Source organism: Xiphophorus couchianus, chromosome 19 (assembly GCF_001444195.1).
Source record: "Xiphophorus couchianus chromosome 19, X_couchianus-1.0, whole genome shotgun sequence".
In the NCBI taxonomy this organism is placed as follows: domain Eukaryota; kingdom Metazoa; phylum Chordata; class Actinopteri; order Cyprinodontiformes; family Poeciliidae; genus Xiphophorus; species Xiphophorus couchianus.
The window spans coordinates 16,663,267-16,735,083 of NC_040246.1; the positions used below are offsets into that span (position 1 = coordinate 16,663,267).

The window sequence follows — 71,817 nt, forward strand, 5'->3', positions numbered from 1 at the left end:
GTTAGAAAGTTTTAATGACCTCTTAAAGCCTCTGGGTAACGCTAATAATGAGTTTATTCAAAAGGCAAAGTGTAAATCAAACATGCAAATAACCTAGCAGCTCATCAGGAGTGCTCTGATTTATCCTGCAACAATCACATGTTGGTTCTTGTGTGGGTGCAGAGAAAGTCTGTTGATTGGTAATGATTAGAAATGAACAGAGTGCAGAAAGAAATATAAAAGGGAGAGCAGCAGGAGAATGGCGACAGCAGCTTCCCAGGGATGAGGAGATTCCTTGAGAAAGCAGGCAGTCGTGCATCCTTGAAAATCAAAACTGCTTCAGATATCATTATCACAATGATAAAAAACAAGAAAAACACCTTAATTTCATATAAATCTATTCTAAACTTGTAATTTCTGAATATCAATCATATTGTCTATTAAACTATTTAACATACCTGTAAAATCATGAATACCTAACGTTTATTTTTAGAAAACAACCTCCATGCACTTTTAACCTTAAATGAACTTAAAAATGCAGCAATCATAAATCCTTATTTAATTTTTCAGCATTTTAGCACTAGAGTCAAGAGGCTCTGACAGTGTTTTGTGGACAGGGAGAGGACTATCAGGAGTTGACAGATGGAGGAAACTCAGCAGCAGAAGGAGGACTGAGTGGTGGAGAGCAAAATGATGAGTAGCAAATGATCTGGTTATGTGGGTGACACGTTGAGGTGACAACTCGGGGTGACACTTCAGGATAACACCTCGAGGTGACATAGCAGGAAAACATGGATGAAGAGAAGGGAGAGTCTCTGAAGAGACTGCTGCTGTGACACATGCAGAAACAAAATGTTTACATTTCTCCACCGAGTCTGCGCTTCACCAAATCCTGAAGACTTGAGAAGTCTAGGTGTCTTGTTGTAGGATGATGGAAGGAGATAAATCATCTGCAGAAGAACGCTGCTCCAATCTGTCAAGGAGTTGGATGAACCTTGAGATTTACAAACTTCACCTATTATTAGGAAATATGGACCACAATCAGATGAACGAGATCATTAAAAGAATTTGATGGATCATTTTTATTTGCCTCGGAATCATTTTGCACCTTCTGGTGTTAATTCCTGGTTCCTGAAAGAGTTTAATTTAAGTTGGGGCTATGAAAATAAAATTATACCTACTAAATAAAAACATATTTTTTTACTCCGTGCCCTTCATCCTCCAGGGTTGCGCTGCTAAATAGGCTTAGCTCAATCTTTTACACCTGATCTCTGCTGTGTGTCAACATTTGACTGACAAAGTGCCAGAAAAGTTGAATGTTACATGAGTTCAAGAAGAAATTACATCTGATATAATTACAAATTATACAGAAGAAATCTCTTCACATTTGAAGGGTATGTGTATGATCTGTCACTCCTTCAAAGGAATGAGTATTTCTATTTCTAGTACACCTTTTTAGTTCCACTCAACTTTCTATCAATATGCTTTTTTTTGACAATGTTTTAACTACAGTCAGAGTTAGAATGAAAATGTTTAGGAAATCCAATTTAAAGTCAATTTAAATCTAAAGCCAGAAAGATTTTTTATTAGTGTGACAACAATCAAAACGCTTGTGTGTGTGTTTCGGGGACATAGATATTTTCCACATACCCACTGACCTTGCTGCAACATGATGGTGGTGAGTGAAACTTTCTTTCATCTCAGCACCAGACACACAAAGCTTTTGCTGCTGCAGCCTTGGAGGCGTGCTGCCTGCTGGGTAAGTGCTGTTGTCAGGGCAGCTTCATCTCAGTGTTGGACGCCTCCCTACAGCCAGCAGCAAACCAGACTCCTGCTGCATGGCTTCACTCAGTCATATAAGAGAGCTCTGGCTGCAATAATGCTTGGCTGTGGACACTTCATCGTCCGCATGCAAGACATTGCATATTTATTCCTATATTTAGGGAATATTCATAAATTTACAGCAAACGTAATTAATGTGGAGTGATTCTGCCACATTTTGTCTGTTCCAGTGTGTGCCAATTTATGAATAAGGATGTGTTCAATGCACTTGTAATTATAAATCTGTGAACCTGGCATTTGCAATATTACTAATTTCATGAATTTGAAAATGACTCCATATTCAAATTGTCATCACATTGACATTGTCACAAAACATTGTGAAATTCTTTAAAAATGCAAAAAGAGATTAGGGTGATGCTTCAGTCTGTCCTGGTGAAGAGGCAGCTGCATGAGCTGAAAAGTGATGATGTGGATTGACTGGTCCATCAACCCATCCCCAGGTTAAACAGATTATTATTTAAGGAATAAGATCATGGGTACAATGAGTTGAAATTAGCTTCCTGAATAGGTGGGCTGGGAGCTGAACTCCTAATTTTCCACAAAATATTACTGAAATCTGGCCTTGTTTTTATAAACCCAGTGTGGTGTGTTGTATTGGATGCATCTTTACCAATACGTCACATGCAGTTGGTGTTACCCCAGTACATATGAAAAATATTTAGGTTTATTTTTCAATCACTAGTTCTACAGTGCAGCAATTTCTGTATTCTCCTAAAAATTTTTTATACTAAATTAGATTTTTTAAAATTTTTATTTTCAGTTACTTTTTTCACATTTCCTGCTGTTAGTTTTGATTCCTGTTACCAGCAGGTGCTACAGATTGTGACTCACCCGGTCTGTATAACTGACGATCTTCCTCTTTATAAATTTTGACTCTTCTCTGTGGTCATGGTTTAGTTTCTGTCTGTAGAATAGTTTTTTTCTGCATGTAGGGGCTCTTATTTAGTCAATTTAATTTCCTCCTTTTCTTCTTCCCTTCAACAAAGTTAATGAGTGAGTTCACCTTTTGCTTTCTCCCTTTATCCTTCTGTCTTGCTGAGGTTTCTCTACATTCAGGCTCTCACTCATCACTAGACTAATCAGAAGCAGAACTGGTCTTCATTTTTCTAACATGCCAGGCCATGCAGAGAACTTTAAAGGGTTAGCATTAAAAATATCTTTAAATGAATGTTTTGAATGAATATACACAATGATCTATTGAATAAAACAACCCACATGTAAACGGATAGCAAACATATAAATTCAAATGTTCCTGCTATGTGTCTGTCTTCTAAGCTTTGCTAATATTTTAGACATTTTCTCCTGATTTTTACTGAGATTCTCTTCCTTTATTCAATTCCAGTCTCTGTGTGACTAAACTAAAATAAGTTCTTCATCTCAATTAAACACATTGGTTTCTCTCACTTATAAATTGAAACTGGCTTATCTTGTCCACTCACAGACTCAGATCTAAAGTTTGTCTACCGATTTATTCCAATGGTCAATCTGATATGCACAATATTTATCTATGAAAATTACTAACTTTGAGCTGATATTTTTTTTCTTTATTCATTTATGTGGATTTTTTTTCCCTTCAAGGTGCCCATTTTTGAACATGTCTCTCACTTCTAGGACCACCCTTAAGTCTAAAAGTCCAGAGATAAGACAGAGGAATGAAAAATGTTCTGAAGAATCTAATCTGCTGATATTTTTGCTTTACCACCTCTTGATATATGAACAGATCAGGTTGTTTAAAGAAATAATAAGAAATATTTTTTTTTCATTGAACCTTAGTTTTAAATTGCCACACCAACATATACAATTCCCAAGCTTCTCCTTTGGTTTTTGGTTTTCGGGTCCCCCCCAAACCCCTTCTGACCACCCCTTAAAAACTTTGTGGATGTGCTCCTGCTCAAGAAGACTCGGGAAGCTAAAATCGGTAATTAATAGCCTGATTCCCTGTAAGCTTCCATGGTCGATCAGTCACAGATCAGCGTGCATCAGTCCCTTTGCTATTTCTGATTAAGTTGCTGTGCATCCCGTCACGCCGCCAGGAGTTGTGCGCAGCTCCCCGGACGTGCTCGCGTCGCGCCGCGCCGCTCCGCGCCGCGCCTCCCCCTCTTCTCCTCCCGTTCTCCCTCCCTCCAAAGGTTACCGGGGAGTCGCGCTCCGTGCCCGTTATTTACCGTCCCGAAGTTGAAGCGGAACCTGACGCAGATCGGCTGATGGAGGTTCTCTGCTGGGCGTGCAGCTCCTCTCTCCATCCTTCCACCCTGCAGGTGAATCGTTCCTCACATGTTCGTCTCTGCGCTGCTGCGCTCTTCTTCGCCCGGGCTTCGTCTTCATCCAAAGTCATGTCCCCCCTGACGCTCAGATGTTGGTGAAAGGACGCGCATGCGTTGATTTATTTTGGAATACTAATTTTGCCTCCTAAGTTGCGTCCCTGCGAGTATCCGATGTGGAAGCCGCTGGCAGCATCAGAGTTGCCAGCAATGTGGATTACAGTCTGCAGCGTGTCTCTGCTCATCACTGTGGTCTGCGGTGCGCAAAGGTGAGATCTGACAGCAGCATCTCTGATTCCACACAGGCCTGAGTTTATTTTAAGTAAATCTGAACTGGAAATGCTTTCTCTGCTCCCCTCCCAATCTTTTAGCGCAAACGAACCCAGCAACATGTCCTACGTAAAAGCGACTGTTGACAAGTTGCTGAAGGGCTATGACATCCGTCTGCGGCCTGATTTTGGAGGTAAACTGCAGCCGGTTGCCATGTGGGGCTCAGCGGGGCTGCTGCGCTGCTTCCTAACGCTCTGCTGTCTCCACAGGAGCTCCGGTGGATGTGGGGATGAGAATAGACATCGCCAGCATTGACATGGTGTCTGAAGTCAACATGGTAAGTTTGAAAGCAGCGGAGGGTGGAAATGTGTGTTTTGCTTTGGTGCAGCGTTGCTCCTGAAGGAACTCCCCTCACTGCCTCCCACCGCCCCCCCAAAAACACACTCTCCTCCCTCCTTTTCCTCCTCGTCGTCTCCCTCCTGCTTTTCCCTTCAGCACCGTGATGAGATCCGCAATGTGTCAACCCCAATCCGCATGCATCAAGTCCTTCCCCGCGGTGTCACAGCCGGCGGTGGCTGAGAATTAACAAGGCAGGCAGCTGAGAGGCTGCTTAGTGATTCCACGCACGATCTGCGGCCTCAGCGCGGCGTGTGGGACAGAGAAGGTGATCAGAAACACACAGACGGGGTGGGGGGTAAAAAATACGAATCCTTTTTCTGTGCGTGTTCTGCTCGTTTTTAGTCTCAGCGCAGTAATTGCATAACGGCTGTCAGACAGCAGGCAGCGGGGCTGCGAGTCTGTCTGCAGAATATGATGTGACCACTTCATACAGAGCACGAGTACAGCGCTGCCAAGGTGCACAGAGGCTGAGAGAGTCTGACAGATTCACACGTTTCCCCTCCCCACGCACTCTGGCATAAACACACTTTGACTGCTGCATGTTTCACTGAATGAAGATGTAACCCAAACACACTCACACACACAGAGTTGAAATGGGGGGATTGGAAAAAAGTTTGAAGTCAAAGCTGATGGGCTGGTTTATTCAACCTTTCTTCTAAGGTTGTACCTCTGATGTTGACCAAATGACTTTGAAAGGATAAAAAATGAAAGGTGGCAGGCTTTATAGTTTATCTAAACAAACCTGAAGTAACACTACCATGAAAATCTGTGTAAGTGTGCAAATGCCTTTTGCTTTTTTGCATACTTAACTTAGTTCTACTTGCACTCACCTTCCACAAATTTATGTACGCATTTTCAAGCCATTTGGTGTGATAAAGAAGTCTCACTAAATTTCAAGTCAAGTATCTGAACATGGAATACAATTTGAACAATTCCAAATTAAGGTGGTTTTGAATCTCTCATGTTACAACCAAAGTAATGCTGCTGGTCTACAGTCCTGGTTAAAACCAGCCCCTTGTTCTAAGTTATTTACCTCATAGATAGGGTCTGAACCCTTGGCTATTGAGAAATTATTGCTTCAGTTGAAGTTTTAACTGTTACTCAACTAACATTTGCCTCTGACATGTAAGGTTCCACGCTACAAAACTTAGCGAAAATTGCCTGCAGTTTAAACAACCATTGTCCACCGTGAAGCTGAACCAGACGGCTGTTGATGTTATTTTGTGGCAGATACAATGTATATATTTCACACCCGAATGTATACTGACTTTCACAATTTCAATGTTTGGCAAATGTGGACTGAATGGCTTTGTTAACTTTCTCCATTGGTTAACAACAGTAAACCAAATTACCATGTAAGAAAAAAACTGGTGACTAAAACTCATAGTTCAGGAGTACTTTCTAAGTTCTGAGTACAAAGAGCAGTAGATGCTCCAGTAATAATTAGAAGTAAAGTTATCCTATCTTTTCTTGTTAGTACCCCAATAATTAACACACGTGGACAATAGGAACATTGTTAAGGACCTCAAATCCTGCCCTCTGAGTAGTTTAAGTTACCTGAGTGGTTTGAAAGAATTGGTAACTTCAGTAGTTGTGTGTACTCTGATATAAGTTCAGTTATATTATAAAGTTATATATTTTCAGTTTTGAATTCAAAATTCCAAATTAAAAGCAGGAACTGTCTGTTCCTGTTGGAGGAATTTCCCTCCAAAGTGTAAATGTTGACTTAGAAAAAGAGATCTCAAAACCCCAAATAGCTGCTTCAGGGTTTAATGTGTAAAATTCAGTAATAAACGGTTTATTTGCTCTGCTGCCAGTTTGACTCTCGTTAAATCATCACGCTCACAGCGTTGTCTAACCTTAGTCAGTGAACATCTTGTTTGAATGCATAAAAAGCAGAGTAATGTGCTATTACTTGTTCATGCTGCTAATCGTTGCCAATTCTATCAACACCTTATGTTGATTTTCTGACTTGCAACTGCAAAACTGTTGTGTGATTCACTTCCACAACTGATTCAGACGTGAGACTGTGAGTGGTTTTTACAGTCTAACTGTGGAACTAAGAGCTCTAATCTTGAAAGTTAGAGCTTTCTATTGCTTGTTTTTGGATAAAACTAGACTGTTTTCCCAGCTAAAAAGTCCTGGGGAGAAAAAGGGAGCATCGATTGTACAAGAAGATATGGGACGGCTGTTCCTTTTGCTAAACTTTCTCTATACTTCGTGTGTCCTTCTCTATTTATCCCCTGGGTATGTGATTCGGCACCCTGCCAGGCTGGTGACAATAGAGACGAACAGTCAAAGCAACCTCATGGAGATAACTTATGTTGGCTGTTAGTCTCCCATGATTCTGCCTCCTGTACCCCAGCTGGAACTTCTCCTAAATATGTTTTAATGAGTCTGGAAAGGTGGCTTTGTAATCTAATTTTATCTAAACTGATTTCAGGGTTTTCTTGGATGCATCTCTTTAGATTTTTCTTTTTTTCTTCTTCCTGGGAATAACCTGTTAAGAGGAGGACCTTCTCTGAAGGAACTAGAGTGCTGTGAAAATTTATTTACATACTTCTTCTGTTTGTGGTTGTTGCGTTTAAATTTTAAGATCACCAAAAAATTGTCAGTTTCAAATTTGAGTAAGCCTTGACGCAGAAGGTTTTTTGTTGCTTTAATTCATTAAGGGAAAAAATCAGTTTAAACCACCCGGGCCCTATTTGACAATGTAATTGCACCATGGGAATGACTTTCATCATGTGTTTGAGATAACTGGCTGAGTGTTTTTTGCATTTCTATAGATTAATTTTGACCCACTCATCTTTGCAGAAGACTGGAGAGTAAATTTTGACTATGCCACACCAAAATGATTATTTTGCTAATGTTGCTTGTCTTTTCCTGAGCCTTTCAGAGGTGAACTTGCTGGTATGTTTCAGACCATTGATCTGAGGCATTACCCAAGTGCAGTTGAGTTTAAGGTCCTGTAATGATGGTTGGACAATCTCCTTTAGGATTTTTTAACTAGACAGCGTAAGTCATGGTTCCACAGCTTACTGAAAACCATTTCAATTGTGAAGACACCAAGCAGCTCCTGACCATAATATTACCCTGAAATACTTGCAAGTCTTTTGAGATGTTGAACTGTCACCCAAGGATGCAGTTTTTATCCTGTATCTTTTTTTGTTTTATCTTTTATTTTTTAAAATCCTGACACTGCTTGAGATACGGGAGGCCTGTTGTGCTTTAGTTCTTCTGTGACTTCATGGATGAGTTGATGGGCTTTTGAAGAAACGTTGGAAGTCCAGCCATTCCATGGAAGGTTCACCACAGTTCCTTGTTTTGTCCATTTGTGGATAACAACTCGCACCTCGTCTGCTGGAGTGTCAAATTTTTTGAAATTTCTTTATAACTCTTTCCAGTCTGAATAATCCCAATAAGTGTATAAAGATGAGGTCATGAGATCTGTCTTTTGAGATCTTTTAGCCTACTTCATGTTGTCCAACAGATTCTTACAGTTTGGGCAGTAGGTTGGTTTTTATGATGTAAAGCACTTTGAACTACCATGTTGCTGAAATTGATTTTTGTAATTAAATATTTTATGATTGTACAAGCAGTCATAATATTATCACATAGAGCCAAGTTTCTTTGAATATATTTCCACCTATTAATTAAAATGGCCACATGAAAGGAGATATTTATATATATTCCTTGAGGCCTGGAAACACTAGGATACCTCAAGAAAAGTTACAAATGGACTTTAGATAAGCACATGGAAGAGGATAATTGATAAACCTATGAGAAGTGCTTTTCTTCTGAATGTCTTTCTATAGTGCAGTTTTAACAACAACAAAGGTTACTTTAGGAGTTCAGTTCCAAGTAGTCCACCTTTACTTCACATGCATGAATCAGAATAATCCCTTATCAAGATAGGGGATTTATCTTGATATATCACTTCCTTGTGATATTCCTGTTACTTTTGGTGGACCATACAGTGTTCCCAGGCTGGAAGACATGCACAGTCTCTCCAGTGATTTCTCAGTTTGTGCCATCCCTCTGTCTGTTTTTTGTAGAAAGGTATAAGGAAAAATACTGATTTCAGTTCAAAAATACTTTTTTGATTCCAAAGAGCAATTAAATTAAAATTAAACACACCCAGAGTGCAGGTGGTTCCTAAACTCTAAAAGAAAACTCATTTTTATACCTAAATGAAAGCAGCCACGTTTCCTTCAGTTAAAAGATTGCTAAACTTATGAACAGATGGGGTGAATCAGATTTATTTTTAACAGAAAGGAAATGTGAAGAAGGTAGTTTTATCTAACGTCCTCTGTCTTTGGTACATTTAGAAGAATTTCAGCAGGTTTACTACCTCAAGACTTTGTAGTTTTTGTATTTTAACTCATGCTAGATCTGTCAATATTTTTCTACAATTCATGCAAGCTGAAACAGTGATTCATAATTATTTGCAAGTCTTGATTTATCAATCATAACTTTGACTCTGGTGCACAAATACATGTTGGAAATGAGCTACAGTCAATTTCAGCTCTCATGGAGGCTTAAAGAGTCACAGTGGCAAGTTCTAGCAGCTACTGCCCGGCCCAGCCATGAAACCATGATTCATTAATTCATCCTGCTGCAATTGTGTGGGCTTCTAACGCTGTTTAAATTCACATTTGCACCTACTAAGGCTGTGATATCACAGTAGTTTCTGCATGTCTACCACCACTGCTGCTGTGCGAGTTAGAACAAACCGTGAGTTACAGAGTGAAACTGAAGTGTTTGTCAGAAGATGTTCAGATAGGAAGAGTTGGGTTTAAATCTGATTTTGTTCTTTAACACAAATCTGTTGAGAATGTTTGTACTGGACAGAAATCCAGTTTTTAAATATTGTATTATGCATTGTTACAAAATATTATAGCAGTCTGCTTTGAGCTGCATGTGTGCTGGTTTTTTTTGAGGAGAGGTTCCAATTCTTGTGGAGCAGTGAATTTAAAGGACATAGGTCAGCATTTTTACTTTTTACTTTTTCTTTTCAGTTGTCTGTTCAATTTATGACTCAGTATTGTTCAACAGAGAAACACACTAAAAAATAAAAAAACTAGCACATGATGGCCTAGAGTGCTGCTGAAGACTTACTGGTTCCGCTGGATCTGGTTTAAGTTGTTAAATTGAATTTGTTTCATAATTCAGGATAAAAAAATGTTTCCAACGGTTTTTGATGGGTGAGAAGAAATTACCTCTTCCTACCTGTGTTTACTTATATGCAGCTAAACAATGTTTTTTACTTCAAAATAGGATCTTCACACCTAAACTGCTCATGCCATCCTTTTTCTGTCACTAGTAAGAAGCCAAACATTTGTCTGATATATCCTCATTAAAGTAGCATGATTTTCTTTATGAAAACAATCTGTTCTGTCAATACTGTAAGAGACTGCCAAATGATCTGTTTCCAGGGCTCATAGCCATATAAGGTAGTGCTTCGCTGTTTTAACAGGTGTGATTCAAAATGGGTTTTTTTAAACAGGTTTTAAGATAATTTTCCCAAGATCAATTTTTTTCATTCTTCCATGATTTGTTCGTTTTCTGGCTCTAAAATATGGTGATATATCCTCTGTGATGGAAAAAATTAATGTGAAGAAATATGACTTGCCAAATAGCACTTATACGTTTTTTTTTTGTTTGTTTTTTTTTTTGCTTTAGCACCCTTTAATTTATATGTGACTTCTCATGCACTTATTTGGTGGTTACACCTCATCACTTGTTCAGCTGAAGGTCAGCAGGGAAAGAGGTGGAAGGTTCAGTCCCTGGTCTCGCCGTGATTTAACTTTTCTTGGCAGTCTCAGGTTATGCATGTCTAAAATTAGAGGTCTAATAATCCTCTAATAAACTCACTTCACTTTTAGACTTAATATGTCTGGATTTGAGGCTATGTCTGCAGTTAATTCAGATCTAATTTCCACAAAACAAAACTCAGCAGATAAGAGATGTTCAGGGAAAATTTGGGAGAATTTGTTTCAGTTTATTCCTCTTTTAGAAAAATGAATACAATACAAAAAAGATATGTGGACAAGTCTTTTTTTTGTTTTTGCTCTTCCTTATTTTCACTAATAACTTTACAGATGAATCCTTTAACATATGGACAACGGACAAAGCAGCTCACTCAGCGTTCCCTAAGGACACGTCTCATGTCATTTTGAGACAAATCAAGCACTCTCGTCTCTGACACTGAAGCGACCCCGGTGGACGGGGCTTGTACCACTCGTGAGGCACAAGTGAACTTGGCAGTTAGTGAACAGATTACAGGCAGGTTTTCAGATCATTGTCAGGTCTCTGCTGGTCTAAGTCATCAGACATGGTGTGCTGTCAGAAGAGAGGGCAGCTGGGGAGGTAAAATAACAGTGATGCAGCATGATGTTTGTCTAAGAGTGATGAAATGTGGCACCCTGTGGGGGTACAGGACTTAAGAAAAAGACATGAGCATGTCAATGTGTTTTAGGCTTGCAAAGGTATGTGCATACAAACAGATTTCATCCAGCGATGTAGTCAGTGTGAAAAGCTAAAGAGTTTGGGAATACATTAAAACTCATTGTCTAATCTCAATTCTCAGATGTCTTATTGTCACCAGTTTCACATATTTAAACCATTAATATTTTATTTTCAGAAATGTGTGTGTGTGTTTCAGAGATGTGTGTGAAATACAGTGATATGTATTTCAATACATATCACTCTTTTTGTCATTAAAGGATTTTGGACTGTTTTGCGACCCGTTTATCATTTAATCCACACCATATGAAGACTTTTATTTTTTGCTAGTGCTGAGGAAAAGAATTATCATCTAGGGGGATTTAGTGTGTTCTTGTTGTTGTTTTGGCTGCTGTGTGAAATGATGAAATATTCTCTGGCAGAAAACATCACCCAAGATGCTTCAGGAGGCTTGCATCTGATAAAAAAAAATCAATGCAATCAGCACATGGCCAATAGAAACCTTGTTAGCTGCTAATGAAAATTACGTTAAGTCAGGATCAAATTTCCACTTTTCATTGCTTAAAAGCAGAATGTATGAGATCAATTTTAATATCTTCCACACATTTCCTCTCAACATGTTGAGAGTGTGCTGTGTTTTTAGAGCGAGTCATGGGTTCTGCGTTCATCCAGCCAGTTGGTGCTATCGATCAGGACAGAGGAGTGATGGGTCTAGCGCCGCTGTGGGATTAGGATTTATGAGAAGCAGTGCGGACCTCTCTTCATCTCTGCATGGAGAAGATATCAAGGTGTCAGAGGAAGATATCAAGGTGTCAGGATTTGCTCAGTTAGACACAGGAGGTTAGGGGCTGAGGGGAGACCAGGCACAAGTTGTTGTAAGGCTCTGAATAGAAACTCGTGTCCTTTTGTTTTTTAAATATAAAAATGTGTGAACCCCCACATAAAGCATGATTTCATTTACCTTTTGTTTATCAAAGGGTAAGTAAAAATTATGTTTTGATTAACTTTATTAAAACATCTTCATTTTACCACAGACACTTAATTGGAGGCAGCTGAAATGGAACAAAGCCACTACTGTAGATAGTCAAACTGTTTTTATAATGTCTAATTAGGACTTAATTTCTATAGATATACAGTAACTCGAATATATTCTTACTAAAAAGAAACCTTTTTAGAGAAAACCTTTGCTATAAAGAACTTGACAGTCTCAGATTTACAAACAGAATAGAAACAGTTCAAGTCAAACCTACCAGTGTGATAATCACAGCCTCATATGTCACTGCAGCTCTGCTTGCTCGGAATAAAAATGCCGTGCCTGACCACCTGATTAAAGGAAGTTTCATTAACCTCCTGTTTAATGTCTCTGTCTGTCTGCTCAGACTGGAAAGTGGAAACCAGAGAAGTCAAACCAGAACATGTAGACTGAGAGCCACTTTTCTACTTGTTTTAACAACTTCAGCAGGCATTTGTCAACCATGTGAACTATAGAATCTCACATTGTCAATGCATGGTCTTCTGCAATGCTTAACCCTCCTGTTATGTTCGTTTCTGAGGTACAGCAATAATGTTCGTGGGTCAATTTGACCCGGGGAGTGTTTAATCATGCAATAGTGTCAGAAACCAAAAAATTCCTCCAAAACATTTTTCTATCTGATTATTAACTCCAATACTAACCATTTCAATTCATATTTGTGCAATGATGTTTGATTATTTCTCCCAAATTAAGGATCAATGACAACAACCTACTCATTTACTCATTTGGACATAAAAAATGGAATTTGCATTTTTAATATTTACTGAATAAATCCTAGACACAAAAAAACTATAATTTCCTTGAAATTGATTTTTGGTAAATATTTTTATATTACACTTTTTTTTTTTTTTTCAATGGGTGATCTTTATATCACTTGAGACACACAAACTGTTCAGGGTCAAATTGACCCACTGATTAAAATCAAGATAAATGAGTCATGCAGAGAGTATTTATGTTTCCCTCCACTTCTGCTGAGTGTCACTCAGTGTGGGTGGAGTTTGTCCACAGGAACAGAAGAAGTTCTCCTCAAAAGTTGTGTGAACACCTGCTTTCTCGCAGTTTCCTAGTGAAGTAAAGAGAATAGTGAGAAAGTGGGCTTGTGTGTGTCGGGGTGTGCATGGATGTGTGTGGTGTTTGTGTGGTGAAATATGGTTCATAGCTGCAAGGAAACATATAGAAATGGACATTTTTTAATCTTTTTTGCACTGACTGCCGGGTCAAATTGACCCGAACAGTATCTGTGTAAAAAGTAGATCTAGGGGTTGGTACAAATGTGTAAAACTAATAAATTTTCAATTGATATGTAGAGTTCACCTATTAAGACAAATAGGAAAAGTTTCATGCAAAAAAAATACTTCCAACTATTTTTAGAAAATTTTCAAACTTTAAAACGGGTCAATTTGACCCGGAACATAACAGGAGGGTTAATTTGTAAATCAAACGATTCCAGAATGCAAACATTCATGCATGTGATCATGCTCACAGCGGTACATGTGAGACAAGGATTAACTGAGGTCAATATGGATACCAGAACTGACAAGCAACAAAATGCTTAGGTTTACATGCTGCTCTAACTTTTAGATAAAGTATTCAGGCTGTTCATTCATAACTGGTTGTGAGCTCGAGCCTTGGTACAACAGACTGATTATTTTGTCTCTCACCCACAGCTCTAGTAACTGCTCCAGATCTTCATTATCACTGCCTTTGTGCTTTGTGCCTTTAAGCCCTGGTCTTCCACTACAAGATTGTCTTGTGGGTGTAAGAGGTTCAAGTAGGAAACTCCGAAAGTCCTCGCCTTAAAACTTCTCTTGAACAATCACTTAAACTGTAAGTTGCCAGTTTGAACCTCCTCTCTGTCAGTCTTAGTTGTGTTTTTTTGTTTTTTTCACCCCTCCAGGGGGTCTTTTTTGTGGGCTCTAGTGTCCCTTTTACGAAAGTAGGCTGACAGGAATGGGGAAGGAGAGGGGGGAAGACATGCGGCAAATGTCGCCATGTCCGGGAGTCGAACCCGCGACGGCCGCGTCGAGGACTCAAGGCCTCCAAATATGGGTCGCGCCAACCCCTACGCCATCACGGCACGCCCCAGTTGTGTTCTTAGACAAGATAGTTCACCTGACTCGTCTGCTGATGGTGATCAGAGGGCCCAGTGGTGCCGGTGCATGGCAGCCTTGTTTCTGTCAGAGTCCCTCAGGGCAGCTGTAGCCACAGTGCAACTTGCCATTGAATGTGTGAGTGAATGACTGTAGTGTGAAGTGCTTTGGAGTATGCTACTACAGCCACTTACCATTTTGTAACCTGAAAATAGTTGTCAGTTTTTGAGGCTTGCATTATGAGTCAGTGTAGTTAGGAATCAACTTTGGTTGAATTGCATTAACATCCAACCACCCATTCTTGGATGGCCTTCTCCTGTCGGCAGTCAAAGAGCTGCCTCAGGGTTTCTACATGTGGAACCTTCTCTATGGTGGCAGCCACTGCGTGCTTTTAGCAGATTTCCAATCTGGCTCCTTATGCATACTTGACCTATCCATAAGGTGAGATCAGTCTAATTTCACCTGTTTGTATTTATCTCATTCTTCCGGTTGTTACCCACAACTGAAGTCAAGTTCTGCTCGCTTAATCATAGCCATGACCGCAATCTTTCTGGTATCCTGGTTTATTTTTTTTACTTTTTCTTTGCTTATGAACCCTTTCAATTCTAAATGTAATGCAATGACATATCTCTGATCCTTCCTCAAATCGCCAACTTCTCAAGTAAGAAGGGTCTCTCAAAGGCCCTAGAAGTTATCTTGTTTAGAGCATTTTAATTGCTCGGTGAAACATCAGACAAAATGTAATTCAGTAATTCAAAATTACAAAGTTCCTTTTCTGGAATAGGCATATTGGCATCTCATTCTGGATTTCGTCCAATGTGAAATCATGCTGGTAAGTAGCAACGGATTGTGTTTTCACCTGTGTGCTACAGTCTGAATGACCTTCAAGAGACCACATTCGTGTGAACTCAACACTGAAACCAGGCATAGTTGGGACTATTGAAACTTTGACTGGATAGCAGTCATTTTGGGCCTAGGTTCAATTGGCAGTTGTTGAAACTTGGTTTAAAGACAGACTTTTTAAACTTTTATCTGTAGTTATTTAAATACCCAACAAAAGGAAAAGAGCATGCTCTTTTTTTGCTGTGGGAGTGATATCAGCAGGGCTTTTCTCCAGCTTCTGTCCCAGAGCCAAAGTGTTAAACTTTGCTTTCAGCAAACTGTCTACATGATTAATGTTTTACACTTTGCTTTCCATGAGCCGCAAGCTACAAACTCACTTTATCCGCTAACTAAGAAACGTAGTCGCCCTAAGGGACATCTGATTGACACAAATGTGTATTGATTGATTCCACCAGTGAGTAGTGGAGTAGAACAGGGAAATGGGTGGCAGCAGTCATGGGTGCCAATGTGATTGGGCCCTTCAGGAAGTCACAGAAAATCTGTTTGGCACACAGGAAAGATTCTGTGCTTAATTAATCCTACAGAGGGCTCAGCACTAATTTGTTAAACTTCAAGGATTCTGGTAATAACCGTAAACTAAACAGTTTTCCCTTCATTTGACTAACATGTATTTAAATCGCTTAAGACGCTGGTAATAGTATAAACAACCAATCTCTCAAATAAAACATATTCCTTTTTGCTTCATATTTGGACTAACTTGATTTGTCCTTGTGATTGTTTCTGCCAGAATCTTGATTTGTAATGATTTGCCTCTGTCTACCTGTATGAGAAAGAGCTGGGGTTGGCATGGAAACAAGGAAAAGGATGGTGGTTGGTTTGGCAACTGTGAAAGCCCTGATGGGTGGAAGACAGCAGATGATTAGCATCTGTATTCTTATTGATCTTCACATCACTGGTTTTTGCTATATTAGAACATTTCTGGATATTTGGTCTGACCACAGGATTCAGGAAGGCAACACGTGCTCTGTTTACCATGTTATCATTTATGGTAAGACCTAACCAGCCGGTAACATCAATCCAAGCTTTATTTCTTGTGTTGTTTCAAGAGCCCAGCATGGTTGGACTGACATGTCGAAATGTTCTCATCATCGCAGTTGTGTGATGAAAATTGTCATTTTGTTCTGAGCTTCATGTCATCTATTCCTTTTCACAACCTTTCCAAAGAGCATTTTGCCCCCCTCTGCATGCAAAACAATTGTGTGATTGGCCTAAATTTTGTGGGTGTGTTTATGTAGAAAATATAAATGGACCAATGGGGTGATAAGCCCACTGACAGGCTGGCACCTACAAACCGACTTCCAGAAGTTGGTTTTATCATCTATAGATTAGGATGGATAGTTTGCACAGTCATTATCAGAATCAGCGAGGAACTGTGAACTGTTGAACCAAAACACCAAACTACTTATGCTTTCTGTTATTTTTTGGCTTCCGGTAACATGTAGAAAAAGAGATTTTTCAGCTTTTTGCGTTCAGCTTTTTGCCTGACAGTGTATGTTCCACAGCTGCAAACCCCTGATTATTACTTTGATATTTCAAGAGTTCATAGTTGTATTTGCCTGACTTGAGATCAGGATGTGTTTTACATCATGTGTCCTGGTTCTGCGGAGGTTTTAGTATTTTTCTGATTAGAAAGTGATGTTGCCTTTCCTCCTACCTCACTTTGTAATCCCTTTTCTGATGTTTGCTCAGTTTCCGCCAAAGATGGTTATAGATAAGGATGAATTAGGTCAAAACGCAGCACACTGCAATGAGGTTATTGCAGCACAAGACCCTTTGCCGCATTAAGATGAAAATATAAGTCATAATATATAAGTCAGACCCACAGGATAAAGAAATGGAACAAGTGCAATAGTGTTACAGAGAGATATTTTCACAGATTAGATAAATGTTTAAAAGAAAGCAAAGCTTCAACATTTGGTCATCTAGGTTTGGTGCCCACATGAGATGCAGGTCAGTGTGGAGTGCAGTAAGGAAGCACCTCCTGTCCCTGTTTCTAGGCTGTAAGTACTCAGTATTCGGTTCACGTTTAGGCTATCACTCAGCCTCTGAAACACCAAGGTGCCACCTTGATGATGGACAAGTGGGTGCTGAGGGGAACAGCTGCTTCTAATAATAGTTGTATCCCCAAAGACACTGTAAACCCACCCTCGCATAACACAAGCAGGTCGCTCTGCTTCATATTCTGTGTTCTCAGCTTTATGAGGCAGCACTTTCTCGCTGTTGCCTCATGAGACGTAATGTCATCTCTAGTTTATTATTGCAACTAACAGTTCCAGTGGCTGGCTGAATGACTAATTCTTGTTTTATTACTACTATTAAGCTGGATGTTTGGATGTAACATTCTGTTGGTTTAAACTGGATCCCAGTGCTGAGACTAGTCAGGATTTACATGTTCATATTTGTTCTATTTCTAAAAAAAATTATATGAAAACCAATTTAGTTCTTCCACAAAACATTGGTTTATATCTTGACTTTCAGTCCTGTCTAAATTACTTAGAGCTCAGTGTTGGGTAGCTTAATAAATAAAATCCTTTATAAAGGTTACAACTGGAGTAAAACTGAGTACAAACAAATCCATCCAAAGGTCACAAAAAACTCTGAAAGACCTTTGAAAAGCATAGAGAATGACTGATCAAGACCAATTATTCTCATCTGTCTACTTGTCCAGAATTTCACACTTCAAACCTTTTGATGTCACTTTTGAATAATACAATGTTTTTTTATCTTTTATTTGAACTTACAATTAAAGTTTATTTTAAAATGACGACAAAGTAGAAAGCTTTAAAAACTACACACTTGTTCAGTAGTGCAGTTTACCTCATTCTCCCTTTGTATTGTCACTTGTTACACTCTGGTTTTCTCTACCTTGTTGGTTCAATTTTTTTAACCTTTCACCATGTATATTTAACACGTTTTTATCACCTGTTTTCACAAAACTGGCTGAAGATTTTCTTTTGATTGAACCTTCTGCTGCTGCTGAGAAAAATAAGGACATTCAGCTGACTCATCCTACTATATGATTTCCTTTTGATTAAAATTTTGTTTTATCTTTGCAGCTATGTAGTTTAAATCTGCAAATCTGTTTGTTCTACAGCCTGCAATCTCCCTACAGTCTCTGTGTTCTAGTTAAAGTATTTATCAGGCCAAAGCAATTGCAGTGGTTGCCTTAGTTTTTGCTGTAGCCACGCTCATCTTGGTGTTGAACGGTGACCTCTGAAGGTACAGATAACCCTCAAACACACACATGCATTTTTTTTTCAGAAAGTTCGTTTCCCTCGAGCTTCCTGAGAAATGCACACATAAGCATCTTGGCAAAGTGCAACGGATGCTGAAAACGCTGAATAGCTGTGAGAAAAATCTTAACGGCTGCTCTTCTCCCAGATTAGATCAACCAAAACCTGGTGATTTTTCCTCTAAATGCTACTAGCTCTCAGCTGGGACATTTTGATGAGTTGTTTGTTGAAACATTTTAGATGGTCTGAATGCCTGTACTGTCAAAGGAAATCTAATTACTTGACCTTATCCAACATGGATCACTGATGTTCTAAAGTAAGATTCATCCATCCAGTCATATATCTTCTTCCGCTTATGCGGAGTCGGGATGCAGGCATCCAGTAAAGTAAGATTGTTGATTTTTAAATCATTAAAGAAGCAAAGTCTTGCTGCCAGATGCTTGTACAGGTGCTACTGGAGAGACTGGGCTCCAGACTTGTCTTTGGGGGATGTGGTTACAATGCTGGGTCAGGTGTCAGGTGCCCTGCATCTCTCTTTGTGCCTCTTTGGCTCTGGGACTATTTTGCTGCAGACCTACCACTGTGTTGGACTCATTGCCATCCTGTGGAGGTGCCTGAGGTTTGCTGCTCACGGATGCTGCACCTTTGGGGGTCAAAACTGCATCCTGATGCACTCTGGCACATGGCAGAAATCAGCTTATTCCTGTGGTAAGCAAAACCTAAAATACAGACGGTGGAGATGCAAAAGAAAGTCAGACAGTAAGCAGTGTGGCTAGTTAATCTGACCAAAAAATGTGACGAATCACAGTTTGTGTTTTAACAGAATGTTAAATCACATAGGCCCAAGTTGGTTTGGGATAGCTTCTATCTCCTCAAAATACCTAGGATACGTCAGGAGAAGTTAAAGGGTGTCTCTTCTAGAAAGGATGTCTGACATTTCCTCTTACCTCCATTGCACATAGGTAGAAGTTAATGCATGGTCGGATTTGAAACCTTAGATTTGCCTGTTACGTAAACATGTCTTAAAGAAGTCTAAAAATCTTAACCTGTTCTTAAATCAGATTTTATGACTCTGTCTTCTTTTCATGACATCACTTCCCTGGCTTCCTCATTTGTTCCAGTCAGCAGCTAATTCGAATGCTCGAGCACCTCATGGATTCAAAGCCCTAACAAAATGCAATTTGAAGGGCTAGAATTACATAAAAGGAGGAAGCACACAGGACTCCACCAGCATTTTAATGGACCCGGCTGGAAAGTGAGAACATGAGTGGAGTGCCTTCCCGATGTTGAGATGTTAACCCTGAAAGCAAGAGACAGCAGTGAAACACGTGTTCCCTGAGGCTGAGACATCAACGTTGAGCAGCAAGAGAAAAAAAAAAGACAGACGATTCATCCCATTTAAGCTTCTTCTGGAAGTCCTACTGTTGAGTGTTCTATGTATCAGACATCTTAATTTGGTCCAATCCATGCTAGATTTCCAACTTCATGCAAATGTTTATATTGAGAGATCTTGGCTTTCACGGGAGAAAACTGCATTGTTTGTGTCTTTGAATGCTTTATGACAGCTCTTATGTAAAATGGGTCCATCTGACATTAGATGTAGACTAAGCTCAGTGATGCTTTAAAAACAAGACATCATCCCAAGTTATTTTTATTCACATCTAAACAAATAAATTTAGAACACCATTATGACTCTTCTATTGCATTATTCCACTTTCCTGTCTGAGTCACAGTAAGGAATGGCTGGTGCAGCAGTTGCAGAGTTGAGACTGATGCAGGAACAGGAGCCTCTGAGGAGCAGGTGAAACTGGGAGTTCCAACTGTCTGAGTCTCAGAACTGGAGCATGGAGGCCAGTGACTTTCCCCGCTGCTTAATAAGAGCTGACATCACACAACATAACTCGCGTCTGCAGTCTGTTCTGCTGCTGGAACACGTTGTGTTTTTATGAGGGAGGAACAGTAGGAGCTGAATAGTTTGAATCCCGCATTGTGTGTTAGTTGCACCAATAACCCACACAGCAGTTTCAGTAATTACTCAGGTCAGTAAACCTTAATCCTTCCATCTGAACTTTGACAAAGTTCAGACTAGAAGAGGAAATCAATCCATGATGTTTTCATCTGGCATAAGGCTAATTATTTTAAACATTTATCTGGAGTTGTCAGAAATATTCAGAGAAGATCTGAAAATGCCTGGCAAAGTTTTCACAGATTGCTTCTGTGTCATTTTGAGTTTTATTCAGCTAGAAGTAAACATAAGAATCAAGAGTAAAACAGAGATCAAAGCACACAGTTTCTCACAAGCTGGAAAAGCTAGCTGCCTGACAGGGCAGTTTTTATTACAACATTGGTGTATTCTGAGAAATAAGCTGAACTTATGCGAGTGTGATCACTAAATGTACAAACCAGACTCTCAACATTGGAATAGACAAAACCCTGAAAGCTGGTCCGATATCAAAGAGATAATAAGGAACTAAAGTCTTTCTGTCTCTGTGCCCTATCAGGACTACACCATCACCATGTATTTCCAGCAGTCTTGGAGAGATAAGCGGCTGTCCTATACAGGCATTCCCCTAAACCTGACCCTGGACAACCGGGTGGCTGACCAGCTCTGGGTTCCTGACACCTACTTTATTAATGACAAGAAGTCTTTTGTCCATGGGGTGACTGTCAAGAACAGGATGATCCGACTACACCCTGACGGAACTGTGCTTTACGGCCTCAGGTAACAATTAATTCCGACCTTATAGCTGAAAACTTAAAAGGGTTTTCAGACTGTCGCCTTCTTTTTGGCACATTTTCCTGTTGGTCCTTTACAAAAAACATCCTGCATCATTTAAAACTGATGCTTTTGACAATAACCAATCTGCATCTCTCTTCCAGTTGCTTAAGGAGAGTCGTAGATATTCTTCTAGCTTTCCACAAAGTAACCTATTAGGTATGTAAGAATAGCACAAAGAAGAAAAAAATATAACTTTTTGTAATGAAGCACATAAAACATTTGAAGTTTAAAGCTGGCAATTACATATGGTGCAGTGTTGCTCTAAATTATTTCTATCATCTGGATAAATCATCTGGGAAACATAAGATTTTGAGAAATGTTGAGGATGTTTGTACTAAAGACAAGGTTTTCTTCCAATGACATAAATGCATTCACACAAATCCCAGATTGGTTTGTTGGAAAATATAAGACATGCCATATTTCAACAAGCTTGAAATCTTTTGCTCTAGCGGAGGTTGATTTAAAACTGTAGATTGTGCATATAAAAGGGATTTAGGGACCAGGTTTTAATGAGGAACAGTGCTGCCTCCGGGATGTTTGTGTTTCCAAAAGACTTCTGTTCAAAGCATGCAAATCTTTCCTGGGGAATGCTAAGCCAATTAATTGCTGCAATTGTTGCAAAACCCAAATTCAGTTTTGATCAATCTGTTGGTGTTACCAGTGTTTAGCTTCAAAGAGATGAATAATCCACTAACAATCCATGAGGCTGAAGCGATTTTGCTGCAAAAGATGGGGACATTTAAAACGCCAAAATGTAACAGAAAATCAGTGGATTTTTTTGTTTTGTTGTTGTGCTTTTGTGTTTGGGTTGTAACCCATTAGACCAAAAATAATGCAAAGTTAATGGAAAAAATGTACTCAGACACAATATCAGTCTTTACATGAAATAAAAATGGTGATAATTAGTTATTTGAAGGCTGAATAATCTTTTATTTTGTTTTGTAATGGGCACAAAAATTCTTCAAATAGAGAGTCAGAAAACCTGGTCTGACTTGTAAATATTAAACCCATCAGAATTGTGGGATCATCCAGTACATATTTTTGTATTCACCTTTTTCATAAATAACTTGATAATTTCCTCCTCAGTTACATTTTTATTTTTATTTTTTAAGAAATTGTGTTCATGGTTGTGGTTAATATATCATCGTTAACCATTTCTCACAAGATGAAACTTGCCTGTTAGCAGAAAGCTTTCAGAGCAAAATGAAACATTCATTTTGATTATAAAGAAAAATTATTGAAATCATGGAAATTTCTATCAATGACGCACCAATCCTAACCCATAACATAGAGGATTTGGTGAAGTGATGCCAGGTGGCTGAGCAGCAGGGCTCTGACTGTTGACCAGAGTAGGATACAAAACCAACATGTTTTTCATGGCAACCCTTCATTTAAATGGAATCCTTTGGTACATTGCTACCCGGGACACAGAATAAGGAAAGGATCTGAATGCACTCGTAGACATATGTCTTTCAGTATGGTTCGAGTCAAACTGCAACACTGGCATATGGCATCAACTGCCCAGTGAGTAATAGTTTCCTTAGTCTCATATGTTGTTGCGCTGTGAATAAACAGATACAGAACTATATATTGTCAGCATATATACATTTTTGTATATTAAAGAAAAATCCATGAACAGTTATGAACAGCAGATTATGAACAGTTCTTTAATTTGAAAGACTTGTACTTACAAATCCATAACATTTCTGTTGAGATCGGCTGTTTCCAATGCTGACACTTCTTCTTCCTAATCTCATTGATTCTCCTCAACGAGAAGGAATCCTCAAACCAATGGTTCTCCTCAAACCAAACAGTTTGGTTTTTGAGAACTAGTCACATGGTTGATTAAGATCAATTTTTCTGACCACAGGTGCAAAATGTCAACGTTGGGATAGTTGAGCTGCTTCCTTCCTTTTTTTATCTCGACACGACAGTTCATTGTGTTGTGAAATCAGCCAATTTGGTTTGTCCTGATCTTAACTTTGGCCCCAATATTGATCCTTTTTTTTATTTATTACAAATGGGTACTGGAAGATACCGACTCTAAGTTCAATATCATATTAAAGTTAATACATCTGATGCCAGGTATTGAAAGACACATTGCCTTTCTTTTGTAACACACTTGCTTCCTTGCTAGTGGGATTTAGGATGTTGCAGTTTCTCAAAAGCAACAAATATTTTGCTTTAACAGTTTTTGTGGAACATCTGTAGTATGCCTCTCCAGCACAGGTTAAATTTGTTAAGAATGTTATAATATTCTAATAAAACTTCACCTGCAAAGCTCAGAGGTAACTTGATTTGTTTTTTTTTTTCTGACTTTACAATCATCTACAATCTTGGTCCTATTTACAGGGTTTGCTCTGAAAGCATTTTGCTGCAGTGCAAGGCTAATTGCTGACTCCTTAGCATAATGTGATGACTCTTTCGTAATTCAGCTCGTAACATATGTTTCGATACAGTTTTATTTAATTGTGTGCATGTAAAACAGGAACATTCCCTGCTTTTTTAAACTTTGTTTTTAAAGCTAAGAACTGTGTTTAATTCATACTAAGCATAGCTTCTTCTGCTACACAAGCTTCTTTCACAAAATATTTTTGTGATAAAACTTCGAAGACAAGCTGCCTTTGAGCTCCCTCTGGGCATTTATAGATCACAAGATATTCCACATGGCTGTTCGTTTCCAAAAATAAAGCCAGCAGTGCTGGACGACAGGAGGTGTGGGGCTACATCGCCGTAGCACTACTCATAAAATATGCATTCTTAGTTTTTGCATTCTATCTGTTTTATTTTTCAAAACATTAACGCCAGACAAAATATGTATCGTCTTCTAGTGGAAAACGCTTAAAATTAAACCTGTAGATTCACCTTTTTATTTGTTTTTTATGTGAGTTCTTTTATTAACAGTTTTAAAACTTTCGAGGGGCTGGTTGCACATCTGTGAGTACTTTGCTTAGCAAGTTAGGATGCAACAGAGGTGGGTTTCACGTCTGTATTGGTCCATTGACAAAACACATGGAGTCTAAAAGACACCTTAGGCCTCCTTAAAGTGTTTTGTGAAGGGGGCTCTGGCCTCTGTATATATCCTAGCAGCTGGCAGAGACGATTATGAACAAACTGTGATACAGATGTGTCCTATTCATTTAAAACTTACAATTCGTACAGATGCACTCACTCATACTTGCTGACTGTGTCAAGCAACCTCTCACTGTTGGCAACACTCTACAAATAGTTGCATTATTGTGCTAAAGAATTACTATGTTTCTGGAAAATACAGAATTCTGCCCCTTTAAGAGAAACAGAGGCTGTGGTTTTTCTCCAGGTATGCTGTCAACAAGTCAGATTCTGTGCCATCTGCTCTATTACATTAACAAATTTAATTGAATTAGTTGATTAGCTTAAAAGCTTTAGTTTGATTCATTTGGTCCAAATGCATTCATGCTTCTTAGGGGGTCATTATCCTTCACAAACACATTATTACTATTGCAATTATTTTTTTTACATTTTAACAAACTTGAAATTTCTGGGCTTTTATGGTTTTTGGGAGCATTTAGCCTCAGATGCTCAGATGTTTTTTTGTGTCTGGAGGAGCTGTCTGTTCAGATCAGGGGGTTTTAAAGTCCACATAGAAACAGCTTTTCAAAGACAGAAACAGGGATACAATGAGAGAGGGAAGCGGAAAGCATTAAGTCAGACCTGAAGCAGCCCAATGAAAAGGACAGGGAGGCTGGATTTACCCAGAAACAACTTTTCTTTTGAGGCTGAATGAACATGGGCCTTGCGGGCTGTTTTCAGCACTCTGTCCCTTCCTAAAGTGAAGCAATTCTCAGGGTATTCAGATAGACAAGACTATTTCCCTCTAAGCTAGTTTCCTTCCTCCGTTTAATCTCCAGTGCTCGTAATTTTCATTTCCCTCACTCTTTTTGACCTTTTCGCCCCAACCCTGGACCAGAATTTCCATCCTAAATAATATGTGTGTTTCCAGAACAATATAAAATGTAATTATTACAGAATATTGTCACTGTTCTCCTTGCTTGGATAAAAACCATTAATCCAATGTGTCCTCTTTGTAAGCATCCAATTGCCATGGTCTAGATCATGGGTGTTAAAGTGCAACCCCTAGATAATTTGTGACCCTTACAAAGGTTGTCTGTCCCCCTGGTTGGGGTATGTCATATTTCTTTTTAAGCTTTGGCCCCACATGCAAAATACTCACAGGAGATTCAAGTAAAGGTTTAACAAATTTATTGAATACAATGAATGAATGATGCAAGGGCCTTGGTCCAGGAGGTTCTCCCTGTGTTGCTGGTATATTTGTCCTTCCTTCTCTACTTTGGCCCCAGTCGGAAGGACTGATGATCATATCTTTCACACTGCTCTGCTGCAGAATCATTATCCCCCAAAGGCTCCGACAATTATTCATCCAGTGTGCTTGCTGCTGAGACAAGGGCTATATTTAGGTTTCCCAAAATGACCTCAGCTTTGATTGGCACTCTCACATCCCAATTATTGGAAATTCAGCACCTTGGAATAATGAAGACAACATCAAAGACCTGTTTATCTCCACATCATCATCAGTGGCAGATCTCGGGTATGGTCACAACTAAGAGAAAGCTTTTCTCAGCAATGGAAAGAAAAGATGACACAGAGGCTAAGTTTAGTCTGTGCTGCTGGGCCTGAGCTGATGCAGAGTCTGAAAAGCTTCTCTTTAACGAGTCATAGTGATCACGAGGCCACGTGTGGGGGAAATCATAGTAAAAAGTCAGAGGTTATTAAATAACAAATACACATTACAACCACTGCACTTGTTTTGTCATATAACAAGCTCAAACATACACTTTATTTGTACTTTTATAAGATAGACCAACAAAAAATTGTGCATAATAGTGAATTGTTAATAATAAGATACAGGATACCTGGTTCAGGAGGAGGGTATACCCAGCAGGAGTTAATGCAGAAGTTTTCAAGACACAGCTTTTTGTTTTTGATTGTCCACTTCAACACATTAGCAAGCAAACTTACATATATTTAGATATGAACTAGCAATTTAGTTTGTAAATCAAATATTTGGCTGGCTCAGAACTAAATAGTTAACTTGCTAACATATTTTGTTTGGACCTAAATACTTAAGTTGAAACTGTGACATTTATAAATGAGTGGATAACATGGTTTAGAAACAGCACCCCATATCAGACTGGCACTACTTGCGGGTAGATGAAAATGTATTTATTTGTATCATTTATTTGTGTTTATTTGCAATTTTATTATGGTTTCTGTCTTTGGACTTTTTCCTAAGGCTTTGTACTTCAGAAGCACAAAGCCTGAAGAAGTATTCAGAAATACTTCCTTTCAGAAAGTATTTTCTGAAAGGAGACTGAAAATAGCATATCCAGGGATTCCAGGGTGACTTGTGAAAATGAAAAAGTCCTTTAATACCTCCTTACTCTGACAGTAAAAGTTCAGCTGTCTTCACGTTTTCCCAGCTCTTTCACTGTCATGGACGCTAAAAGCCCATAAAAACATAAATATTTATCCTTTACCTTCTGAATATTCCTGGCTGTTCATCTTTTTCTTGAACACACTGATCACTTTAGGAAGCTTTGGATAAGTCTTAAGGCTGGTGAAGAGGCATGGACAGACAGTACAAATGGGAAGTGTCCATTCACTGACTTGTAAGGAGAAGGCTGCAGTTCTGTTTTCATAGTTGTGAATCCCTTAGAGTCACACATTTGGGTGCACAAAATACAGTCCAAGAATACTTTTCATCGTTAGTAGAGTTTATATTATGCCATGATGGAATAGTTTTTTCTCCAAATCAAGAGAAAACCATGGAATCTTGGAGAATTTGTTGCAGCTCCCCTTTTATTTTTGTAAGCAATGTGGTTCTGTTGGTGTTTTGGAGTCTTGACCTTCAGAGTGTACTCTGAAGGTATAGCTTTTAAAAGCATATAAAATAATAACTCCGTTGTTTATGACAAAAATAAATAACTGAAACATCTTTCAGCAGTTGTTAAAAAAGGTCCCTTAATGTTTGTGTGTTTGTGGTAGTATGTAAAAGATGCAAACTCGACAGCACAAGGAACTAGCTGTAAAACTTGACCTTCAGAGTCTACTCTGAAGGTCAAGTTAGTTGAGCATGAAGCAGCAAGAATGAGACAACACTTCCACATCTGAGATACAGATAATGACAGAACCAGTGGTCAGGTTATACATGGGAACCTCCTGGTTGCTTCATTTTTAAATATTTGTAGATGTGACTGATCAGAAGAAGAGACAGGGGCAGAGTCAGAGCTGAATGGAGGTATTAAATATATAATATACTGATCCATGAATACTTCAGGATTACTCATTCCATTTTACACATTGAACAAATCTACTTTCCATTGAGACAAGATGAGGTGTAGCATGGCATTGATATCTGAAGAATCTCTGCTAATGACTGGCTCTGATAATACAAACCTGTTCAGCTGCCATTAAATGTTGGCCAAAGTGGAAAAAGTTCATTTCCCCAACTGTTTTGAACCAAAGTGCTTACCCACATTACTGTTTTATTTAAGTGCAGTTGCTACGTTATTGCATTTTTACCATGAAATCAGGACAAAATGAAAAGTAGTTCATTCTCTTCACAATGAAGGAAAAAAAAGAAACCAAACATTTAAAAGAATATTCCATTCATTATTAGTGGTGTATACATTTTTTTCCTCATCTTGTTGGAGTGGGGCTGGCTGGAAAAATAGCTTCAGATCTACTGCCCTAATTATACATTGAAGAGCCCCAAGTGTGTATGTCAATAAATCAACATAAAAAATGAATAGGAATGTTTTATTTTGGACAGATTGTATTTCATTTGACAATAAATACTTTTTAATAAGCTTCACTGAGTATAATGCAGCTTTACATATGTCTAATTAAAGTCTATGAAGCGTGCAGGATCGTTTGTTTGCTCCACGTATTCCCTACGCCGCCAGATTTTCTGTCTGAATGAGTATAAGTGCAGGTCGCCCAGAAAAATGCCTGTAATTTATCCTTCCATTTCAGCACATTAATTATAATCTACCTACATGCTACAGTGGATATTTGGGATGACCTTTAATCGTGTTTTCTGTCATACACACAGATTATGAGGCTGTAAATAAGGTGTGGCTCCATCCAGTTTGTGACGGTTGTTGCTTAAAACTTTACTGAAAGTTTCATCCAGTTTTATTGTTAACTCCTAATTACTGCCTGCTATAATTGAGATTAAAACACAAAGCTTTACAAAGGGAGAAGAGCTGCAGACGTCAATTCAGCAGAGCAAAGGCAATTATGAGAACGAGACGGATGGTTTCGCTCCACTCAAGGTTTAAAAGGATTTGTGTAATTCGAGGTTTAGAAGGTCGGTTCTGTGAGTTATGCTCTACCCTTAAACTTCAAGAAATCAAATGACCATTTTTTTTTGTTGTTTTCACCAAGGATCACCACGACAGCCGCTTGCATGATGGACCTTCGCAGATACCCGCTGGATGAGCAGAACTGCACCTTGGAGATCGAGAGCTGTAAGCAACACAGTTTTGTGTCCAAACTGATTCAAGAGATGCTGAGTGAACCTGGATAGGTCGGTCTGTTTTCAGATATCACACAACTCTGACACAAGAACCTGTCATGATCTTCATGTGGTGAAACTAGACACCTGATTTTCATTAGGTTAACCAGAGATGAAGAAAGCCACAATAATGTAAAACAAAGGATCAGTTCACAAATCTAGAAGAGTTTTACTAAAGCTTGTTACTACAAGCTCCAGGAGCTAAAACCAAGTGTTAGGGAAGCTATAGAAAATCCAAGTGATAAAAGTGGACAAAAGTACACAAGCCTGAGATAAAAGAATTATAAAATCCAAAGAAAACACAGCTTGTCAGAGCACCCTTTATAAATCTGAAATAATCATAATTCTGATTAATAAAGCAGGAATTTAACTCCATGGTCATTCATGTACATGTCAGATCTGTACATCAGCTTAACTACAGATGTACAACATTAGCATCTCAACTGCTTGTTAATAAACACACATTACATTTGACTGTACATCCAACCATTTTTCCATCCCTGTTTCAGTCTTGGTCCAGCCATGTTTCCATCCACCCATTCTTCATTTTTCCATCTGTCCATATCCTTCCTCTTGGAAATCCATAGGTGTTCATGATTAAAGAAACTTAACAGTGGGTCTTCCCTGTGCTTTTTTTTTTCAGTAAATTGATTATACCACCCAGGCCATATTTGTTCTGGTTGTGGTTCACTTTCAGTTTTTCTATTGAAATGGTTCTCAACCTACACACCAATAGAGACTTGATAATACTGTATTTTTATAAAAATTAGCTGAAACATCAGTTTCCCAGGTCAGAATCATCTGAGGTTGTTAAGGTCACATTCAGCTTAAGGCCATCTAATGTGAACTGACAGTTCCTGTTTAACTGGACCTGTCCGGAGTGCCTCAGTTAAATAATTAACAATGCTGACATGAATAGTTAAAGTCTCACACATTATACAGTATATGTCTACATTTAGAGAGGGTGGAGCGCCTTTCTGCCGGGAGCTTCATGCATAAGTCATACATATGCAACAAAGCCATATGAGTTCTCCAAAAGCTCATTAATATACATCAGTTTATTTTATGACTGTTTGTTTTTAGTTTGCTACAGAAGTTTAAGCAGTGATCAAGTCTGCAAATTAACCTTTGGCTAGACATGACGTATAAAGCAACAGATGAAGTTGAAATTCTGGAAATGAGCAAATCTTTATTCTAATGGATGATGGAATAGATTGCAGCTGCTTGTATCAAGGATCTTAGTCAAAATCCAAATCTTATGAATGTTATAAGTTGGTTTAGGCACAGATGGAACAGTTAAATCAAAGTTTAGCCTTTCAGATGAATTTCTTTGTTACCACAACAGACTAAAGCAACAATCTCACTACACACCCTAATCCCTAATCATCCACGTATTCCTGATGTCTATTAAAGATAAATAAAATGGGTTTTCTGTAATGGTAAGAGGGGGTGCTCATTAGCTGTACATGTGCCTGTTAAATTATAACTTTCTCAATTCTCTAACAAATTAAACTGATGCAGGTGAAGAATTTGTTTAATGCCATAGTTTTAGAGCCTTGTTCATTGGTAACATTGGGTATAGAAATAAGGCTCATGGCCATGGTCCAAGTTCCTCAAATTTACTGTGTCTAACAGATATTAGCTGTCTTTAATAATCGAACAGAAGCATGTTCATGCATGCTCTTCTGGGCTGTCTTATTGAATCTAGTCAGTGTAATATAAAATAGATGTTACATTTGAGCATGAAAATTAAGTGGTCAAACCTGGTAGCTTTGAATCTGAAGCACACAAACATTTCATACTCAAATACAGATTGAATTAGATCAAAATGCCTAAGTCTTAAATATTAATAAAGTAACTAAAGTCATAAAAGTCAAAGAATTTAATGTAATCTATCCATCTTAATGTGGAAATTTCAATAGCTAAGAAAATTGAAATTAGAAATAAAGACTAAATCTCTAGGGATATTACAGTGGGTTGCAAAAGTATATTCGCTTGCATATATTATTACACTGCAACTCAAGACTTCAGTCTATTTTGTTTGGTCTTATGTGATAGACTAACATGAAGTAGACAGAGGAGAAGCCTAAAAGCAGAATTATATAGCAAAACAATATCACAATTTTTGTACAAAGCACTGTACAATCAATTAACTGAAAATGGAAAACTCAAGTATACAAAGAGATGGCTGTCCATGACAGGCAGGTTAAACAAAGTAGATGCTCCCCTGCAAACATGTGGAAGGAGGCGCTCTGGTCAGATAAAACAATAACTTAACTTTCTAGGCCACTTGCAAAACATTGTGCACACTTTTCTTCACACTAAGACAACACTCTCACAAAACCAAACCCACTATAAAACATTGTTGTGGCAACAGCCTCCTGTGAGGGTGCAGCAGGGACATTAAAGTGGGGTAATTGATTTGAAGACGCAGTGGATCTCAGACTTTTAATAACGAGCACCTAGATACCAAATTTTCCAAGTACCACCACCATCACATACTTCAAAACAATACTACAATAGCACCTTTTTTGAGTTATGTCATATAAACAAAATTTGCCATTTTTAGTTTATGATTGATTGAATGTTTCAATTTTATTATGTTTTCTTATTTAGAAGGTCACTTTTTTGGGGTTTTGAGTTGAAAATGAATAGAAATGTCCATCATGATACATTTTGAGCCTAAGTAGACAGGGTGTCTACCTACTATTCATGAATAAAACTGGAAGATGGTTTCACAAAGGAAGAGATTATATTTGAAAAAAAGTACTCAGGTGTGAAGATATGGAGCCTTTTTTTATTTATAAGACATGTTGTAGTTCAGACAGGTAAAAACACAAACTGAATTTAGTTCAATAAATCAGGAGATATTCGATTCCCTTTGGAAGAACTGACATTATAATAGGCAATTTTCCTTTTAAATCATTCAACGTGTTCAAATTATTCTAATTGTTCACTTAAGCCATTTCTAAAATGCTCCTCTTCGTACTGAAAAGGGATGAGAAAAATGAAGTAAAAGCATAATGAAGCTCTTCCGCTCTTGATAAGCTGTTAATTCCCAGAAATCCTTCAACTGCCTGCAGATAAGATGGAGAGCCTGAAAAGAGAAACACATTGGCCCAATTAAATGGGTCTAATTACTGATGGGGCATTGGGGGCCGGGTCACTCTGTTTCAGCCTGTAGATGTAGCCCAGAGACCTGCCAGGAAAAGTAAAGGGAAAGGCTTTATTTCTTGTCCAACTCAGCCTCTGGGAAACTGGAGGATGTCCAGCAGCTGGAAGGAAGCATGCATTTATTAAAATACAGTCAGTTTTGAGTTTAGAGGACGAAGAATATGAGATGCCACATTTAGCATCAGATCTGCGGCTTTTGTTTGCTGTTTTAATGCACTGAACAACTTGGCCAATAAAAAAGTTAGCACTTACATGTAGATCAAGTAAGAAATGGAATAAAATGTTTTCCTATGGAAAAGTTGAGGAGTCGGTAATATTTCATCTGGTAGAAAATTATTTAATCAAGACAGCATCTTGTTGTGTGTCACCTTACAGATTGCTACCATATTTTTTTGTCTTGTTTTTTTTACCTAAACCTTTTAGGCAATCAAAGAAAATCTAAGTAAATAGAAGATGCCGTATTAAAATGATTTCCTTTATTAGGCACAATAAAGCAACTGCAGAAGTAGCTGTCACTTAGTACAATAGCTGGTAATGAGTCTTTTTTTCTTTTCATTTCTGTGGAGGAGTCTTGAGACACTATTCAGTACAGAGCGGTTTTATTTCAGACACAGCAAAGGATTTATGAACATATTTATAATATTGTAACAGAATAACAATTGAATAACAACATACATTAACATTGACGTTTTGTAAAAGGTTTCAGTATTTCTTGTCCCCAGGGAATCTGCCCATATTATTTAAAGTAGGGCAGAACAAACAGTTGTTAAAAGGGTTATAGCCAAGGCTTCCCCCCAAGTCTACGACTTATAACCAGGCTTTCACTTTTGAAATACTTGTGGTAGATTTAGAAAAAGACAGTACCCAGGTTTGAAATGTTATTCTTCAGTGTCATCAATCCACCAGTAAGGGTCCTGAAATTGCACCTCACCTTAGTGAGGTCTTAACCAGGGACTACGCACCACTGCCAGAGCTGCCTGTGTGTTAACTCCTGGTTTGTATCTCCAGTGAGGTGTCACATTTTTTTGAAACTCTTCCTGAAAGCAGTTCGCTGACTGATGTGCACTGTAAACCGTTTTCATTCTAGCTGATTCATTCCAGACTTCATGTTCTCTGAGTGTGAAAGTATTTCCCTCGAGTCATGTTTTTCAACCTGCAGTATATTTTCACTCTCCATTTTATGATGTGAAAGAATTTTACTAAAACAGAAATAAAACTCTGGCAGATGTTCCCAAAGGATCTGCAGCTTATGTGGGTTCACATCCTGCTGAATAAATGTGTTGACAATCCATTCAGGAGGTCACCGACAGTTCAGGCTGTTCAGTCACACACTAACACAGCCGTGAATCTCCAACATCAGAGAGATGATGTCAGAGTGACTTTCCTACTTCCCTCACTAGTTTCTCTTCCTAACATCCTGATTGTTGTAGAGAAGATTGGAAAAAAATGACTAACTTTTGAGTAGAACTAGACCAAATGGACAATCCTCTTCATTGAGTTTCACTGGTTTCTGTTTGTGGGTCCCATGGCCTCTGGCCTGTGACTATCATGGGAATTGTTTCTAGACGTTTTTAAGGACAGCTTTGATTTCTCCTTTTTTACTTGTGCAAGTACCCAAAGAAAAATATTGTTGACTTTAACTTCATTTTGAAATTTTTTGGGGTTTCCTGTTTCTCTCAGATGGATACACCACAGACGACATTGAGTTTTACTGGCAGGGAGGAAGCAATGCGGGGTCAGTCACTGGAGTGGAGAACATTGAGCTGCCTCAGTTTTCCATCATTGATTACCAAACCCTGTCCAAGAAAGCTGTGTTTGCCACAGGTAACAATGAACCTTATTTAATACATTTTTAAAAAGTATTTTAGGTTAATTGTATACAATATTTTGTAAATCTTGATACTGACAATATTCATTGTCTATACTGGAAAAGTATAATCTATGGGAAAAATTGAGCTATTATGTCATAAACATTATGTTGTTTCATTTAGTACCCATCTTTTTACCAATCTGTATAAAGATCACCACAGACTAATACTATTTTTCTTACCAAACAGGTTCGTATCCACGACTGTCACTGAGTTTTAAACTCAAGAGGAATATTGGCTATTTTATTCTGCAGACTTACATGCCATCCATCCTGATCACCATCTTGTCCTGGGTCTCCTTCTGGATAAATTACGATGCGTCGGCTGCCAGAGTGGCTTTAGGTCAGTGACTTTTATTCATAATTTCTCTCAGGTTCACTCATTTTTGTTAGCTCTTATTATGTATATAGACAGCAAACTTCAACATAGATATCATGCAAGTCTATAAGCTTTCATTATATCCATATCTCAGATTTGGAGAGCTGAAATTTATGGAGACAGAACCAGTCCTAATGATCAATTGTCACCTGTACAGTCTGTTCTGTAAGTTTTAGACTTGGAAAAGCATAAACATGCACTGATTATTTATGACCTTCCATCAGTTTAACAGAGTTCTCCTATTAAAAGGGAAATTATTACATTGAATTATTCAGTATTTTCTATTTCTCCAAAATAGTTCAATTTGTCAAATGTTAGTCCCTTTTAGATCTTTGTGTCTATTTTTTTAGCTTGCTGTGCCCCCCTAAGTATATATATAGTTTTTATTTTTTTATACATTTTTTTGATTGTAGCACTTTTAGTTTCATGTTTGATAAAATATTTTATATTTCTCTCTTTCTGCCTTCATTAAGACAGTTTGACAGGATTCTCTTCATTTAGTCATGGTCCAACATTAGATTTCATTTTATTTTTCAGGAAATACTTCTAGGCTAAACTTTAAATTTCACCGTATATAGAACAACATCTGATGACTTAAAAACAATATCACAAATTAATTAGTCTTAGAGCCTCAAACTCTTTCTGAGATGAGTTCTTGATCTTGCCTTGAAATGACCTCAGCCACATAAAAAGCTAGTGGTCAAGGGGGAACCTACAACCCTAAAATTTACACTTCACTAAAACTAAATCAGGAACACCTACTTTGTAATAATCACAAAGGAAGTGCACAACAATATTACTATACTACTTCTACTCTGCTACTAAAGAAACTCTTATTCTTCTTACAGATCTAACAGTTGTCAAGACTTTGAGCCTCTCAGGAGCCTAACAAAGGGTTTTATTACCTAATTCTGGTGGTTATTTCCATTTTTGTCTGAGAGGAGTTCAAATTCTCTGGACCACTTGAAGTTGTCAGCTGTCGGTTCTCTGTTGGATGTAATGGTGGTTATTTTTTTGTTGGGCTCAGAACTAGGTTGGATGGCAAAGTTAGGCACTGAATGAGCACTGAATACACTGACTGAATGTTGGCAACATGCCTGACTTTGGAGGATTAGCAAAATCTTGCAAAGTTTGATACAAAAAAAAGAAAAATAGCTCTTACAAGAGAAATGTCGAATCTGAGATGGTTGCATGTCCTACACTGTTGACTTTTGCACATCTGCAGGTATAACCACGGTGCTGACCATGACCACCATTAACACCCACCTGAGGGAGACCCTGCCAAAGATCCCCTACGTCAAGGCCATTGACATTTATCTCATGGGCTGCTTTGTCTTTGTGTTTCTGGCCCTGCTGGAGTATGCCTTTGTTAACTACATCTTTTTTGGCCGTGGTCCTCACCTACAGAAGAAAGCAGCGGAAAAGGCTGCTAAGTCCAACAATGAGAATAAGGGTCGACTGGAGAGCAGTAAAGTGCAGGTGGGTGAAGATCTGAGTGGAAAATATCAGTCGCTTATGTCTAAGGCAGGTTAAAATAAGTCTGGGACTGGGGCCTGCTGTGGTGGCGCAGGGGGTTAGCATGCCCCACGTTTGGCGGACGTCGCAGGTTCGACTCCCGACGACCTTTGCCGCATGTCTTCCCCCCTCCTTCCTGTCTGCCTACTGTCGAAAAAATACGAGCCACTAGCGCCGCAAAAACTCTTCGGAGAAAAAAAATGGAAAAAATAAAAAATAAAAAAAAAAATAAGTCTGGGACAGTGTTACTTGTCTGATGACCAAGCCACCTACCCATCAGAAAGCGATGAATGCTTTAAAAGCCAAATTTAGAAAACTTTAAATGACTTTTTTAAATGTAAATCTTAAAATTTAAGCCCTAACATCTCAGTTTTGCATAATGATTATGAATAATTTAAATTTATGGTGTATAAGGTGTTGCTCATTTAACCTTTTCGCTTTTTTGTACCCATTTAGTTTGAGCATGAAACAGAGCCATCTGCAACTGGTTGTTTCATACCAATCATGCACCAGTTTTTGCCCACAATAGGTGGACATTTCAAACCTGCTTTGAAAACTTAGAATGTAAAGTTGTTGTTGTTTTTTTTCATGTTTTAAATATGTTTAACATGAACACGCCTCCAATAAATAATATCTACCATCAGAAAGTCAGGAGGGGTTATCTTGGTTTTACTATGTGTCATAATCTTTGATTTCAAAAGGGTCAACTAATCCAAATGGAGATCAGAACAACAATGAATACAAAGCTAATTTGTTAGCTTCAAAGCTAACAAATGGTTTGCCTGTTTGTACAAAAAAGAAATAAGATGAGAGGAAATGAAATGACAACGCCTGGATACGAAAAAGTGTAAATTGAGGAAGGGGCAAGTCGACCCCTTCCTGGAGGTTTTCCCAACTAAAATCACAAGAACAAAACCCCCTCAAATTGAAAGCAAGAATTGCAACAATGAGAAGGCAGATGCCTGGGGGTGATTGGCAGATTTATTTTTGATTTAACCTTCGTGTTAGCTGAAAATAAAACTGAAATGTTGTTTTGTTCCCTTTTAAGGTCGACGCTCATGGCAACATCCTTCTGACGAACCTCCCCACTGAGATGGGGGGACCGGATATGATGGGCGCCCTCAACGATCCTCGGGCCACCATGTTCTCCTACGACAGTGCCAGCATACAGTACCGCAAGCCCATGACGAGCCGGGACCTGTATGGACGGCCAGCCCTCGACCGGCCAATTGGACACAAGAAAAGCCGCCTGCGGAGGAGAGCCTCACAGCTGAAAGTCAAGATCCCGGATCTCACAGACGTCAATGCCATAGACAAGTGGTCCCGGGTCGTCTTCCCGATCACATTCACCTTCTTCAACTTGGTCTACTGGCTGTATTACGTCCACTAGGGCAGCGGTTGTGAGCATGAGCGGTAGATGATGGGTACTTTTTTTGTTGTTTGTTTCTCAAGGGAAGCTCAATCCTGTACAGTAATGAAAGTAGAAGAGTTCAGCCCATTTGTACAAATCCTCTTTTGGAACGAGTAGTTCTAGTCTTTACAGTGTAAATACAATTTAATATATGAAATATATAAATGGATATATATAAAGACAGAGATATAATTTATTTAAAAAAATTCAATTTTGCTGTGTACATACAGTTAGTTATAGAGAAAGAAGTAGTGGTGAATTAAAGACAGTAAAGTTTTGGTATTTACAGGTTCAAATATGCCAAAAACACAATGGTGGCTTTTGTTTGTCTTCTTTTCTTTTAGCCCTCCTTTGCATGTTAATAGAAGTCAACTTTTGTTTGCTTCCAATGCAAAAAACAAAATAGAAACCGAACAAAAACACAAGGTAACTCAAACAGAATTAAACTTGAGCTGAGTAAGGTTATTGTGGAAAAAAAGGGACAAAACATAAGACTGATGCAGAGATTAAACTCTCCATCCATCCTTGCATACTTACTACATCCATACATCTGTATAGGTAACCAACCAATCCATCAATCCCTCTCTCTCCTTGCAAAATCAAAGTGTGGTCAAGTCAGAAGGAATACATAATCCTTTCACTTCTGTTTCTGCCTCCAAGACTCCTCCCAGTATGCTATACCTGGAAAGTCTTCCAGCCGAGGCCTCCTGATCAGAAGATCTTATCCTTTAGGACATGATCTCTAACTAATGATCAAAGGTGAAGGTGGGAAGGTGGACCAGTAAATCCAGAGCTTAGACTGAAGCCCAGCTCAGTTTGGTCTTCACCATGATAGACAGCAACAACACCTTCATTACTACAGGCAAAATCTAATCCATCTATTCATTTCCTGCTCCATCTTGCCATCATCTGGGACAAAGCACCAATGTACTTCCTGTATTCCTAGACCCAGGATCACTGGAGTACCCAGGTCCCTCCATAACATTAAAGTGGTTCTGCTGAAGGAATTTTGTTCTTGATCGAGTTCTCACTGGTCTCTGACCTTTTCGTTGTTTGTAGAAAACTGATGCACATTGAAGATTACCTAGAATTGTTAAACCTGCTAAAATTAGGCTTTATTATTCATAAATGCTGGCAATATTCTGCCCAAGAGCTGCAAGTCTGGTATCTCACCTGACCACCTGCTGAATCAGCTCTTCATCAGAGAACTATCTGAATCGAACTTAACAGATATGTGAAAGTCACACATTGAACCAGACTCCAGGATTTAGAGTACACATGGATTCAAACCTCTACTGTAAATTAATAACTCTGGTGCTTTTATTTGAAACTTAAACGTCAGCTAACTTTTTGATCGCATCCAGTGAGCTTTGTGCCCTCTGTGCATTAAACAACATTTGAGCTGCAGCTGTAGGTTTCCCAGCTCGGGTTTATCCCAGTCTAGATGATGTTTCAGTAAAGATCTGTTGTATTTTTGCCTCTCTTTCTGCTGGCCTTATGTTTATAGAGAAGGTAGAGCTAAATTTCATTTACAAAATGGAAACTTCTTTTTATGCCGCTGTTTAAACATTTCACACCCAGAGATAGAGATATATTGGAAAACTGGTGCTTATATTTTTTACTACACAAGTCCCACAAATTTTAATGGAAGACGCCAAGTCATCTGGCTCTTTCAGCAGGAAAGGCCTCTTTTGGCATTTAGAACTGCGTCACATGACTTTTTATTCTGCAGCAGAGAGAAATGATTAATTTTGCTTATCTACAGAGACAAACACTTCCTTTGGAAAAAGTCCACCGAAATTTATCTATGAACTCTTTTAATCTGATTATGCTCCTATATTTTAGTTCATTTGGAGATACAGAATAGATTTTTATCATCTAAAAATGTTACTGATAGGTATTTTCCTTTCGAACCTAAATAAAAGAAAGAACCACAGACAACGTATATGAATTTTATGTATAGCTTTTGCAAAAGGAGAACGCTCTATCAAAACCTCTCCTCCGATCAGTTCTACAGAGCGTTCTGACCTGTTCTCACAAAAACTCCTGTTTTTATTGTCAAAGAAGGACAGGCAAGGGGGCAGTCAGGAAAAACAACAGAGGTCGTAAAGCTTCTAACCCAAACATCTAACAACCCAGGTCCAGATGTGATATCTGATCAAAGGTCTGAGCCCGGTTCAAATCTCGGTCAATACTGTCAAGAAAACAATATACGACTGATTAAATTAGGAGGTGTTCTTGCAAAAGGGTTTAAAGTCTGAGAAACTCAGTGTTATCTATTTCTCGTAAAGTTGAACAGACAGTAGTGACCTCCAGGTCATTTAAAGAAGAGAACACTTTAAACAGAAAATCACTAAGATCTATAGACTTAAGGTGAACTAGAGTAAGAATAAAATGATAATACCAAAAAATCTCTAACAGTTACTTTTTAAAACTTAGAGCAGCAAATTCCACACTATGCCTTTTTTTTCCTCCTTAATTTTACACTTCTTGACAAAATGGTTTAGCACCCAGGGAGTGGTGGAAATTAAATTAACTGTTGTATTGCTGTATCTCTTGCAGGGTGTAGACCTCCTTTAGGCTTGGATGTAACGCTTGATACAGACACTATGTCTTCTGCTGCAGTAGGGTTGTCCACATCTTTGCTTTGGCACTGATTCTTAGCTGATTCCATGTATGCTTGGTGTGTTGTCAGAAACTCAGAGTCCCTTATGATACAACTTGTCTTCAATTTTTACCCCTTGGTTATTGTGCCACTAGAAATGTTGCCATCTTTGCTCTAAGATTTTTTGCCATAAGACAACACAAGGTGTTGTAAAGAGTGATTCCAGAGAGGTCGTTGTAATGTTTGGAGCACAATGGAGTGATCCTCATTATTGTTAGTCTTGGATGACTGAAACCTTCATTTATGGTAGCCCATTAGTTCAAACATCTGACCACTGAAAGGTCTGTTTACTGGACTAAGTTGAGTAGATTGTGGGCCTCTGGGCTACACAGTTACAATAGATTGATGTTTTTTATGTGGTGGGGTTGAGGGTTAGGTTAGAGTCAGTGATGTGACATCATTGTCTTAAAATAGTTGCGCATTGCTTATCTATATGAAAATTCAACTATGAAAAGCACTTAATTTGATATTCTTATTCAGAAAAGGTGGGTCTTATTCAACAGATTTTTCACAAACACTGAATTTTAACTTCTAAGCTCATATCAAATGAAGTGCTTTTCATCAGTTGAATTTTCATGGCCACCCTATCACCCACCTTTTCTTGTTCAGAAAAGGTGGGTGATAGGGTGAAAATCTTGGGATGCTTAGCTAATGCACCTGTTGGCTCCTATTTTATTATCCAGGTCAGTTTGTACCATTCACATGCTGGTACTCTACATGCTACGGTTGCCTAAACTTATGCAAACAAGCAATGCAGGCTCTTTTAAAATCCATCCAGTTGTAATACAGCAGTCTCTGTCTCTTGACCTTCTCTCTTTGTTCCGACTGTCATATGCTCTGGTTAGTGCCAGATGCCAGCACTTACACTCTGTGGTGGCCATTCGAAATGTTCCAACTCCATAGGAACAGAATCATGTCCATCTGTCACTGTTCTGCATGTGGACCAAATTACACCTTGATCAGGCCATTCCTGCTGGAAGCTGAGCTGTTTTTCTCAGTCAGTGTATTATAAAGTCTTTTAAAAAATTATATTTTTGAATTCTGTTCTGAGTTATTTTTTAATTCACTTATGATTTTTCTTAAGAATTACCATTCAGTCCAAACACAGCTACAAGGCTAAATTAATTCCAAAATGTTTTTCTTTGTTATTGTTTTTGTTATGTGAAAGTAATGATCCTCAGATGAAAGGCTGCAAGTTTTATGAGGGCTTTAATTACTGAGAAACAAATAAGAACCAGACAAGCTTCTGCTGGACTCGATCACAGAGGTGTGCTCTTTCTGTACGGCTGAACTTTGTGCCTTTATACCAAGAATCTCAACATTTTACAGGGTTATCTTATGAGTGGTAAGGAAAACATGTTGAGCTTTTTGTAGAACAAGATGAATTGGAGACAGAACTAATTTCTCAGACTCTAAAGTATGTTACCATTATCTAAGAGTAGATTGTAGTGAGACATTCCAGCATTATGACGACAATCTTTCAAAGAAAAAGGAACGGATGCTTGGCTTCCCTGACAGAACAAAGGAATCACCAGAGATGGACCTCTTTTCTGTGGACGGAGGAGCTAATGGATGCAGCAACTGGTTCCCCTGCAGGCTGCAGCTGCAGACAGAGGATGAAGCTTCTGATCCTTTAAAGTGATGTTCCACATGTGCACTCAAGTGGAACGGCCTGTGCGGATTTCAGCAAACACAAGACACCATGTGTGACTGGCTGTGTGTGGAAGGTGAAAGAATGCCATGGACAGGCATCATTTGTGTCAACTTACAGAGAATTAAGAGTCCAAATAAAGCTGCTGAGATCTCTGCATACAAACTGCTTTGTGGTTCATTTATTTTCACTTTGCTGAATACTTGTGTGCAAGACTGTGTTTTTCAGCCAATTTTCCAGAAAATATTTTGTCAGCAAATGCCCTCAGTCCATGCATCAAATGATTAGATGCGTCCTAATAGTTGAGTTAATGAGGCTGCTAAAAGCCTAAATGTGTCCCTGTGCACAGCAGAATGAGCAGCTTCAGCACGTTAAGTAATCATTATCTGGAGGGAGATGACATCAGAAAATACTTGTAAAGATCTCTATTTCTCTTAAAAAAGGCCAAGTGTTTGGAGTTGTGCTGGCTTGTTTCATTCTAGATGGTGACCACTACTGCCACCTGCTGTCCACAACCCACGGGTCAATTGATTCACCACAAATCAGGAAGTAAGCCCAAAAAAGTTTCTTATGCCTTTGTCTCAGTTATATGTAACAATAACCCCGCCTACATCGCAGAGACAGCTTTGTGTGTGTTTACCCCTTTTATCCAATCCAAACAGATTTTTGTGGAAAACTGAAGAGTTTCCAATATGGAGATGGAGCACCTGGAAACGATTTTGATGAATAAGGATGGAGATATACGCTGAAGATAATGAATTCGGTCTTTAGCATTTTCTTATATACAGGCCTATTTTGATTCTCCAAGTACACCAACTTCTGTATGAGACCTCTTGCTTTCTGCAGCTGCCAGTGAAAAAAAAAATACAGAAAAGTAAATCGCCATGGAAATGCTCAAAATCAAAATTTTGATAAATTCAGAATATTTAAAATTACTTTACTTTAATCATAACTATTATATTGCCTGATTATCTCTGAAGATAAAGAATAGTATGATGAATCAGCTATTTTTTAAATTCCAGAATTTGATCTGCTTTGATTTCCACCAGCCAAATAGAATCTTATCAACTGTTAACAAAGTCCACCATCGTAGAACAATTTTCCTGAGATTTCCTCTTGTGCCATTTGGCTAGTTGTCCTTTGCAGAGTGGTTACATGATATCAAAATAACCTTCATTCAATGCAGTTTACTTGATGTGTAAGTTTTTTTTGTTGTTTTGCCATTACTCAACCAGGAACATTAAGTGTCGAAGCGTAGGATAGAACATGCATGCTAGATCAAAAGAAAAAAGAAACCCTTAGGTCAAACTTGTATTTGTGCTATCAAATTCTTTAGTCAAGGTTTCAAAGAGATATTTGATTTTACTTAAAATGTTAATAACTCCTTTAGAAGGGCATCTGTAAGTATTTTATAGTGAAACCTGCGGCTTGGATTCTTTCTTTAAACTCCAGCTTGACTCTGCTCATGAGAGGGGTCAGGTCTTTACAGAAAATGAAGCAGCGTGCTGATGCCATTAGCCCAGTTAGCACGTCTGCAGCTGTCAGCACTCAGGCTCTTTCCCATGATTAACTGGACACTCTGGAGTGAAGACTAACATCATTACCACATTTAACTTGGCTCTGTCTGTCAGCATTTGTTCCAATTCTCATTAATAATCAGTCAGACTGACCGGGAAGCTTTAAACATTACCTCCACTGTCTCATAGCTCCTTCTAGCTTCTACCCCTTCTTCTACTTTGTTTTCTGGCATATTTCTTAGTGCTGTACTTGCTGAGATCTTTGCCTGCTCTTTTGGCTTTAAAATATTTAATTTCCTTGCATACAGCTACAGTTTGTTTAAAACCAACAGCAATTCAGTGGATTTTCTTTTTCTAGTAGGGCCACAATCTAAGCTCTATTGATGAATCAGTAGTTTATTTTTTCATCAATGACTCCTCATAACTCAAGCTTCATTTAAAACATCCCAAACTGACAGTTCTGCCTTTATGCTTCAGGTTGTACAAGGTTACGTTTTTTCCCTTGAACCCCATTGTTGCTTCTGTAGCAACTCTGTTGCTGTTGACCATTTGGATCTGTAAGCCATTACACACCTTGACACATGTTTTTAGTCTGAGTCAGAGATCACTGTTGTTAGGATTATATTTGTTCACTGAAATTCCTCCAAATTTCTCCCTGAATATGGTTTTATCATATTCAGGACTGTTGAGGAAGAGAGGGAAAATACAGTCCAAGTTTCTTTGATGAACATTGTTGCCAGATTGATGATTTTCTAACGCATTGGTTGTCTTAACAGGCTGCATAGTGGCACTGTTTCATTGCAGAAAAAAGGTCCTGGGTGAGTCATGGGTACGCTGGCTGCCTCCCACAGTCCAAAAAGCCGAGTTAGGTTAATTGTTTTCTAAATTGAGAGAGAGGTGTGTGTATATATGGCAGTGTTTCCAGGATGTATTCTGTCTCTCGTGCCTAATGACTGTCGTAGATAGACACTGGCCTCCCAGGATGGTGATATTCTGAATAAATCTACCACTTCTATCATTATTTCTCTAACAATTAGGACAAATAATTTTCCTAATTGTCAATTCCTTTAGATCAAGCTGATGAAAATTTGTAAATGAGTTGATGAGATGATACATGTAATATATTTTAAAATAAATCAGTAGGCCAGGAGATTCATTAACAATTTTTTCAACAGTATTCTCTGGCCAATCTTTTCCATATTCAAATTTCCAGATATCTTAATTGTTATTAAAGCTAAATGGATGGATTGTAAAAAGGATGATGGAAATTTGGTAAATTACAGGATTGATGGGGAGATGACTGAATGTACTGATGGAGCAGGTGGATGGATGGGTTACAATATCAGTGGATTATGGAAAAATGGTGTGGATGATTAAACGACATTCTAACTTTTCTATTGATCTTCGACAAACTTCCACAGAATCAGAAAGGAAAATATGGATTTTATTATGGAACAAAAGGCATCAAAAACATTAAATTATTATTACATCAAAAACATCAGCTTCTTTTCGGATCAGTCCATCATTTCAGCTGGAGCACCACCTGAAAGACATTTAGAAAAGATTGTCAAATCACTTAGGACTAGGGATGAATTCCAAAGCAATGGATTCTGCTTTCACTCTGTTCCTCAAGAAAGACCTAGAAAGAATCTTGTGATAATGCTGCCTCCTAGTGTTTAAACTGCATCAATTTTCAGATTAAATCGTTTAAGCTCTTTAAATTGCCTTGTTGCTGAAAATGTGCGTTACAAATGAAATCGCCTTGCCTAGGTTTAAAACCTAAACTCCATTAAGCAGAGGAGCGACATGGAAGTGTTAATCATGACTGGAGTGTTCATCAGCATGAGCCTATGTAGAGCTGCACTCAGGGTAAACAGGGTGTCATGTTTCACAGTCACACGTTGATAAGGTGACACGTTCCCTGTGTGTGTACCTTGTTAGCAGCCTCTAGAGAGCTGATGAGCGTGCTCACTTCCTCTCTGTTCAGCTCCATGGTGATGGGCCGAAGCGCTCCGTTCTCCCTCACATCCAGACAGAGGCTGAGGAGCGGCGTGTTCAGAGAGGAGATCTTATCGCTGGACAAAGCCAGCTGCAGAGGATGAAGGGAAAGAAAGGCTTTGCAGAAAACTCAAAGCAGGCAGATAAATGAGTTTCTGTTAATTTAGGGTAAGTTTCTGCACGATAGTGGGGATGCTTCAAAATTCCTAGTGTTCCTGGTTAACGTTAGGGTTTAATGTTGGCACAAGGAGCCATGTAGTAGTAAATACAGAAGCAAGAAAACATGCAATAAAAGCCTACTTTTAATAAGTAAAAGAGCTATGTTTTGAGGTGTTGATTATTACCAAGATACCCAGTTTAACTCATTAGGGATGCAGACTAACACCAAATGCTGATGTTTGACTGACCTTCAGCTGCCAGTCAAAGTCCTGCAAGGTTGCAGAGGAGATGCTGCTGGTTCTGTCCAGCAGAGCACGCCGGATCTCCTCCCATCGTCCTCTGAGAACGCTTAGCACAGCGTCGGCATGGCTGTGATCTGCATCCGAAAGTTTAGCCAGGACCTGCACGGAACCAGCAGGACAAGATGTGACGACCTGAGCCGAGGGGCAAAAAACACTGGCCCCGCCTGCTCCACTCACCTCTTCATCTGGGATGTCGTTCCCCACCGCCAGGCGGAACAGGCTGGTCAAGAAGTCTAGTAGCTGCAGCCACTCCTCCAGGCTCCAGGTGGTGCTGTAATCACTCCTGCATGGAGGCTCCCGACCACACAGCCCATCCACCACTCTGTGACACAGCTGGAAACATCAACAGCATATCAGTATTTCCTTTTGACTTTGGCTGATTTATATTTTAAAAGGAGATTAAAGGGAAGTTATTTTTGCCTTTAATCTTAACTGTTCAATATTCTGACAGAAAAAAATTATGATGCATCAAACAATCGGTCAATTTTTCCACATGGGCTGTGATGTGCAGGTGAGACACTGAAAAACTCTTCACTAAAAATGTTTTTTTCACCCTTTAATGCAACATGTTTTCTGTTGCTCAAGGAAAACATGGGATTCGATTCAAAACTACAACCTCTGATGAAGTAGTATATAGCACTTTTTAATTATTTATGTTCATAATGCTTTAACATTAAATTAAATCAAAGTTTACATATGACTTTGAATGAATTGTAGTTGATTACAAGAAGACCTGAAATCAGTGTCATGTGGTAAAACACTGATCAGTTAATCAACAGACACTAGCAGGTGTTTGAATTAATTGTTTCTAGAAACGTAGATGTTTTTATTTTCAAAAATTTATCAAGCATCAAGTCTGTGTACATTTTCACCCGTACCTAATGAGCTCGGAAAGGCTTTCATACTGCTTCAACTTTTTCATAAGGTGTCACATTATAGCCACAAATATCAACGTATTTTGTTAAGAATTTGCCTCTTATCGCCACAAACTAATGCATACTTATGAATTGAAAAGAAAATTAAGATTGCATTCTCCTAAATAAAATTCAATGCAACTCACTGCCTTCAATGTGAAATTTAACCTCAGTAAAAAAAAAACACAGACGCCGTGGATAAAGTTGTGGAGAAGTTTAAAGTTGAGTAAGGTTGTAAAACAATATCCCAATTTCTGAACGTGTCACAGAGCTTTGTTCAATCTACCATTTAAAAACAGAATGTGGCATAACTGCCAACCTGCCTCGGCGTAAAGCTACACAATATTTAAGACTTGGACTGAGGTTCACCTTCCAACAGAACAACAACCCTAACAATACAGTCAGAATGACAATTGGATGGATAGATCTTAGTTCATTTATGCATTAGAATGAATGAACTACGATGTATGGACCAGTCAAAGTCCATACATAAATGTCGTTGTTGTTTTCCGCCAGTCTGACTGAGCTTTAGCTATTTTGCAAACACTATTGACAAATATTTTAGTCTCGGGATGTGCAACGCCGTTTGGAAACGTGTCTAAAAACAGAGCAGAGTATAGCAGTGAAAGGTGGTTCTGCAAATACTGACTTCAACCACATTATATCAGAAACAAAACGTCAGAACCTCATAGTTTAAAGTATAAATCAGGTTAATAACATCACCTTTGAATCTCTTCACACATATTTTATCAAACATGAATCATAACTAAAATAAGTTTCATGCTCACTTTGACACAATCTGTTGCTGATATTCTGCTCAGAATCTCCATCATATTTTCATTCGCTTCCGCCGAGCTCCTTCTGGTCAGCTGATCTCTATCACGTGACCGGACGAGCCGCGTTCATTTGCAGTAGGAAAAAATACTGTCTCCCGTCAACCTTCAAGTCACGGAAAATAGAGCGTTGTTCAGTTCCTCTCCGAACAGAGGAGCTGTCTCATTGCTTTTTGAGACAAAGTGCCGGATGTACCAGTTCAAGTAGTTACAAACCCGACTGCAAAAAGAGAAGGAGAGGAGCGTGTTCGTCACCACTTATTGTCTCGAATCCTGCTTCCTTTTGTTTTAAGTCTGTTGCGGCTGCAACTCCAGAGATGTGACCGAAAAGATCCAGCCGACAGCAGTCGTCGAGCCCTGCCACAGATGGAAACAAACAGCTGGGTACGTAAGGAGGAATAAGGGGTAACGGAAAGCTAGTTTTCAGGAGGGAGACACGAGTAGAGCTCTGAGGTTTGTTTTGTTCACAGCTGCAATTCAAGCGATGTTGGGCAGCAGGCCTCCGTCTGTCCGACTGTCCTGGAAGTAAACACCGTCCTTTACGTTCAGTAAAGCTGTTGTCATGAAAAAGTCCTGACATCTTTGAAAGAGGTGCGAGGTTTACAGACTTCCTGTGGGTCTTTTAGAGTTTTTATTTTCTTTTTTTGGACTTTGGCAAATTTATGCGTAGTTTCAGTTCAGTTTTTCTAATACAACTGTAGATTGTTCGGGGTATTCTGTCAGGTTTCTACACGAAATCTTTGCCCATCTCTTGTTTGCAAAATAAATCAGACTCAGCTATATTGAATGGAGGATGTGTAAACATTAATTTTCAAGTCTTGTCACAGATACTGAGCTGGGTTTAGTTCAGGACTTTTGACTGGGCTATTCTAACGAGTAGGCTTGGTGGAAGGGAAATCTTAAGCTTCCCAATTCCTACTTATGAAAGGAATAATGTTTTTTAATATATTCCTGCTTATGAAAGGAATAGTGTTTTTTAATATATTCCTGCTTATGAAAGGAATAGTGTTTTTTTCATATAGGCCAAAAAATGTTACATTTTATTGTCATCTGATCTGTGCACCGCCTTTTTTTTTCTTTGTCCTCAACATGGCTTGTCACTTGGAAACGACTTTTCATATCTTTTTTTCCAGCAATGCTTTTCTTCTTGCACTCTTCCTTCAGGACAGGATTTGTGGAGTTCGCACCAAATAGTTGTAGTGTCAACAGGTTTTTACATCTGAGTTGTGCATCTCTCCTCCAGAGTTACTATGAGCTTATTGGCTCATAGTAACATAGAGTTACAATAAGCTCATAGTAACTCTATGTTCTGGCTGTTCATAGCCAGTAAACCAATAAACTCATAGTAACTCTGGATATTTAAAGGCTATCCTTGCCTTTTGACATCTGCAGAGCTTAATCTGTAATGTGCCTGCTGTATCTTTTGGCCTTTAGATATTATTTGCTCATTAATAAACCTCTGAGACCTTCAAAGAACAGCTGTAAAACGTGTCAACAAAACACACGAGTTTGGAGGGCATAAAGGGTATGAAATACAAACATGCCACACTCATTCTATTTTTATCCACAAAATAAATATGTAAAATACACATATTTTCTTTACAATTGTGGGCTACTTTGTGCTATAGGTCACCTAAAATCCAGATAAAATATATAGAAATTTGTTTTTATAACATGACACATTGTGGAAAAGTTCAAAAATTGCTATTGCAGAGTATGGCATGTGCAACACTAGTCTGGTCCATCCCTAGTATTTAAGTGTTTAGCTGTCAAATTATTCTTAAAAAGGTAGAAATCAAATATTCCTCAGTAAATTTTCTGGCATTATTCTGAAACTGAGGAGAAAAGCAACCAAGTAAATAATATGCATCTAGTTCATAGCTGTTCTGGATGTTAGAGCATCCAGAACAGGTTGGTAGTCTTGATATGGGGTGTGCTGTTTGCTAATGCTGAACCCTAATCCCAATGCAAACAAATATTTTAAGAATAACAAAGACCCTTTGCTGACCTTTGGATCATGCTAAATCAAAAAAATGAAAGAACTAACTTCAGATATACACAAGTATCCAGAGGCTTTTATGTATCCGCTAGCCTTAGCTTCAGATATGTCAGCCTCTGTTATTTAATTGTCTTTTGATTAAACCTTTTCCCAATGATTGTTTATTTTCAGCTTAAGTTCTTACTGTCCAGTTTTAAAAAGTCAGTCTCAGAACTGCACAGATAAACCCAACTGATCTTGTGACCACACTGGTTTCACTTCTCAGAAATCCTCTTTCAGTTATCCTTAAAGTCCAGTCAGCCTGGTTTGTCAGAGATAAAACTCACATCCTTTACTTAGTGCTCAATGGATTAATATGGTTTAATTCTGTTAACAGAACTTCACCTACTGACTTTGACCTGAGACATTTGAAGCCCAAACAGTGAGTTGGGTGGAGGAAGTGGTTAATAATCATGATGGCAGTTTCTCTTTGTGGAATTTGACTGCACTCATTTGGCTCAGCCAAACTCAGAACAATGAAAAAGTCAGAGGAACTCAGTGAAGATCTAAAAAGGAAAATTTTACATTAACACAAGTTGGGGAAAGTCTGATGGAGCCATTTCTGTGATAATCAGTTCATCCAATTGAACATATGGGTTACAGTTAGGAAAAATCTCCTGTACTAGAATTCACCATTTCAGCTTGACTAAAGTATTCAACTAACCAAAATGGAGAATCCAAATTCTTTCTGAACAAAATTTTAATGGTCAGATGACACTAAAATTGGCTGATTTGGCAACAGGGGTCCCCCTTTGGAAGAAGAAAAGGTGAGGCCTTAAAATTAAGAACACTTTACCAATTCTCAAACAAGGTGGTGGTAGCTTCATGCTGTGGGACTGTTTCACTGCTAATTGCATTGCCTCTAGCTTATGGAATATTAAAGAAGGAATAACTCAAATAAACTGCTAAAAGGAAAAAAAACTGAGTGTTCCAACTGGACAACATATGCTAATACACACCCAAACTTATTCCTAAAGCTCTGAGATAAAACCTTTATGGACTTTGTTTAAAAGCTGAGCCAATGCCAAGAAACCTGACCAATGAAATCAAACTTTACCACTTCTACCAAAACGAGCGGTCAAGTATCCAGCCAGAATTATGTCAGAATCTTAGCTATTGCTACATACAGTAGTATGAAGTAGGGGTGCAAATTTCTAGGAGATATTTGACCTATTCTAAAAGGGATGTATACATGTTTGTCTACATATATATTTTTAACCATTTGGAAAAATCTCTAATTTAATCAAATTTTTAAAATAGACCCCAAGACATTGTAAATCAAGCTATTTTCAATGCTGTGTTATTTTAGGTTTAATAATACTACAGGGCTAGTATTTTTACAATGAAGCATTTTATTGACATGTCCAAAATATTCCAAAGTTTAAACATTAGGCTGTGCTGCGAATTGGGGGAGGGGAACGTTTGAGCACTCCTTTCCTGTGATCATCACAAACAAGAATTTTTCTTATGTCAACTGTAAATAAAGCACCCATAAATGAAGGTTAGCAGGTTTGGCCTGTCGCACAACTGCAGAGAGTTCTGACCTAGATGAGCTTTGAACTTGAAGAAGAAAATGTCATTTGTTCTGCAGCCAAGATTAAAGGCAACTAAAAGCATTAGATTCTCATCATATGACTGAAATGACTGAAAGAACTGCTGTTATTCTGTTCATACCGTCACCGCTGCAGGGAAAAAATCCGACTGCAACCATTTCCCACATGACAACCTGAGATTTTTCAGTAAAATGTGAGAAAGTAGGAAAAATGAATAAAACTGATGGAGTTATTTGAATAAAGAAGGATATTAGAGCTTCTGGGGAAAAAAATAAACAAATTCTGACAGTTTTCACAGAATTCTAAAGTTAATCTCAGAATTTTGACTTTGATCTCAGATTTCTAAGAATTCTGAATGTAATCTAAGGATTTTGACTTTAATTCATTATTAAATTACCCTAATCCTCTATTGTATTAGAGGGGCACAGAGGAATCTCAAAAACTCTCTGTAAATATCTACATATGCTTCAAAGTACAAACTTTAGTTGCAGGAGTGTTTCGAATCTATACATGAACAGAAACGTGAAGAGTTTGTATAAAAAACAGGAAAAATTATTAAACTGCGGTGTGGGACGAGACTATCATAAAGTAAAACTCATTTTATAGAGATTGCAACCAATAAAAATCCAAAATACAGTTTCTCTGAAAATGTGATTAGTATGTAAGATTGATTAAAAATAATTCAATACAAAATGTTATACTATATATCACGGTACAGAATATGCATTCCATGCTTCATCAAGCCTTCTTTAAAAATGCGATGTCATGTATTCAGGTGGAGGACCTGTATCAAGATGGTTTCCGTTGCTTGTCTTTTGTCTCTTTACTGTAGCTGAAACCTGTTTGCCTACACCGTCTTCATTCTAGGAACTGTCTTCCTCTGCTGGATGCAGACATAAACGAAAACGCCGTTTGTTCTAGTTGAGGTCATGCTGTCATTGTGTTGAAACAAGGGATGAAGAAAAGGGGAAATGCATCGTCATGGGGATTGTATCACATCTCAATTGAGGCATAACTTTTCATAACTTTGTGTTGTCTTTCTTTGTGAATATTCTTTGTAGGTGACAATGTTTGTCGGTTATTTAACACTCAACCTTGACTTAGAACAGGTCAATCAAAATGTTGGAGAGGATTTTAAACTGACTTATTGTTTTACGTCTGCAGAAGGACGTCGTTAAGAGAGTTGAGGAAAAAGCCGGAGTTCCACGCGGCCGCAGCTCGGGCTGCGTAGATGGAGCGCTTCCACTGGGTGCGACATCGCTGTCGGCAGCTTCTGTCTGTAGACTCGGAGCGAGGCTGGTACTCTCCGCCTGATGGCTTTCCGAGCAAAAGCTCCCTTCAAAGGGTCAGCGGCAAGAGGAGGACGGTGTTGGCCCGCCATGGCCCCCACCAGCAGGAATATGAAGCCGTGTCCAGGAAGTACAAGGGCAATGGCATTCGCACGACTAAATACAGTCTGTTGACATTTATCCCTATGAACCTGTTCCAGCAGTTCCACAGGTCAGTAATTTTAGATATAGATATTAAAAAAAAGTGGAACCATGTTTTTTCCAATGCTAGTATTATCAAGATACATTGATAATATCCTAAAATGAAATGTCACTATGTATAATAGGTTTCTGCTGAATATTGACTGCATAAGCTTGCTCGTTCCGTTTTTTTGGATTACAATTTCCATTTAGCAAATACAGAACACAGGAAGTGGTAAATATGTTAGCTTGTTTAAAGAGTTTAAAGATAGCATAACACATGTAATTTGATAAAGCAGTTACTGTACATGAAGGAAAAACGGCAAAACAATTTATGATCTAGATGAGATAAGCTTGGAAGCTGCACTAGTACGTCTGCCTTAACTACTTCGGTAAGAACTTATTCTGGGATCTGAACAGATAATTAGCTGTTTCAGAAAGTAAGAAAAGTTAATAAATTCAACCTTGGATTTGATTTCTGAATTGAGATCCTCACTTTATCTCTTAGGTAAATTCAGTCATCCCATGGAAAAGCTTTTTTTTATGTTTGTATGTTATTCTTTCTGTTATGATTCACATCTTATGACCTTAATTGAAGGTTAAAATGTAGACTAAACAGAAAATTCAGAGGTTGAACATCTTAGATCCTTTATCATGACAGATCAGAGCAATGTTATCCAGCAATCCATCTCCTGGCCCATCCTGCCAACAATCAGGATTCAACACACCAAAATACTTAGTTCTCCACACAGTCATTCCAGAACCAACCTAGAGGAAACATTACACACTTGACTTAAGGAGACTTTAAGACATGTACAAACACACAGTTGATCCTTAAAAAGCTAGGTGAATGCTTAAAGAAGGAGACTTAGGAAGGGAAATGTATCTCCAGTCTGACCTGAGAATGCCTTGTGAACCGGCAGGAGGAGCTGGAGTGTCACGGCGGGTCAGGATGATCCGAACTCCTTCCTAGAAACTGAAAGTTTTACAGATCTGTGTTCTTAAGATAAACTTGGACTTTGTCAGGATGGGGGAGAAGTGTTTGTGAACAGCAATTCCAAGTTATCCCTCATATTCTCGGTTGGATTTAGGTCTGGACTTTCATTAGGCCTTTCAAACATAGGAAAATGCTTTGATCTCTTACAGATCTGGACGAATGTTGAAGAGTGTTGTCTTGAAAGATGAACCTGTGCCCCAGTCTCAAGTCTTTTTTAGTATCAACATTTTTTTACAGGATTGCATTCCATTTAGCTTGATTCATCTTTCCAGTTTTGAATGTAGGCCAAAAATGCAATTGTGAACACCTTCCTGTATGATCATGTCCCGGGAGGTTTGTAGTTGTATCATACCGTTTCTGTTTTCAGAAGATGGCTTGGGAAATGCTCTGGGAGATGAAAGCTTGTAATATTGTTTTTAAACTAACTATGGTTTAAACCTCTCCCCTACTTTCTCTCTGACATGTGTGCTGTGTTCCTAGGTCTCCGTGATGCTGATTGTTAAATAATGTTCTCTAACAAACCTCTGAGGCCTTCACAGACTGTTGGATTTATACTGTGATTGAACTACACATAGTTGGACTGAATTTACTAATTAGGTGGTTTCCGAAGGGAATTTGCTTTACTGGGTTTTGTTAAGGGCATCAGAGTAATGATTTCATTGAGATGCACACCACACTTTTCAGATTTGTTTTTGAAAAGTACATTTTAATACATGTCTGTCATTTAGTTCTAATTACTTTTTTTCTATTTGATAACATTGTGATGTTAATAACAATTTATGGTTGTGATGGGTAAAATGGCTTACAGTTTTGTCACAATAACATTTATCAATGTCACATTTATCATTGTGGTAATGATAAATGTGACAGTAATAACTCTGACACAGCCGTCATAGAACAACAAACACAAATACTGCTCTTGAAAACATTTATTTGTAAAAAGGTTCTTCAGGACAACAAGCCGTAGGGCTTAGTGATTTTGTATCACTAAACTGCACATAGTAACTGTATTTAATTATTTTTTCACATTTATCAGTATTTATTGGTACTCCCATTGAATAAACAGTGGAGAAAATAGCACAAATAATTATCAACAACACAGACAATTTTACGGTTTTCTATAAATTGGAATTTGTTGTGACAATGATGAATCAAAATTCTTACCATGACAAGAAATATATAATGATAAACAACATAATAAATGCTCACCCCTATAGCCTGATCCACCCTCCTTGATGGCCCCACTGACTACACAGTCCTTCAAGATAACATGCTCCTTTTTCTCCACAGGGCGGCCAACCTTTACTTCCTGTTCCTGGCGTTGCTTAACTGGGTTCCGATTGTGGAGGCCTTTGAGAAGGAGATCACAATGATCCCTCTACTGGTGGTTCTCACGGTTATCGCCATCAAAGATGCACTGGAGGATTACAGGCGGTACTTGTTTGACAAAAAGGTCAACAACAACTTGGTGCGGGTGTTCTGTGGGTGAGTTCATCCAAACTCAAATCTTCTACTTGCCTCCATCCAAAGCATTTGCACTTTAGAAATGTTGCAGATGAATGAGCCTGTGTTATTTCAAGTGGCAATCTAAAGTAACATGGTTTAAATGAAAGTGAAACGATTGAATTTAAAAAATTAGCCGAAATTGAACTTCATTTGTTTCATTTTGACGTTCATCAGAGCAAAAAAAAGAAAGAAAAATGGTGGATCAAACAAAGCTACACCAGGAACTTTGAGATCTTAAGTGAACATTTGCTGTCTGACAATGTTTGGGGAACTGAATATGTTTTGTGCATGTGACTAATGAAATGGCTGAATATACAGGGGTTGGACAATGAAACTGAAACACCTGGTTTTAGACCACAATAACTTATTAGTATGGTGTAGGGCCTCCTTTTGCGGCCAATACAGCGTCAATTCGTCTTGGGAATGACATATACAAGTCCTGCACAGTGGTCAGAGGGATTTTAAGCCATTCTTCTTGCAGGATAGTGGCCAGGTCACGACGTGATGCTGGTGGAGGAAAATGTTTCCTGACTCGCTCCTCCAAAACATCCCAAAGTGGCTCAATAATATTTAGATCTGGTGACTGTGCAGGCCATGGGAGATGTTCAACTTCACTTTCATGTTCATCAAACCAATCTTTCACCAGTCTTGCTGTGTGTATTGGTGCATTGTCATCCTGATACACGGCACCGCCTTCAGGTCCTCCAGAATGGTTCAGTAGTCCTTGGCAGTGATGCGCCCATCTAGCACAAGTATGGGGCCAAGGGAATGCCATGATATGGCAGCCCAAACCATCACTGATCCACCCCCATGCTTCACTCTGGGCATGCAACAGTCTGGGTGGTACACTTCTTTGGGGCTTCTCCACACCGTAACTCTCCCGGATGTGGGGAAAACAGTAAAGGTGGACTCATCAGAGAACAATACATGTTTCACATTGTCCACAGCCCAAGATTTGCGCTCCTTGCACCATTGAAACCGACGTTTGGCATTGGCACGAGTGACCAAAGGTTTGGCTATAGCAGCCCGGCCGTGTATATTGACCCTGTGGAGCTCTCGACGGACAGTTTTGGTGGAAACAGGAGAGTTGAGGTGCACATTTAATTCTGCCGTGATTTGGGCAGCCGTGGTTTTATGTTTTTTGGATACAATCCGGGTTAACACCCGAACATCCCTTTCAGACAGCTTCCTCTTGCGTCCACAGTTAATCCTGTTGGATGTGGTTCGTCCTTCTTGGTGGTATGCTGACATTACCCTGGATACCGTGGCTCTTGATACATCACAAAGACTTGCTGTCTTGGTCACAGATGCGCCAGCAAGACGTGCACCAACAATTTGTCCTCTTTTGAACTCTGGTATGTCACCCATAATGTTGTGTGCATTGCAATATTTTGAGCAAAACTGGGCTCTTACCCTGCTAATTGGACCTTCACACTCTGCTCTTATTGGTTCAATGTGCAATTAATGAAGATTGGTCACCAGGCTGGTCCAATTTAGCCATGAAACCTCCCACACTAAAATGAGAGGTGTTTCAGTTTCATTGTCCAACCCCTGTATGTACTTGAGTAGATCATACATTATTGTTCTGGAGTCGATTATGACTCCAGAAACCAGCTGTAAACCTACAACTTGAGAGCCAAATGCTCTGTTAGGACCATATGGAGCAATCAAATCCCTGATGTTTTATGGAACTTTATTGTTAATGACTTTATATGGAAGAAACCAGTCTTTTTAAATTTTAAATTCTTTTCTGAAATTAACAAGAATATATGTAACAATGCTTGAAATAGTTTATCTGAATCTGAATTTTACAGAGATTCAGATTTCAGATTTTTTTGTATCCCAACTTGGGCAATTGATGTTGCAGCAAGTATGAAAACAAAAAGACAAAGTATGAAAGATCAATAAAAATAAAAAACAACAAAACATACCAGAAGTACATGAAATACAAATCAAAACATAATGGGAAGAATACAGCAGTCCATCCATCCATCCATCCATCCATTTTCTTCCGCTTTATCCGGGGTCGGGTCGCGGGGGTAGCAGCTTTAGAAGGGAGGCCCAGACTTCCCTCTCCCCAGCCACTTATACAGTAGTGTATTTCATTATTGACCGACAGTTGCTACAAACACTAAATGAGGTGCAAGTCCCCCTACCTTGTCCTGCATTTATAGAGATATTGCTGTAGGAACCAAAGACTGCTTGTACCTGTTACTTTTTAATACAAGGATGTCTGAGATTGATTCCAGAAGGCAGATACTGGAACTCGGCATGTAAAGGATGAGAAGTATCAGCAATAATGGCTTCAGTTTTCCTAATGATTTGTTTTTTACACAGTACTGTAAGTGAGCATTGTTCAACCCTAAGATTAAAAAAGGGAAGTCCTGGAAACTCACTAAGTTCCATGTCATGAGACCAAGGTTCCTTACTTTAATGCTGAAAGCCATGTTAATGCCATCTAGAGTTGTTTGTTTTTCAGATACTGTTGTGTCTGAATTTAGCAGCAAAACATTGAAAGTCATCCAGGGTTTTATGCCATCAAGAAGACAAGCCTGGCTTTACATGGTAAATCTAATTACAGTTCTTGATCATTTTTGCTAAATTTGGTGTGACAAACCTTTTATTGTTTTTTTGAGATGAACTACATCAACTTTCAAGGTGCATCATTTCCATAAGTGATGCACCTGCAGCACTCATGGAAGTATTTTATCATATTTGCCTGAAGTTTTGCAGAATTTAACCACCTGTTGTATTTTCTCAGGGTAAAACACACCCATTTTAGTATTGTATTCTTTCTGTGTGCACATCTTTCTGCCCCACAGATAGTAGAATTAAATCAAAGATTGTGGATTGGTTTATGTGGTTGACAAAGGCTGTAGTTTCATTACTTTAGGTCTGGACAACAAATGCCACAATTTAACAGCTCACAGCTAAGAGATGTTGCTAATAGCCTGTAAGATTAAGCCAGAAAAGCACTTAAGCAGTCTGTGAAAGCTTCTTTATGGTTTAAATTGCTTTTAAGTAGTTTTCACCACAACATGCAGTTTGCACTGTAAGCTATCACCTTGTTACAATAAATGAAACTGCTCTTGGCTGAATGGGCAAGAGCAGTTGCCCATTCAGCAAATCCAATTTGCTAATAGAGTTTGCAGTCTCACCATGTGTAATTTTACATGAGAAAAGGGTTAGAAAAACTAATATTGTTGGTATGAAATGCTGGAGCTTGAGTTGCATCAAATCTAATTTAACAGTTATATTTATTTATTTTTTCTGCAAATTGATTTCAATATGTCTTCTGTTTGCTTGAAGTAAGGTACCAAATAGCCAGGTATGTCTTGGTACTCACTTCTCAGACTAATGGTTTGGGTAGCAGCACCACTGTTTCACACTTTGAAAGAAAAATAAATATTTACCACAAAGATGCATTACACAAACTTGTTGGTTTTCTCTAAAACAGTTGAGCTTTACTGTATTTTGCCAATTGTAGTTTTAAACAGTTTCCACTTATTGAGGTCTATTGATTGGGCTTCTTCAAGTTCCACATCTTGATTTTTGTGACCTGAAATAAACCAATACAATGTTTCCTGTAATGTTGAGAAAAATTCTTGCAGGCTTCTTTCAGTCAGCTGAACATGCTTGGAAGAGGTACTACTGTGATACGCTATGCTTGCCACAGCACATGAAATTGTTGATAATTTTTTTCTGACAACTTTTAAGAAGAACTCCACACTATCATTGGAAATTCAAGTGATGCTGTCAAAGTAACCTTTTTTAAAACCTCTGTGCATGCATCTTGAACAATCCAATCTTTTTAATGAGAGAGTGCAATTTGAGTATCAACAGGATTCCCTTGGACTCCCAATTTAAAGTAACATTACAATATCTGTTGTGTATTGAGGGTGTCTACAAAAATGCTTTTATTCTCTCTGGACTGCTTTTCTCAAGAAGTTCTCTTGGTGGGAGTGAAAAATGGACTTAAGGAAGGTAAGAGTAAGGGAAAGAATCCAGATGGGTAAAATCTGGATCTTGCTTGTTGAGTTATAAAGAAACAAAAGACTTATAAAGTGGTCTTTGTAAAGTCCTTAACCATAACTTTATCCCCATCTAAGCTCCTGATAGTTAGTTTTCCTTTTTATCTCTACGTTGGTCAGGTAGTCACAGTTGATCTACAGCTTTGTATTTAATGAACGCCATCTCTGTAGATCCACAGAGTCTGCAGCTCTGATCTTTGAGAAGTTTCTTCAAAGTAATTGAAAGCACGTGGCCTTTTCAGCTGTTTGGCACTCCCTGTTTGTTACATTTGGTTACATTATCTATCAGTCTTTGGAGGTGGCTGTAAAAGTTGAACCTTGGTCTTGCTCTGTGGAGGAGTGGCATTGAAGCGCGTCATCTATGCCAGTAACTCTTCCAATCCAACCTTTTCCTGGTGTTTCTGTGCTTCAGCAGGATGTGGTGGACAGACCAAAATAATCTGATCCGGATTAAGGAAGAACAGATTCTAGATGAAAACTACTCCTTGGACAGAACATTCAGGACAGGAGGATAGCATTTCAGAATCACAGACCTCTAGGTTGGATTTCACTGCAGCAGTAGACCGATGTATAGCTTGGAGCGTCCGACCGGGACATACAAGGAACACCTGAAGAAGAGGAGGACCGTAGTACCTTCCTTCACTGAAGATGAGGAGCTGAAGCAACTTCTAAAGTTATACCAAAGCAACAGGATCCGAACCACAAAGTATTCCTTCCTGTCCTTTCTTCCCAAGAATCTGTTTGAGCAGCTCCATCGGTTTGCCAATGTCTACTTTATCTTCCTTGCCACCTTAAACTTTATCCCGATTGTGGAGGCCTTTCAGCCAGAGGTTTCACTGATTCCCATTTTACTGGTGCTGTTGGTTACAGCCGTTAAAGACATCTTTGAGGACCACCGCAGGTTTAAATCGGATCGCTTAATCAACAATCTCCTCTGTCAAGTCTACTGCAGGTTTGTCCTTTGTGTTCTTTCAAACTTTAACAGATTTCCTTTAATTGGAAGTCAGAATCTCCCCCCTTTTACTTACCAACACTTCTCTTCAAAAGTTAAAGACTAACTCTTCTGGCTTGAAAAGTTCTAAAAGGCAATGGCAAAAAAATATATATTTCTTAGTGCTGTTAGTGCTATAAACCTGGTTTATTTTTAATAAAGGTAGCCAACAGTCCTCCACTAACCTAGAGAACAAAGGTACTAAAAGTAGTTTTATCTTTTAGAGGGTCCAAATGAAGCTGTGAGCTTGAAATTAAAAGTATACAGCTTGTTGATGTCTTTGATGGCGATTAAATTTGTTCTAGAAATAAAAGTATTGGAAAACTAAAACTGTTTTAGTTTTGGCTACTCTAGGAAAAACAAGTCTACCAACAAATTAAAAGGTTAGGCCATTAAGGGACTTCTATTTAGGTATTTATAGTACTGTTAAAAGTTAATCAGACAAACAAAACAGGAACCATAACACTGAGCTGTGAAATAGTTGGTCCTGGACTCATTCAGTAGCAAAGTCATGGATAATTTATTTCTACTCATGATGGGAGAGTGAGCTCCTAATTTTAAAAACAATTATAGAAATAAATGACTGCTTTGAATAAAAGACAAATTATAATCAAAAGTACCACAACTATTGAGCACTTTCAAATGTATTTAGGTCCTAAGACAGTATGACTTTATTTGACCTTAAAAGTGAAATACAATTCAGTTCATCTTTTTTTATATACACACAGCAGGACTTTGTTTTGTAACTTGTTAGCTTTATGTAGTTTCACTGATAAAACCAGGTATCACCAGCATCAACGTGGAAGTGAATGTAAAATTTGCTGATAACAGAGTCCAATGGAAACATGCAGAGAGAAACGTTTTCCAGGCCTTGACCAGAATTCCTTTTAAGCAAGAGGGAACCTCTGACTTAGGGGAACACTGTGTCAAGCAGAAAGTGAAACTGCCTTAAAGTCTTTGTTCAATGCAGTAAACAAGTCGTGTTCACTGCGGACCGTCTTAATAAAACCCCAAATGAATGAATTGAGACTTATTGCTACAGTCTGTCATGGTAAATAAGTAGTTCAGCTGGGTGGTGAAGTTCTGGATTTACTGGTCTTTCTGCTTTCCAACTCTCACCTGTGGTCATGAGTTGTAAGGACTGAAAGAACAAAATCCTGGATCCAAGACCCTGAAAAGAACTGAATCTGTGGACTGGCTGGACAGCTTAGGCAATAGATGAGAAACTTCATCGTCTGGGGAATATACAGAGTAAACCAACTGCTTATCCACATTAAAATTAGTCGTAGAAGTTGGTTCATCTGATATTTAGACCAAAGATATCTTTGGAGTTTTTGTAAGGCACATTCTACTGGGACTCAGTTGAAGAACAGAACTATGCTGCCAAATATATTCCCTCAGCCATTTAAATGTTTGAATTGAGGTGTTTCAATCACTTCCATTGAAACAAGCGTATGAAATCCAGTAATATGGCCCTCAGGCCTTTTCTAAAAACCTTTGTAAAAATTCATTGTGCACTGAATGATTTCTTTCTGCAGTCAATAGTTACAGATGTCCCGACTATACAGCACTAAAATAGGTTATCTGCAGTGGCAGAGCCTTCTTCACAGTTTGACAATACTAGCTTTGGGTAAACAACGCTTGACTAACTAAATTCTGACAAGTGTAAGGTTTGATGGAAGGTAGGCATAGAGGTGTTAGACAGTTTTTCAGATGTAGGGCTTGGATCCATTTTTAGTGTATTGACATGTACTTTTTCATTGTGCTTAGAAGTCTTTTATAGTTGCATGCTTTTAACTTTTTGAGGACTATTTGGGAATGCTCCCTTCCTCTTCTTACATTAGGGGACCAAAGTACAAATGGAAGTTCTTAAGAATATTTATAAGCAAGTTTGGTGTGGAAGAACCTGACTTCCTCACCAGACTAGGCTGCTCAAGGTGCTGGCTTCAATTTTATAGGACTTCTTTAGAATTAAGTGGAGCAGAGACTGAAAAACATGCTTTTTCTTTTGTCCAACATTGTTGTCTGACTTTACTAAAGCATTCCTGTAAATGCACTCCTAAACCTTATGTTTCTTAGTAGAATTAAAGCTGTTATAGTTGTGTGTGAGGCAAGCAATTTCAGTTCTTCCATAAAGTGCAGGTGAAACTATTGATCATAATCATTTATTGATCAGTGTTTTGTATGTTTATTGGTCTTCCAGTAAACAAGAACATCCAGGTCAGTGTATTTAAAGTGTCATAAACTGGCATAATATGAGTAAACATGCACTTTGAACACATACAGTCTGTCCTTAGGTTGCAATACATATGGCCAGCATGTCAAAGAAGACCTGGACGTTTATTATCCTTATAAGATGTCTGAAGAAATCTGAGGAATATTAAAACTCCCCTCAGAGCTGGATTTCCATCAGTCTGTTTTTTCTGTTTATGTTCAGTGACAGATATGCAGTGTCACTGATTATTAACAAGAAGTTATTGCTGAGTATCTTTGAACATCTTATCTCCACACTAAATCGTATCTGAGCAATAACAGTCTATCACCCGGCTGTGCTATTGTCTGAAAAATGTGTCAGAGAGCAAGTATAAAAATGCTCATCTATAGAAAGCAACAAATTACTTAATAAATTGTCATTACCCAGCTTATCCAGTGTGATGTTTTACAACTCTTGTTTAATTCCTAATGTACATCTAGACTGTGATGTACATCACATCCGTGAGTTAAGCTTACAGATGTGTTTGACTGTATTCATAGCATCATATGGAAAAAAACAGATCAAATCAGGACGATAACCTCTTTCAGCTGATGGATGGCTGATGATATGGGCTTGTTTTGCTAGTCACAGGAATTGTGCACCTTTCCATAATGACTTGACTATGAACTTCTCTGCATATCAAATCATTCTAGAATCAAATGTGAGTTCATCCATTCAACAGCTGAAACTTGTCCAAGCAAAATGGGTAATGAAAATAATGCAAAATCTACAAGACACAATGTGTTCCAATATGTCATGGAACCATTGTACGGAAGTGAATGTCAGGAAATTTCAATTAACTGACTCAACGCTGGAAGGAAGAATAGGCAGAGATGGGCAAAATGCCCCATAACAATGGATTAGGTTGTAGAGACAACAGAAGAGAGTTTATGAGTCTCTGCTTTTGTGTTTTTGGTTAGTTTTGTGGAGTTGTGACAAAGGGCAATATGTGTTGTTGTTCTGGATGCTGTATTATAGATATTTTTCATCTTTTGGATGAGAACATTTCTTTTCTGCTATTGTAAAATAAGAATAAATATGTCACACATTTCTTAAATTTCTTTTTTCTTTGTTTTACCACAGCAAGCAGAAGTCCTACGTTGACCGGTGCTGGAGTGACGTGCGAGTCGGAGATTTTGTCCGTTTGTCTTGTAACGAAATCATCCCGGCTGACCTACTGCTGCTGTACTCCTCTGACCCCCGTGGGGTCTGTTACATTGAAACTGCAAACCTGGATGGAGAGACCAACCTGAAACAAAGGCAGGTTGTGTCAGACAGTTCTCTACAGGTAACTTCCTATTTTAACTTAATCTGCTATAGTTAACTTAATCTGCTAGGGTTGTTGGTGGCAGGTTGGTTTTTAATATTCCAGAAACTCCTGAAAGGAAATCCTTTCTTAATGAAAGTGTTCAGAGAATGTAATTATTTTGGCTATACAGGGATGATAAGCTGAAAGTTCTGAGTTAGTTTGCTCAGAAAACCAAAAACATAAATTGAATGGCACTTCTGACATCAGGGAATAGAAATTTAAGTTGGTAGACATTATACAAGATCTTTAATTGTGGTCAAGTCTGGAAGCTGTGGCTTTTATTTGTAGTCAGCCTCTCCTCCGGACTAAATACTTTGTACAACAACCTTTTATTGCAGTTACAGCTTCAAGTCTTAGTTTGTGTCTCTACATCTTTAAATGTCTAGCAGATTTTGGAAACTTTTGGAAACAGCAGACCACATTTTTGGTCCTTTGTTTTTTGGCAAAATACCTCAGTCTCAGTTGGATTGCATAGAAAGCATCTATAAAAACGCATAGGTATTTCTGTTGGATTTAGGTCTGGTTGTATGCTTAGGTTTGTATGTTTTGCTGGAAGGTGGACCTCTGTCACGGTTTCAAGTCTTGTGCTGCCTTCAGCATTGTCCTCAATTTTGCTCCATGCATCTTCTCCTTAACTCAGTCTAACTTTCTTGTCCTTGTTGATGAAAAGTATTCCCGTAGCATTGTGCTGTCACCACTATGCCTCCAGAGAACGTCGCATTCAGGGTAATTTGCAGTGTAAATTCTCCACCACACATACCATTATAAGACTAAAAGGTCAGGCAAGGAATGCTTGCTGGAGACGGTGTTGGAGGTTTCAGCAGAAATGTGATAGCAGTGATACATTCCTTTGTTTGTCTTTTTTATTTTAAATAGAGTTCATTTCTCAGTCATCTTCTGTTAGTTTCTCTATGTGACCTGAGGTTTTTACAACATTATTTTTAACACAGGGTTTTTCTTCATTTAAAAAAAAAGGACTACAGACTACAATTATTAATGCTCCAGTTGTTATAAATTGGAGGCAGCCCAAAACAAAGGCGTTTTTAGCCATGATTTAAAAGAACTTATCGTTTCAGCATTTTGCAGTTTTCTGCAAGCTTATTCCAGATTAGTGGAGCATAAAAACTCAATGCTGCTTCTCCATGTTTAGTTCCGAGTCTGGGGATGCAGAGTATATTTGACACATTGATTTGTTCTGTGTATCTAGTCAACGCTTGAATATGTTCATAGTAACCTGGTGACATTGTAATAAAGAGCTGCATATCATCTACATAATTAAATGCTAGTTTTAGCAATTAGTCTCTCTCTCTTTTTTTTTAGAAAAATAATTTGTTTTGTCTCTTTCAACCCTGTCGTGATGAGCCTTTGTGCATAGTTGATATAACTCTGTCACATGTTTTTGTTTTTCCTGAAATTACTATTTCCATTCTTTATATGCAGGTTGATATATTTACAGCACATAAAAAATATCTACACCCAGAGTAAAATAGTAAAACCTGAAATTTTAAAGGGATTTCAGCGAAACAGAACAAAGAAACATATGCAAATAGAAATTGCAATGTCTTTAGCAAAGGCATTTTGAATGGGAGTCAGTGTCACTTGAAATCATGTAGAGCCAAAAACTCTGTATTTCTAGAGTAAAGCAACAGTTTATGTGACAGTGCATGTGACCCATATGTGGTTGGTTTATGGTAAACATGGGCTCCTAGATTAGACTACTTTCTATACAATCTGTTGAATTTTTTTGCTACTACAGGGTTAAATTTATAAAAAATCAAACTGAAAGCCAAAATGTGGGACATGTTTTCAGTTTGCAGGATTTTATTGATCATATTTAACTAACTTTGGGGTTTTATTAGCTTTAAGTCAGTCAGCATAAGGACATGCAGCAAAGAACAGACCTTGGTTGATAGGTATTTTCCTACATTGGTTTTAGAGCGTAGAACCTTGAGACAAAATTAAACAATGTAATGAAAATTAATAAAGCTTTATTTGAGGGTTTGCGTATATGTAGCCCTTTCCAACCAGGGCAGCTGTGCTTTCATTTGCTTTGGTCAGAAGCAGTGAAACTAATATTGCTGCAATTATTTGTATTTTCTTAGATAAGCTGATGGTTTTCTGTGCAACTCCATCAGACACAGAACTTCTTTGCAGACACCATCTAGTGGTCATTGGGGGGGTTGCTCTAGAGGGCTTGCTCTCATCCTGCACAGGAAGATTATACACAACCGACTAACGTAAACTTAAATTTTTATTTTTACTAACATTATTTTAGTCAGTAATAAACACTTGGATTGGGTCAATTTTTAATTCTTACATATCAGGTCTCAGATTGAAACTGCCTTTCAATCACTTTGTGTTTCGTTTTCTGCTTATGTGGGTCAGACATGAACTATAGCAACCTCTGATGTGTTTATCCTATAGGGCTCAGACTTCACACCGGAAAGCTTCCACAGTCGCATCGAGTGTGAGAACCCCAACAATGACCTGAATAGGTTCAAAGGTTACATGTAAGTATGATTTTTACTTTGGAGGGTTTGGAAGGCATCTGGCAGGTACTGTAAACTTTATTATCGTGTCTTTGTGTTTTATTTTGCTTACAGCGAGCACTCGGGTGAGGCTCGGGTTGGCCTTCACAGCAGCAACCTTCTTCTGAGGAGCTGCACCATCCGCAACACCGAGACGGTGGTCGGCATCGTGGTTTATGCTGGTGAGACCACCGCATCACTTAAAACAGACCTGCACTTTACAGCACTGCCTCTTTAACTTGTTCACTTTTAGTGACTTTGAAATCACAAACTTCAGTGTATTTTAGTAAGACTTTTTGTGACAGACCAACACAGGTAGGCCAGTATTGACCTAGTAGTACATAATTGTAAACTGAACATTTCTAAAATTTTTGTACACATTTGTAAAGTGTGGAATGCTTTTATTATTCAACCCCCTTGAGTATTTTGTATATAGCAAAAGTAAAATTCATTATCCTCTGAGCAGACCAAACAGGACTTCTTGGCAATCTTTCATAAAAAGGCCAGATTTGCAGCTTGCATGACCAGTAGTCGTCCTACATGAAATGTGTATCTCTGTGGCTCCTCCAAAGTTACCATGGACGTCTTGTCTGTTTCCATGATTAATGATCCACAAATGAAAACCATGCATAATTTTCCTTCCATTTCACAATAATATGCTACTTTGTGTTGATCTATCAGACAAATCCAAGTACAATACATAGTGTGTGGCTATAGTGACAAAATGGAAAATTTGTTCTAGAAGTAATAAATACCTTTTATTACAACTGCATTTCTGTAAGGAATATATGTGTTTGTCTTTATTCATTAAGACGTGACTACAAAAAGTATCTACTGCCCAGAATTTCTCTATATCTGCAGTCAGAATTATATTAAAATGTTTATAACAACCAGAACTGTGGTGAACCTATATTTGTCTGGCCACTCTGCTAAGAAGGAAGGATGAAAAAGGTGAAAGTTAAGGGATGAAAAACGGCTGCAAAGTGGTGCATCTTTGTGTCACCAGTTGTCCATAACAACCATTAGATGTCATCTACATACCAACAGGTTGTCTGGACGACATGCCAGGAAAAAGCCGTTTCTGTCCTACTGCCACAAACGTAAACATATACATTTTGCTATAGTCTGCTGGGACTCGTAACTGGATCTGTGTGTTTTGATCAGATGAAACCTAAATTGATCTTTTGAATAACAAACACTCCAAGTGGATTTGTCATCAAGAAGACATGGAGAGACCTATGTTCTGTTTGTGTTAGGGATATATTTAATTGCAAAAAGAGTACTTTCTACAGCCATGAATCACAATGAATGTAGTTTTTCCAGCTTCTGACAACATGATTACGTGCTACACTTTACCTGCTCTGTGGACTGTAAAACATTACTGTTTATTCTGAGAAACTCCTGATATGACTAAATACTGACTCCTCTATGACTAAAGAGGTTAAACCAAAGAATGGCTCCTGCAAATCTGAATGCAGTGTACAGTCTAAACATGACAGAGGTCATGCAGACATGTCCTCCTCTTTGCTGTAACCAGGCAGTTGCATTTTTATACACAGTTAAGCTCTAAAACTTAACTGTTTTCAGGTCTGTTAAACAGGGTAAGGGTTAGGGTTACCTTACCCTACCCCTAACCCTAACCCTACCCCTATATACAGTAAACCTTGTGTTGCTCGGATTTTCTGTCTAAAGTTATAAGTGTCTTAAATCATTGTGGAAGAATGCAGCTTGGTGTTGCTCATGGAGGTAAGACATTCCTTTCTTCAGGTCCTGCAAGTCTTTTAAACAGAACTTTTACAGAGTCAGTACAACAAACTGATACTGCAGATGACCCAGTTTGGACCAAGTTTCCACTGTCAGACAGATGGGTTTTCCTTTGACTTTATTCCTCTGGATTGGTGTATGGTCAACGCATTGATTGCATGGTGCCCTGGTCATGTAGTTCTAAAAACCAAGACCACATCAACCCACCATTGCTTGACACCTGTTATCAGGTGTCTGGTTAACTCCAAATATAATGCTGTGCGTTATGGACAAGCATTTTTACTTTGATCTCATCTGTCTAAAGGACATTGTTCCATAAGTCTCAAGGTTCATCCCAGTGCAGCCAAAGGACTTTTTGTCACTATCCTGATATGTTAATTCAAAAATACCCTTGCATTCATTTCTGCTTAACATTCAGTGTTGCAGAGAATCAAATTGTCTGCTTTCTCTTTGTATAACTCAGGTCATGAGACCAAGGCCATGATGAACAACAGCGGGCCGAGGTACAAGCGCAGCCAGCTAGAGAAGCGTCTGAACACAGACGTTCTATGGTGTGTTGCCCTCCTCATCGTCATGTGTCTGACTGCAGCTGTAGGTGCGTAGCAACACACAAAACACAACACACAGTGAACAGTGGGTTCTGATTCCAGATTAACTAATATTAGTTTCTTCAGTTATTATCCTTTAGTGTGATGAGCTTCTCTGAGTTTTCTTTTTGCATTTTCAGGTCATGGCCTCTGGGTGAAGAACTATAGACATTCAGTGTTTCAGGTCGATGGGGAGATCTCTCCAGCTTTGGCTGGGTTCTATGTGTTCTGGACTATGATCATCGTACTCCAGGTGTGCCCAGAATGTTTATTTTAACTACCATTGATCTATTTCAGGATAATCAGATACACATTAGAACATTTTAAAAGGTTCTAATTAAACTTAATAAATGTTATTCTTTTTCAGAACAAAATGTTTGTCACATATTTGGCACCAATAAATAAATAAAAACTGCCGCCAGTTTAAGTTTTCAAAGGTCAGACTCTATTAGAAAAGGTAACAACTGAGTACATGCTGAATATGTTGGGGGTGTTTTTGATAGACTGCTCTTTATTTTATTGTGCAAGGGAGATAACGATGCTGCTGCTCTGATTGTTGTTGGAAATAATCTTCTGAGAACTCTGCCTAAAGGTAATTAGAGGTACAATCTTGCACCTAAACGAAGGGAGGAGTGTCAGAGCAGTTATTGATCTTCTGACTCAGTAGGAGCATTGTTTGGTAGCAGAAGGACCATCTCTATTCCCTTTCAGTGTGGCTGACAGTCATGGAAATTGTGATTGTCAAGTCTTAATGATTTGTTTTAACCACCGGGGGAAGGCTTGTGACTGCCCAAAACACTCTTTTTTGATGGTTCTTGGAGAAGAGTAGGTGCTGGCATTGCTTTTACAGGCTCTCTTGGTCCATGTACCACCAAAGAAAGATGTGTGACCACATCCATGGCAAAGAGTGGATTTTCTTTTCCAGTGATGGTTGAACAAAATCTGGAGGTAGAGTTCTGAATATGGTACCTTTTTTTAGAAACTTCATGGTTTCATCATAGCTTTTTGTAGAGAATGTGGAGTTTTGTGGCTTCTTCTGCTTTGGCCCCTGCATCATCTCACACCTGAGATTACATTGAAGAATCCAGGAGTACAGTTACCTCTTTTCAGTCTGAGGAAATAGTTTTTTAACTGAACTGGGGACTCATATACAATGTTGAAGTAGAATCCCTCCTTTTTTTCTACTATGGATTTTGGTCTTGGACTTGGATGATTTTTATTCCAATAAACCAAATGTATCAATTACAATCAACTGTTGTTGGGTCAGTGCATAAAAGCATCACTGCTGCATCTTTCAAATGTTCATTAAAGACTCGAAATTGCTTTTGATAACCACATGAAGTCAGGTCAGAAAAATTTATTTTCCTTTAACATTCATTATTTTTTTCTGTCCAACAGGTGCTGATTCCTATTTCCCTTTATGTGTCCATTGAGATCGTGAAGCTGGGTCAAATCTACTTCATCCACAATGACTTGGACTTTTACAACGAACAGTTAGACTCCAGGATCCAGTGCCGGGCCCTCAATATTACGGAAGACCTGGGTCAGATCCAGTACTTGTTCTCAGACAAGACAGGAACACTGACGGAAAACAAGATGGTGTTCCGTAGATGCAGCATTTACGGGGTGGAATATCCTCACGTGGAAAACGGTGTGATCTCTGGAATGTCTTTGCCACCTGTTGGTGAAAGATTGTTACTGCAGAGAGAAATGCAGTTGTGCTAGAAAAGCTGTGTGTCTTGTTGACCTTTGTTTCTCTGTCTCAGCTCGGAGGCTGGAGGTGTACGAGGCAGAGCAGAACGAGGCAGCCGGACACACTGTGACTCTGAAGTCAGTCTGCAGTGGGAAATCTATGAGCTGTCGCTCCCTGAGCTGCAACCGTAGCTCTGTGTCTCTGCACACGCTCACTGCCGAGTCACCAGAGGAGGAGGACCAGCTGTCCAATCATGCTGCGGCGAGGACCGGTGCCTTCTGCAGCCGCATGGTCAGACTCTTGATCATACCATTTTGAGTTCATGATGTTTTCCAGCTCAGATAGGAGGATTTTATCTCTGGGTTCCTGTCATATGCTGATTTATTTCACAATGAGATCCTACACACTACAATCCAAGTGTTTGGAAGCAAAATTGAATTGCTGTACTAGGAAAGATTAGCTTCACTGTTATGCCTGGAAACAAAATAGACCTAATTCATATATAATTATTCTTAACATGTGCTAGGATTGTTTTTTCTTAAACTTTACTTTTTCATAATAAAGTTATTTGGGTTTAACAGCAGAGTGGCTTGTATACAATGATCAAATTGTGGTTTTCTCTTACACTTTTGTTGTGACTCTAATAATCTAAACTGTAAAATTAAGACATTTATTCAATAATTATCAAAAACATCAAGATGTAAATAAAGGTAAATTGATTAAATTAGTGCAGATCCATGAACAAAAAAAAAAAGATAATTCAACAAATACATCCCGGCATCCATGAAACTCATTACTATGTTAGTAATTATCAGTCATGTAGTTATTCATTAAACTGAAAAGTAAGTGAGAAGTCTTTGGGCTGAAGAATTTAAAGGGCTGTTAAAAATAAAATAACAGGAAATTTCAAATTAAAGCTCACAGGTAGCCTTCAAAAAACAAAGATGAGATGTGCTGGAGGTATGGTGGATTAGTTGATGTATATTAGTGTTAACATCTATAAGAATTAGTTTCAGGTGTGCTGTTTATTAGAATATTGAAATATTACAAAACTTCTGAAATTTCTTTTTCAAATGTAATTTTTAAAAATATTTTCTTAATTTCAATTGCAAAGCAATAGATTTGCTACTTGAGTTTTAGGATGACACAAGATGACGTAGCTCCTGCTGGGTTTTTGCTCAGGCAAAAGACGTGGTCCCGGATCCTGAGTTGGTGAGGAAACTGAATAGTCTTTGCTCCTCCACTCTGCGACTCAGAGACAGCTCCACTGAGAGCCTATCCACCCTGGAGCTCACCTACATCACTGACTTCTTTCTGGCTCTGGCCATTTGTAACAGCGTGGTGGTGTCTTCACCTAGCCAACCCCGCCATGTAGTGAGTAGAAACTACCCCGATTAAAGGTTTGAATCTTTTAACAGTAATGATTACATATTATGTATTTCTTACAGGTTCCAGAAGCCCAAGCACCTCTGAAGTCTCTGGAGGAAATTAAGTTGATGTTTCAACGCCTGAACTTCTATTCATTCTCCACTCCCCAAATCAAAGGCAGCCCTCGCAGTTTCACCAGCAAGTTGTTCACTCGTGGGAAGACTGGCTCCTTCAACTTCAACACCCCTCCCAGCAACAGTATTGATGGGTCTGATCTGGCTCTGGACACCAGCCAAGAAACTTGCACACTGAAGAGTAAAGTGGACTTGCCTGATAGGTGGGATGGAGAGGATTCTGCAGCGAGGCGGAGCCTGGAGGATCTGGAGAACTTAAGGGACTTAAAAGGAGACGGTGATGGTGCCAAACAGAATGTGGACCTTGACAGAGACGTACAGTCAGACGAGGACAGTGATGATGAGCTGCTGTACGAGGCAGAGAGTCCTGACGAGGC

General features: G+C 38.6%; 3 protein-coding genes across 6 annotated transcripts in view; 2 read left to right on the forward strand and 1 right to left on the reverse strand.

Annotated features, from left to right (window-relative positions):
* The first annotated feature begins 2,569 nt into the window (after window positions 1-2,569).
* On the forward strand, window positions 2,570-38,186 carry gabrb1 (gamma-aminobutyric acid type A receptor subunit beta1). The gene is made up of 9 exons (XM_028001270.1): window positions 2,570-4,351; window positions 4,454-4,545; window positions 4,622-4,689; window positions 20,977-21,197; window positions 28,704-28,786; window positions 33,688-33,831; window positions 34,065-34,217; window positions 35,479-35,732; window positions 36,817-38,186. Exons 1-9 carry the CDS (start codon window positions 4,257-4,259, stop codon window positions 37,156-37,158), a joined length of 1,452 nt encoding a protein of 483 aa, XP_027857071.1. The 5' UTR covers window positions 2,570-4,256; the 3' UTR covers window positions 37,159-38,186.
* A 6,249-nt stretch (window positions 38,187-44,435) lies between these two features.
* On the reverse strand, window positions 44,436-47,305 carry commd8 (COMM domain containing 8). Of its 2 annotated transcripts, XM_028000620.1 has the most exons (5): window positions 47,174-47,305; window positions 45,649-45,804; window positions 45,418-45,570; window positions 44,946-45,101; window positions 44,436-44,555 (listed from the first exon to the last, which is right to left on the reverse strand). In XM_028000620.1, exons 1-5 carry the CDS (start codon window positions 47,216-47,218, stop codon window positions 44,535-44,537), a joined length of 531 nt encoding a protein of 176 aa, XP_027856421.1. In that variant the 5' UTR covers window positions 47,219-47,305; the 3' UTR covers window positions 44,436-44,534. The 2 variants fall into 2 exon arrangements, with proteins under 2 accessions (XP_027856421.1, XP_027856420.1); XM_028000619.1 differs by having other exon boundaries at window positions 45,418-45,804.
* Window positions 47,306-47,463: 158 nt separating this feature from the next.
* Window positions 47,464-71,817, forward strand: part of atp10d (ATPase phospholipid transporting 10D) — a 31,475-nt gene continuing 7,121 nt past the window's right edge. For 2 of the 3 annotated variants that reach the window (XM_028000616.1, XM_028000618.1), the window contains exons 1-12: window positions 47,464-47,602; window positions 51,974-52,309; window positions 54,566-54,760; window positions 63,141-63,345; window positions 65,791-65,876; window positions 65,970-66,076; window positions 68,122-68,253; window positions 68,386-68,498; window positions 69,644-69,896; window positions 70,012-70,229; window positions 71,121-71,312; window positions 71,387-71,817. The exon at window positions 71,387-71,817 is cut by the window's right edge and continues 239 nt beyond it. In XM_028000616.1, the coding sequence (XP_027856417.1) occupies window positions 52,041-52,309; window positions 54,566-54,760; window positions 63,141-63,345; window positions 65,791-65,876; window positions 65,970-66,076; window positions 68,122-68,253; window positions 68,386-68,498; window positions 69,644-69,896; window positions 70,012-70,229; window positions 71,121-71,312; window positions 71,387-71,817 (2,201 nt within the window). In that variant the 5' untranslated portion in view covers window positions 47,464-47,602; window positions 51,974-52,040. Of the gene's footprint in view, window positions 47,603-51,973; window positions 52,310-54,565; window positions 54,761-59,188; window positions 59,765-63,140; window positions 63,346-65,790; window positions 65,877-65,969; window positions 66,077-68,121; window positions 68,254-68,385; window positions 68,499-69,643; window positions 69,897-70,011; window positions 70,230-71,120; window positions 71,313-71,386 lie in introns of those variants that run through there. The other variant, XM_028000617.1, reaches the window with a different exon arrangement.

Coding starts and splice junctions, on each gene's coding strand:
- gabrb1 (XM_028001270.1), top strand. CDS start 4,257: ATGTGGAAGCCGCTGGCAGCATCAGAGTTGCCAGCAATGTGGATTACA. Junction 28,787..33,687: donor CACCTTGGAGATCGAGAGCT/GTAAGCAACACA, acceptor TGTTTCTCTCAG/ATGGATACACCACAGACGAC. Junction 33,832..34,064: donor GAAAGCTGTGTTTGCCACAG/GTAACAATGAAC, acceptor CTTACCAAACAG/GTTCGTATCCACGACTGTCA.
- commd8 (XM_028000619.1), bottom strand. CDS start 47,218: ATGATGGAGATTCTGAGCAGAATATCAGCAACAGATTGTGTCAAA. Junction 45,102..45,417: donor ACTTTGACTGGCAGCTGAAG/GTCAGTCAAACA, acceptor CATCCTCTGCAG/CTGGCTTTGTCCAGCGATAA. Junction 44,556..44,945: donor CTCTAGAGGCTGCTAACAAG/GTACACACACAG, acceptor AATGTCTTTCAG/GTGGTGCTCCAGCTGAAATG.